At 36.2% G+C, this 72,089-nt stretch overlaps 1 protein-coding gene across 2 annotated transcripts; it reads right to left on the bottom strand.

Moving 5' to 3' along the window:
• Positions 1-24,000: 24,000 nt before the first annotated feature.
• On the bottom strand, positions 24,001-34,206 carry LOC111878614 (bZIP transcription factor TGA10). 2 transcript variants are annotated; one of them, XM_023875125.3, is made up of 11 exons: positions 33,540-34,206; positions 33,216-33,349; positions 32,507-32,598; positions 32,264-32,392; positions 32,018-32,086; positions 31,857-31,916; positions 31,655-31,732; positions 31,460-31,538; positions 31,086-31,348; positions 28,387-28,626; positions 24,001-24,341 (listed from the first exon to the last, which is right to left on the bottom strand). In XM_023875125.3, the coding sequence occupies exons 1-11, from the start codon at positions 33,863-33,865 to the stop codon at positions 24,192-24,194; spliced, it is 1,620 nt and encodes a 539-aa protein (XP_023730893.1). In that variant the 5' UTR covers positions 33,866-34,206; the 3' UTR covers positions 24,001-24,191. The 2 variants fall into 2 exon arrangements, with proteins under 2 accessions (XP_023730893.1, XP_023730892.1); XM_023875124.3 differs by having other exon boundaries at positions 31,086-31,357; positions 33,540-34,205.
• Between the last annotated feature and the right edge of the window lie 37,883 nt (positions 34,207-72,089).

The raw sequence follows: 72,089 nt of genomic DNA, 5'->3' as shown, positions 1-72,089 counted from the left end.
CCAAGAGACTCGTGCGGTCTTATACTGTAGACCCAAGGGGAGCGTCCCGACTTAGATGATGTAGGCTCCAAATGACGGTCCAATCTTGTGATGTTTGCCTTGTATGCATGCATTGTATGTGTATATTTGCGTGGGGTATTTTGGGAAATTCACTAACTTCTAGCTTATAATTGTGGATTTAAATGTTTTAGGTAATTCCGAGGATTGAATCAAGACGAAGGCATGACTATATACATTATCCATCAGTTTTATGATTTGAGAGAGACTATGTTTGGATACTTTGATTTTTGTGATATATTGTGAAACAATGTTCTCTAAAGTTGAAAAACATTTACTATGATTTTTGGAATGTTACATTATCTTTTAATTAATCATTTAATTAATTATATTAAATCTTTTAAGAATTAAACAATTAATAAAGTAATATTAATTCTATCCCTTCAATTTCGAATTTAGGGTTTGACTACCTAGGCAAAAAGTTCCGATTTTAAGTAGTTAAAAAAATCATTAAGATCTAGTAATTATCCTACCAAATCGAAAAAGGGAAAAAAATCTGACAGTTGTTGGAGGGCAGGGCGCGATGTCTGTGATTCATCATGGATTCTCTGGTTTTTTGTTTATTTAGGTTTTCACTAATGTGCATATAATAGAAAATCCAAAACTCTGATACCACTGATGGGTTTTCTAGGTTACATTAAAACAATAAACAAAGCAGTGGAATACACAACTATTTGTGGGCACATGTTGGCATTTTCTCATTATAGCAACATACTTATAAGAAACTATGAATCACCTTAGTAACATACCTTTAAATATAATCACATATACTTATTCCTTTGATCTTTAATGGCTCATGAAAAGCGAGCGCCAATAGTGTGAACGCCTTTAATGACTCACACTCAATACCATAAAACACTAAAAAATAAAAGAAGGGAGGAAAAGAAGATGAAATTCATATTTCACCATTCTTGGAAGGCAATTAGAAAAATATGATGCCAAGGGATGATATTTATAGGTAGTGGATCTACTAGATAAACCTAGATTTGAATAATTAAATATTGAGATTTAATTCATTCAAGGCAGTTATCCTTATCAACTATCATGAGACTTCTAGAAACCCTAAAATCCTTCCCAAAACCCTCCATTTATATAGATGATTCTAGAATTGTTTTCCTTCCTTAATTCTAAACAATTACAATTCAACCCTTTCACCTTTAATTAATTTTAATTAATCCTGAATTAATCCGGATTAATTTTGATTAATAGTTAATGAATTTGAATTATTTCTAATTAATTTATTAATCATATAAAAAATTAATAAATCATTTTATCTCTCTCCTAAAGTTATTTCTAGCTATTTCTTGTTATTGAGGGCCCAAAAATGATTTTACTTTTATTTCATAAAGTTATACCAATTTAGTTTTAAATTTGACCAATATAGTTATGACCTTGAACACCTATTCCAACAACTCCATCTATAACTGGAAGAGTTTGAATTTTACCATGATAGACCCATGTAATATAACATAAATAGAAACTAAGTCCATATATATGAAGTTCATTATTGATATTTTTGTGAATACATTGTTAAAACATTTTTTACATGAACATCAGATCTTTGAAAACATATCCCTTAGCTCACAAGTACATATATAAATATGTACCCAATAAACAAAAAGAAAATGACAACCTACTATTTCTTAAACACATAATATTATGATACGCATTGACATCCTAAATGAGATAACACATGCTCTTTTTCATGTGCATTTGTGGTGATACCAATATAGATGACAAGAGTATTACTAAGGGTGGCATTCAACTATATATGTTGCGACTATTGTTATTGTCGTCTCTATTAGTGTCACTACTAATGCTTTGATGAAAGTTAAGCAAAGTTGTTGGATTGTCTTTTTGATTAAATGTTTGGAAAATAAAGAAACAAAGCATACATATCATGAACATATCAAGAGGAAAGACGTGTAGCAATGACAAGGTCAATGACGGTGACACCAAGTGTGTCCAACAAGGTGTCGCCGTTGTTTCCCATGTCACCGAAACTTATGTGTCTAAAAGGATTTGATTTTTGTAGTCAAAACTAGAACTTATGTTCTTTGCAAAGATCCCATTCTTAACATAATACTTTGTGACTTTTTGTTACATAGGAGCCTATTACAAATCCAGAATATTCTTAAACGATGATAACATGACTCTACCTCCTGCAATAAGATCATAGTGGTTGATGTGTGAAATTATATACATGATGTCTATAGTTCAAACATTTGCACACCCAAAATACTGCTATTGTTTCATGTTTGACCCTCCACATAGGCATTGGGGCAAGTTGACGTGAGTCGTTCAAATGATACAAGTTACCATTTTTTTTTATAAGGCATGGTGTAGTAGTTATTGAAGATATGGGTTCAAGCGTTGTCTTTTTTTTTCTGGATTAATTTGAAGATTATAGAGTGATATTATGAAAAGGCTTGATTTTAGTCACAGAAGCAGGTTCCTTATATTGGGATTTACACAATTGGAATATACACAATTACATGAGTACTATCATTACTATCATTACTCATGTAATTCTACAGGTGGGTATGCCAAGTTCTCTTAACAGGTTTTTCAGTTATATGATTTTAGCCGAGGCATTTTCCAAATCCTTGTATTTTGCTTTAGTTGATGAACGAGATACTACATTTTTCTGAGTAGACCTCCATGAAATAAAATTTGTGCCAAGGTATAAGAGGTAAGTTATAGTTGATCGGCCCGCACTGTATACACCAACCCAAACAAAGTTTGAGAAGATCTAGAGTGTAAGAGGAAAATTGTGATTGAGAAAGAGACCATGATGAATTGTTCCTTTAAGATAACGAAGGAAATGTTTCAGAGCTTTATAGTGAGTTTAGAAGGGGGCATACATGAATTGAGAAATTTTGTCGATAGCAAAGGAGATGTCGAGACGTGTAAAGGCTAGATATCGGAGTGAATGATGTTTTTATTAATACACTAGTTTTAAATTTATAAAGTCCTATCTAATCTCAACTAGTCTTAAACACAAATAGGCAGTTTACCAAGTTGTAAAGTAATATAGTTGTGGTAAGAAAGGGTGTCAGACACAAGGAATGTTATGGTTTAGGTCAAATAATTCAAATGTTAATTAAATTGAGAATAGTAATGTAAAAGGCGGTTTTTGTGGAAGCTAAATTACACTAATTTTAACACTTAATTATTCAACGAAACTAAAGAACTAAATGGAAACAATAAATAAGAAGTACTTCCACAAGAATACGAATCCCCCAAGTTTTTATGTTTGATTTATTAGAACTGCAATGGATTAATGAAATGATTACCGAATTGTAATATGACTAGTTATCTAGATTTGATTTCCTAGTACTAATACCATCTAACATAATGATCACGCAATTAGTAAGCACATAAGTAATTAAATATATTCGAACTACAAACGATATGGTCTAGTTATTTCTTTTCAGTGATCATGACAATCAATCTAAGCATAACATGGATATTTAATGCTCTCTAACACAATCAAAGTCACCGATTAATATTATCTAACCCTAGGCATATGATCAAAGTCCCAATCATACAAAACTAATGATCATAGATTCGTATGATTAAAGTAGATCAAGATAGAATGATCATCTAATCCTAATAATACTCAACAATAAAACATAAAAATCATAACATTAATATGAAATGTAAAGCAATCAATCGAACATAAGTAAAAACCAAATTCAATTAATCCTACTAAGGAAATCAAAGCATATCAACAAGGGTTCATCAATATCTGGGGAAAGTAAAGGTTTTTACGTGATATTTAGTAAACTAAAGTAGAAAAAAATCACCAAAAGAATGCAAGATGCGATCATCAAGCAAAACCAAAATGAAATATCGATTTATTAGCACTTGAATCTTCAAATCCTTTGTCCAATTGAATCTTTAGCTTCAAAATCGACCCTTGGAGGGTTTTTCCTCGTGAATAACCGCGGACCTAAGGCCTACACCTCCTGGAAACGACCTAGTGTCCGAAATATATATACTTTCCAAATTCTGTCTACCACGACGTGGTTAAGAGGCAGCACGTCATGGTCTTCATTGATATCTCATATACTCCAATTCAGCTCAATGATCGCGAAGTTTCCATTTGTCACACCCCGGCCGTCGGCAGAAACACCGGGCAGTGTAACGTCATTTCTCGTATTATAGTTATCAACTTCCTGAAAACACATGCATTTTAAAATACGTCAACATAAAGTTGGTGAGTCCACAGGTTTTGACTCCATATAAAATTAAATAATACATTTTCCAAGTTTAAAAGTAAAATTTTGAAAGTATCATTTTGACTCTCAACATTTAGTATATATATCCTAGGTATAATGGTTTACTTACCAAATAAGTGTTATACCTAAACAATCCTTGAACCTAGAGTATAAGTTTAAATGTTTGTAATTCTATACAAACTAAGTTGCTACGTATAAATCTTATTTCAATTCTATACGAGTAAGTAGGATAGGTATAGTTGTCTACTTAATATACAAGTAATATACCTACCAGATTCTTATACTTAGAGTATAAGTCTTTGGGAAACTTATGCTTAATATTCATACTTGTATATCGACAAAGTATAATGCTTCTAAGGTTACGCTACCATGAGTTCGTGGCTACGACTGTATGAATTAGTTTTATACCTCTGGTTATTATTACAAGGATCACACCTTCTGGTAGTAAAAGGATCACACCTTGCGGTAGTACAAGGATCACACCTTGTGGTAGTACAAGGAACACACCTTGCGGTAGTTTCTGCACGTTTCATCGACGCCGGAACAATGACAACTAAAAGGATAGTTCATCACTCGCTTTTGGTTGACTGTAGCTAACAGTCACAAGTGGGGTGGTCAACCCATATACTAATTATACACGACTTCCTCGCTCACACGGGATTAACGAATACAGGTCAGAGGAATTTCACTAAGATCCCCAATCTTAGATGATGAATACAGTAGCTCAGGTAGACTTTGACGACGTTCTATAGTTCTAACAACAAAAGCATTTTCGTGTCTAAAACCCTAAGTTACTAGACTATGCTTTTAAACATTACTCCTAATTTCATAACATTTAGGCAGTATAACAGCTATAACTTGAAGTAAAACTAGGTTTTATCTTGACATAAAACCAATAATAATAACATATAACACACCAGGTTTTATCTTGACATAAAACCTGCAATAATAACATACTTAGAGATCAATATATATAACTCTCGAGTATAGCATCGAGGCTATATCATACATAGTATATATAGAACTGCCGAGTATAACTGAAGGTCTACATTAGTATAATAACATGCTAACAAGTTTACGAACATACTATCATATAAACATAATATTAACTTTTATTCAATATTTAGCATGCGTTTTCCCTCGAAAATATTAGAAAGTGGGGCCGTGAAAATCACCTTAGTAGCGTGATTATAGAATCTAAACAGTCAGAGGCTCGTCGTAGTCAAGCTCGGGAAGGGAAAACGGCCTTCGGAAACGAGAGAGAATGAAAAGAGAAGGTGTAAGGATTGAATGAGCTTTGATCGCTATTTATAGGGTGTTCTGGGGCCATTCACGTCGTGAACTTCCATGAGTCATCCCATAGCCTTAACGCGTGTTTTCTAGCTCCAATTAGTGTCTGTTGATTCCTCACGTCGTGAATTTTTGATGCTCACGTCGTGAGTTCAGTCAAATTAGGGTTTCTGACAGCTGCATCTTCGGAAGGCCATAACTTTTGCATACGAACTTCATTTTCGGCGTTCTTTATATGCACGCATAGGTAATTCCGAGTACTGCGACTTTATTTTAGACTCCAATAGCTAATTCTAATTCTATTTCAAATTCCTCTTATTATAGAGATTTATAGTGTTAGGGTTTATCATAACTTCTTCACGCGAAGTCAGATTTAGACGTTCTCTATATTTTTGGATTCGTGTGGACGTATACTTTGAATTGTATCATAAATTATGTATGAATGTTCATACTTTATCATGAATTACATAGAAAGTTTGTCACTTTACTAGTTTAACAAAGTCAGATTACATGATTGCCATAATCACATGTGATTGTTATTGACCTAATTTTGACGGGTGTTACACCATTTACCATGTCGTGGTGGTGATCACCACGTTGTGGGATATGAATTTCACATTTTGGCATAAACACGAATGTCGTCTGAAATTTTGTCTAGTTTTGAGATCATTTTGAATCACATCAATCGACCTTACGAGTCCTGAGATATGTTTAAAGCACTCACGAGCGGTCAAGCTGTGAGCAACATCCTTTTTGTGTCTTTTTCAGCTCTGTTCTCCTCTTTTCGCATCCCAACTCCCATTTTAAATGGGATTGAACATTTTCATGCATATTAAGTATCATATATCTAAAATATAACATTTTAATCAAATATATTAAGATAATTACCTAAAATAATAGTTTAATAAGGTCATATCAAAATACCCCACACTTATCTTTTGTTTGTCCTCAAGCAAATTAGATTGTTATTATGCTATATCAAAACTTGGCTCACCAACATCACATAGAATAACCCAATTTGAATTCACAAATCATGTCTCGCCTCAATGGATATATTTTTGTCTAGACCCTAATTACTTCCAATGCCTTAAATACTCACAATGCTCATAAACGTTCCCTATTTATTTTGAACAACCTTCATTTCTGCATCCCTCAGAATACATCCTCAGAAAGTGTTTTTAACCTCAAGCTAAATTTTGTTAAGTTCCTAAACACACATATGATAAAATAACCTAGAAAGATAAATTCCAAATCAAATAATACCATAACAAATTTTGTTAAGTTCACTCAACAAATTTTGACAACTTTTTTATTCTTTTTTTTTATTATTATTATCTTTTTCACAACTTTTTTTTTTCATTTTTTAATTTTTTTTCCATATCTCACTTTTTCACTCAACTAAAAACCTAAAAGAAAAACATATGCTTAAGAAAGAGAACTTAACCTCAACCCTTATTGGTTAAAGGAATTAGTCTAAATTGCAATGACTACTTAAGATTTCCTTGATACATTTCAAGTGCACGATGCAAAACATATTATGTCCCTCAAACTACACAAGTTTGCGTTTTTGTATCATGATTTCACTAGAACTGGGAAGCCACAAATATACTATAACATATTGGCTTAACAAAACCTTTAAAATCACATCAAATTATCCCACACAATACTAGCAAACATAGTTCTAACACAAGCAAAATTTTAAATATTCTAGATTTTTCTAATCTAGACCATTTTTTCAAGTCTGTGTTTTGTTAATTTTTTTTAATCTAGCATATATATTTTTATTTCAATCTAGCATGATATTTTCCTTTTTCAATTCCCTACCCCACACTTAAATTATAATGCCCTCATTGTATAAAAACAATTAAAAGCTTACAAAATAAAAGAGGGAGACAAGGAACAAACTCGTCTTGGTTATGTAGTCATGATATCAGATTGACTATTGTAGGTTACTCGTTGATACTAGTTTGAATTTGTCTGCTGGAACACTACTGGAACTGAACATCCTTGCTGAAATCGGTGGAATCTTGGCATAAAGGTAGGCGGAAAACAAATCTTCATAGCTCAAAAATTTGACCGGGGTGTTGCCACGTCGTGGCAAGTTGTTGGCCACGATGTGGCCCTTGTAAAACCTGGAACTCATGACAAATTCTTCGTCACGACGCGAAGTGATAATCGGCGCATCATTGTCTTCAAATGGCAGAAAAGTAGTCGCGATGTAATAAAAAGTAGCTTCTCGAGGTAGCTAGGCTCGCGTCGCATCTTCAGGAAAACTATAAATTCTTCCTCGCAAGATGAATCGACTGGTCAGGAAGTAGCTAATTTCTTGATTGATCCCTTGTATAAATTTATTCCCATAAGTGGCATTGATAGCACAAAAGACTCCTCAGTTTTAGCTCCACCTCGATTGTATACCCCACAATTATTTGTGTGTTACGCTTCTTGCCTTCTTCTCGTAATACTCCACCCCACGCTTGCATTTTTGCCAACCATCAATTTCTTAGCTAAAATTTCTCTTGCAAAAAAAAAAATAAGAATCATCAAAAGCACTTTTATTCAAAAATTAAATTAGAACTAAAAATTAAAAATAAAAACTAAAACGAAAAGAAATTTAAACTAACTTTAAATTCGGGTTGCCTCCAGATAATCGCTTCTTTTTGTGCGAGTCTTGAGCTGGACTCCCAACTTAAGAAACTATTAATCTGCTCCCCGCTAATCCATCCGTCGCATTTAATATTCTTTTTAGACCGATTCATAAGATTTGACTTTTTGTTTCAAAAATCGGCCAAATGAGCGTAAATCAATAAAATCCAAGAATTTTGAAAAGGGGTGAAACCAGTTGGACACTCATCAGAAATGGATCACACATCACAACATTCTCCACAGTTGGAATTGTCACCCTATGCTTCAAAACATAAATAGGAAAAACAGGGGTCCACGTCTTGGTAATGGTCACACCACGACGTGGTTCCTGCAATTCAACTATACGAGTCATCTGCTAGCAATATTTCCAGTTCCTCCAAATCTTTTCCTGTATCAAATAGATCATCAAGTGCCTGCAACTCACCCTCAAGAATAGCATCAATCGAATCCATTTAACTAAAAACTAAAAACAAATTTTAATTAACAAATAAAAAATCTGAACTAAACGCCACCGCTCCTCGGCAACAGTGCCAAAAACTTGATGTTTTTTTTATTAATACACTAGTTCTAAATGTATAAAGTGCTATCTAATCTCAACTAGTCTTAAACACAAATTGGCAGTGTACCTAGTCGTGAAGTAATATAGTTGTGGTAAGAAAGAGTGTCGAACACAAAGAACGTGATGGTTTAGAACAAATGATTCAAATGTTAATTAAATTAATAATAGCAAAGTAAAAGGTGGTTTTTGTGTAAACCAAATTAAACAATTTTAACACTTAATTATTCAACAGAGCTAAAGAACTAAATGGAAACAATAAATAAGAAGTACTTCCACTAGAATGCGAATCCTCAAAGTTTTTATGTTTCATTTATTAGAAGTGCACTGGATTAATGAATTTATTACCAAATTGTAATATGACTAGTTATCTTGATCGGTGTTCCTAGTACTAATAATTAATGAAAAACTAAAGAGATGATCATGCAATTAGTGAAAACATAATTAATTAAATATATTCAAACCATGAACGATATGATCTAGTTATTTCTTGTCAATGATTATGACAATCAATCTAAGAATAGCATGTATATCTAATGCTCTCTAACACAATCAAAATCATCAATTTGTATTATCTAACCCTAGGCTTATGATCAAAGTGTTAGTCATACAAACCTAATGATCATAGATTCATATGATTCAACTACATCAAGATAGCATGATCAACTAATCCTAATAATACTAAGCAATAAACCATATAAATCATAACATTAACATGAAAGGTAAAGCAATCAATCTAACACAAGTAACAACCAAATTTAATTAATCCTACTAACGAAAGCAAAGCATATCAACAATGGTTCATCAATATCTAGTGAAAGTAAAGGTTTTTACACCGAATTTTGTAAACTAAAGTAGAAAAACATCACCAAACGAATGCAAGACGTGATCATCAAGAAAACCTGAAGTTAAATCTTGATGTATTAGCGCTTGAATCTTCAAATCCTTGCTCTAATTGAATCTCTAGCATCAAAATCGACCATTAGAGGTTTTTTCCTCATGAATAATCGCAACCCTAAGGCCTCCACCTCCTGGAAACGATCTAATGTCCGAAATATATATACATGCCAAATTCTGGCCACCACAACGTGGTTAAGAGGCACCACGTCATGGTGTTCATAGATATCTCGTACTCTCCAAGTCATCTCAATGATCGTGAAGTTTACACTTACCATGACGTGTGGTGATCACCACGTCGTGGGAGTTGGATTTTACATTTTGTAACAAACACGAACGTCGTCCAAAATTTTGTATAGTCTTCAGATAATTCGGAATCACATCAATCATAATTATGAGTCAAGAGATATGGTCAAAACACTAATGATGGGTCAAGCTATCTCCCACATCCTTTTTGTGTCTTTTTCAGCTCCGTTCTCCTACTTTTGCATCCCAACTTCCATTTTAACCATAATTGAACATTTTCAAGCATATTAAATGTCATATATCTAAAAATATAACATCTTAATTAAATATATTAAGACAATGACCTACAATATTCAGTTAAATAAGGACATATCAAGGAACCCACAAGCTTGCGATAGGGGGTATCATCAATTGTTGGAGAACTATCTTTGGCACCATCCATGTGAAATTTGTTTAGACCATCATGAATATGTTTTTGTTGAGAGAGAAATATATTGGTTGGTGTGTGAATTACATCAAAACTCCTAGAAAGTGATAGAGTACGCTAAGATCTTTTAGCGATAATTTTGTGCTTAAGGCTAATATGAAGTGCTTGAAGAAGTTGGAATCATTACATATGAGAACAATGTTATCTACATAAACCATAAAGTAATATGTAACTTTATCACAGTTGTAAATAAATATTGATGCATCATCTAAGGATTTTTTAAAATCAAATTAAAGAAGGAACATAGTGAGATCAATGTACTAAGCTCGGGGAGCTTGTTTTAATCCATAGATTGATTTGTTTAGGTTGCATATGTGGTTAGGGTATTGCGATGAATCTAACCTAATGGTTGAGTCATAAAAACTTCTTCACGAAGTGTACCTTGAATAAAGGCATTATTGATGTCAAGATGATGTAATGGCCAATTGTTTGATAAGGAAATGGAGAGAATTGTGAGAATTATGACAAGTTTAGTGATAGAGATGAAAGTGTCAAAATAATATTTCTCATATTGTTAAAGAAAGCCTTTGGCTACTTGGCGGGCCTTGTATTTTTCAATAGAGTCGTTAGGGTTACGTTTAATTTGATAAACCCATTTACAATCAATGGGTTTATGAGAGGATGGAGGCACAAGATCCCAAGTTTGAATTTTTTAGAAGAGTGTTAAACACAGAATCCATGGCACTATGCCATTTTGGATATTTGGAAGCTTGAGTGTGGGTTAATGGTTTTTAGGGTTTAGTATTTTTGATTATGTTTGTGTGTCCGTGGAATAAGGGGTGGTAGGAATTAATTTTTTGAGGATGTAGGAAGCATAATGGTGTCAAAGGAGTGTGGTGATGAGTTCGGTGAAGATGATGGAGATGGAGGATGAGAGGATGGGGGTGTAGTAGTCGTAGGAATATATGGATTAGTAGGAGCAACTGAGGTAGGATTTAGTAATGGTAGATGAGTATAAGTGATGTGTGGAGTACAACAAGGAGAAAAACAATGATGTGAGGTAGTTTGAGATTGAGTTGAAAGAGTGTGAGTGAGGTGATCGGTTGTTGGAAGATCAAGAGAATTTTGGTTATGTTATTTGTATGGAAAAAAATTTTCAACAAACTCCATATGGCGTGAGTAGAAAAGGCGATGGGAGGAGGGATTATAACATTTTTATGTTGATTTAGAGGATAAGTAACCAAGAAAGATACATTTAGTAGAACGGGGCTAAAGTTTAGATGAAGTATAGAGTTGCAACCACGGGAATCATAGGCAGCCAAATAGTTTGCGTTTCATATAGTTAGGTGAGGTGTGGTGAAGTTGATCATATGGAGTTTTAAGGTCAATGATAGGAGTGGGAAGATGATTCATGAGACGAACCTCCATTTGGAATGCATGATACCAAAAAGTGAGGGTAATTGAGCATGATGGACGAGAGACATATCCGTTTCTACAATGTGTCAATGATGTCTCTCCGTAAATCCATTTTTTCAACAGTATGTGGTGGAGTGGTAAAATGTGAGTGCATTTTTTTGGCGGTATGAGGTAAGGCCAATGAATTCACCACCATTATCAGTGAATAGGGAGACAAGCAAGGTGTTGTAATACTTTTCAATCAGAGTACGATATTAAAGAAACAATATTACAACATTCAATTTTTGTTTCTTGGGGTACAACCAAATGTATTTCGAATAAAAAAGAAATATATAGCATAATAAGTGTATCCATCATTAGTGGTTATAAGAAGACCCCAAACATCATAGTGCACAAGTGATAGATTTTATAAGTTACAAAATTATGTGGCAGAAAATAACTTAACTCTTAAGTTCACATGTAACCTAATTGGATCTACGTTTTTACTATTAAATTCTATAATCTATGAACATCAAAGAACCTATAGAAACCATAGGATTATCGAAAATCATAATAGAATTATGGTTTACATACCTTTTGATTATTCTTGTAAATAACCGATAAAACCCTTCTTCAAAAGCTCTTGGAAGCCACCAGAAAATCTTGCCTCTAAGGGTTAACACCCAAACCCTAACAACTAAGGAAACTTGAAGAGAGAGGAGAGGGGAGGCGATTTTCAGTTATTCTCTTGAGAGGAGGAGTGGCTAAAAAATGAAGGGTCAGGCCCCCGTTTATAGGTGCATTAGCAAACTCTAGAAACCCTAATTTGAATATTCTATTATTATTTTAAATTAGGTAATTATCCAATCTCCTAATTGTGTTTAAGGGATATTCTAGAAACCTAGAATATGCCTCCAAAAACCATCCACCACCTTAGGGAGCGTTCTGGAACCATCTTGTTCAACTATTGAACAATTACAGCTTAGGTCCTTGCACTTTTAACTAATCTAATTAATCCTAAAATTAATTCCTGGTTAATTCTTAATTAAATAATAATATTTCTAATTAATAAATTATTCTGATAATATATTAATAACTAGTTTACGACCGTGGAAACCCAAATATCTCAAAAAAAATCGCGTGGAAACCCGAATATCTCAAAAAATCAACATTTTTTGGTCTAAATGAGATTACGACCGTAGACGTGTTTACGGCCGTAAACTAGTTTACGACCGTAAACTTGTTTACGGTCAAGGACGAATGCACCCCACTTTCACCCTATAAATACGATGCCTCCGATTTCATTGGGACGTTTTTTGGCCGCATACTCTCTTCCTCTCTCTAAGAACCTTAACCGTAAACACTCAAAACGCTTTCAAACTTCAGAAATCATCGAGAAACCATGTTTGGAGTCACTTTGGAACGTCTGGAATCACTCCTCGCATCGAAGTCAGCATCCAAACCTCGATTTCCGAGTTTACGGTCTGGGCTTCAAAGACTGTAAACTTAGTTCTTGAGTTCACGGCCGTAAACTCGGCCATCTGCAAAAATCGTAAACTCGTGTTTTGAAACCGTAAACTCGTGTTCTAAGGCAGTAAACTCATTCCTTCGATTCAAGCAAATCTCGGTAACATTCCTCAACCAAATGCAAGTGTTTTCCGACACTTTATTTATCGAAATCACTAATTTAGATACATATACATATTTATTTGATAATAGGATTTCGTTAAGTGTCGCGTGCAAAAACTCGAGAACCTTGTTTTCAGTCAACCACTCCACGCAACAACAGTGAGTTCATACCCCTATATTTTTTCGTATTTTTAAGGTTTTCAGGGGGGGAATACAAACTAAATATAAATGTTTTCTTATAAGATAAACATAAATGTTTTCTTACAAGATAAACATAAACGTTTTCGGGAATGTACATAAAAATTATGCAAACTTCATGCTTTATTTCCCTTTTGTACTATGTTGTGCATTAGGGGCGTTTCCACTAAAAATTTGCATAGTTTTTACGGATACGTTATTCATTACGTTATACATGCAAACTATAATTGGTATAGTTTAAGATTTCTCTAAAAACTTATCAAGCATAGAAACTTACCTACTAAACATATGCACTGGAATAGAAAAGCGGTTACAGTTTATATCACTGCTTTATCATGATTTTCATAACTGTAATTTATTATTATTCACGGTATACATTTGGATTTTTTACTACAACGCTACTGCGTTACATGTAAACTAGATTATACGATACTGTGAGGCGCTACTTCATTACTGTACCCTAAGCTGTACAGGGATAAATCCTATAACTGTATAACCAGAGTCTCCTGGAGGGAGAGCGTGAAATTTGTGAATAGATCTATCGGGACTGACAATCCCAGATCTGGACTGCTAGCTACAGTTAGGCGGGCACGCTTGAGATGTACAAATGTCATTTAACATCAACGCCTAAAGAACTTTGGAAAGGTCTCTAGTCATATCAAGCATGGTTATACGCCTCACATTATTTATAAATCACCGATAGTTTACCAACCTGGTTTTCTTCAGTAGTTTTATTTATACCAAATAGAACTAAACACACTATGCATACTGGCCGAGCCAGGGTTTTCAAAACCGAATCATTTATGCTACGGTTTTATATTTAAATACGTATACTTCATGATTAGTTTTAGCTAGTCACATGAAGTAGTATTTTGCATATGTATACGATTTTCAGAATTGAACATTCATGGTTGTATACGAAATCGACCACACTACGTTTTTCACTAAAGAAAATATCGGATTTTCTTGAAACTACATAATCATTTCGGCTCGCTCATCAATAAGTTTTCATTACAAATTACTGCTTATGAACTCACCAGCTTTATGCTGCTATTTTTCAAACTGTTTGTATTCTCAGAAAATCAGTAGACATGTACTTGCTGGATTTTCGAGGAACCGAAGCATTTAGAGTTTTTAAGTTTTATTTTGCAAAACTATTGGATGTATTTCAAACTTAGTTTCAAACAGATGTAAACGTTTTTATTCAAATATTCACTGTAATGGTTGTGTTGCTATGATTGCTGTTATTCGTTGGTTGTGATGCTATACATGACGTCCTCCGCTCCGGAATGTTTCCGCCAACGGTTTCGGGGTGTGACAGATTGGTATCAAAGCCCATGTTTATAGCGAACTAGTATACCAAACCTTACGTGATATACAACTATAATCACTAAGCGGCCTAAGTGCTCTACACTAAAAGTATACTTTCATAATATAAAGTATTTTTATAAAAGTATACGAGCATGCATACATAACAGGATTCGTGTCACTAGTAGAACTGAACAAAAGTATTATGGATACTGGAACGCTGCGGTTAAACCTGGGCAGCTATGTAATCATGTCTAGGGTGAATATGGCCTGATCAACTATATTCAGTCGAGACATGACCAACATGTGTTTGGGAGTGACTGTGGTGCTACAACAGGCCTAAAACTTACCAGAATCATCTCACATAAAATACTATAGGAGTATTTTCGCTAGAGCCAAACTTAGTACGCAGATTCACTCTAAGTATTGCTACCTCTCCTTCCTTAAGCGATAACTTACTTGTGTTAGTAACCTTTCTATGATTATCGCTCGGTAGAATACTTTCATTATCAGGACGAGATATATTTTGTTTCCGTATATCTTAGGGAATTACCATCCTCCTTTTCCTGATTGTTTCTAGAACAAGATGCCTCCCCGACCAAGACCCATCAGAAGGAACAACGACACTTCGCCACCACCACCACCTCCCCAGTTCGACCTTGTCATGTTCCAGGCAGCAATTACCGCCACCGTGACTGCAGCAATGGCACAAGTGAACGCTGGTGGAGCTGGAGGTGGAACCGACCCCCAAAGAGAAGATGCAAGTCAGGGACATCAGAAAGAGTGTTCCTACAAAGACTTCATGACTACAAAACCCAAGTCCTTCGATGGAAGTGGAGGTGTGATCGCCCTGACTCGATTGTTCGAGAAAATCGAATCCATCTTTGAAATTTCGAGTTAAAACCCTAACCCTGCCAGTGGCTAATGCCATGGGTTGGGAAAGACTGAAGGAGATCATGCTAGCGGAGTACTGCCCGAGGGGCGAAGTGCAAAAGTTGGAGCACAAACTCTGGAAATTGAAGATGAAGGGTTCTGACATTGCTGCCTACACCGCGAGATTCTGTGATCGGGCTCTTCTCTGTCCGGGAATGGTCACCCCAGAAAGCAAGAAAATCGAGAGGTACATCTGGGGACTGACGCAACCCACCAAAGGAAATGTCTTCGCTGTTAGGCCGACTACATTTAAAAGCGCCAAGGATCTGGCACAGACTCTGATCGATCATGGAATCGATCTGGATGAAGTGAAAACTGTCTCTAAACCCCAAAAGGATGGCGGTGGGAAGAAGAAGAAGTCTGGCAACAAGCTTAAGGGCCAGTCTTCGCAGGAGTCCTCCAAGAAGCAACAAATAGTAGCAGTTCATGCTATTACTACTCCTGCTGTTGCTCCCACTGCTGTTCCAACTACCCAATCTCATACCGGTGGTTATGCTGGAAAACTACCCCTATGCAACAAGTGTGACTTCCATCATCACGGACCTTGCCGTGAGTTGAATTGCAACAGCTGTGGGAAGAAGGGGCACACAACTCAATACTGCAAGACACCGGCTCAACCAACCAACCAGGCTCCGAGAGCGGGCGCTAGTCAAACTTGTTATGAATGTGGAGAGGCTGGGCACTATAAGAGAAACTGCCCCAAGGCAACAATTGGTGGCAATACAGGGAGAGTTTTGGCTATGGGCCAGAATGAAGCAGTTGCTGATCCTACCGTTGTTACGGGTACGTTCCTCCTTGACAACTCTTATGCATGCATTCTTTTCAACTCTGGTGCGGAGATGAGTTTTGTTAGTCATTCATTCAAACATCTAATCATGTGTAAATCCCAACCTCTAACCGAAACATTTACCGTTGAGATGGCTAACGGAAAGAAGGAGAGCACTAACGACATATTCATAAACTGTACTCTTACTCTAGACAATTATTCGTTTCCCATCGATCTTATGCCTGTGTCCATCAAGAGTTTTGATGTCATTATCGGCATGGACTGGTTGAGCTCCAATCATGCTGATATTCTTTGTTTCGAGAAAGCTATCCATCTCAATCTTCCTTCTGGCGAAACCCTTATAATTTATGGTGATAAGCTCAGTTCGAACCTCCGTATCATTTCGTGTGTCAAGGCCCAAAAATATCTGTGGAAGGAGTGCCATACATTCCTAGCTCATGTTGTCGACGAAACGCGAAAAGTTAGAGACCTCGAGAGCATCCCCGAAGTCTGTAACTTTCCTGATGTCTTCCCTGAAGATCTCCCAGGAATCCCTCCCGATTGCCAAGTCGAGTTCCGTATCGACTTGATCCCCGGAGCTACTCCTATAGCAAAATCTCCATACCGTCTAGCGCCAGCGGAGATGCAAGAATTATCCAGTCAGCACAATGGGCTGATCAGCAAAGGATTCATAGGGCTGAGTTCCTCACCCTGGGGAGCTCCAATCTTATTTGTGAAAAAGAAAGATGGATCCTTTCGGATGTGCATTGACTACTGGGAGCTAAATAAGCTGACCATCAAGAACTGTTATCCCTTACCCAGGATCGACGATCTCTTCGACCAACTACAGGGAGCCAGTTATTTCTCAAAGATCGATCTAAGATCAGGGTACCATCAGTTGCGAGTTCATGAGAATGATGTGCCCAAAACAGCATTCCGAACTCGCTATGGACACTACGAGTTCGTGGTAATGCCCTTTGGTCTAACTAATGCACCGGCAGCATTCATGGACCTGATGAATCGGGTGTTCCTCCCTTTCTTAGACAAGTTCGTGATTGTGTTCATCGACGACATACATGTCTATTCACGGAGTCAGGACGACCATAAACACCACTTAAGGCAAGTGTTGGAAACTTTAAGGGCAGAAAAGCTATACGCGAAATTTTCGAAGTGCGAATTTTGGATCAGGAAGTTGAATTTCCATGGAAGGGATACACGTTGACCCATCCAAGATCAAAGCGATTGAGAATTGGTCCGCACCGAAGACACCCACAGAAATTCGGCAATTCTTGGGTCTCGCGGGCTATTATCATAGGTTCATACAGAACTTCTCCATAATCGCTAAGACTTTATCTACCCTGACGCAAAAAGGGGTAACCTTTAGTTGGGAAGCCAGGCAAGACACTGTGTTTCAAACATTGAAGCAGGCCTTATGCAGCGCACCTATCTTGTCCCTGCCCGAAGGGACAGAAGACTTCGTTGTCTACTGTGATGCATCCAATCAGGGCCTAGGATGTGTTCTCATGCAGAGAGGAAAGGTTATCGCCTATGCCTCAAGGCAGTTCAAGACACATGAAGTCAATTACACCACTTACGATTTGGAGTTGGGAGCAGTGGTCTTTGCGTTAAAGATCTAGAGAGATATCTTTACGGAACTAAGTGCGCTATCTTCACTAACCATAAGAGCTTGCAGCACATCTTTAATCAGAAGGAGTTAAACATGAGACACCGACGATGGGTCGAGTTACTCAGTGACTACGAGTGCGAAATTCGCTACCACACCGGCAAAGCCACCGTGGTAGCAGACGCCCTTAGTCGAAAGGAGTATTCAGGGCATAAGGTGAAGGCACTAACAATGACCATCCATTCCTATATATCTGCGCAAATCAAGGAGGCTCAACGGAAGCCTTAAAACCCGAGAAAGTGATGGATGAAGCTTTGCGAGGAATGGACAAGAACTTGGAGATCAAAGGAGACGGAGTGTAGTATTTCATGAACCAAATCTGGACCCCAAAGTTCGGTGGCTACAAAGAGGTTGTCATGAATGAGGCCCACAAGACTAAATACTCTGTTCACCCGGGTTCGGATAAGATGTATCTGGATCTCAAACAACTCTATTGGTGGCCAAACATGAAAAAAAAAAGATTGCTACCTTCGTGGGTAAGTGTCTGACCAGCGCCAAGGTGAAGGTAGAATATCAAAAACCCTCAGGTTTACTTCAACAGCCAGAAATATCCGAGTGGAAGTGGGAAAGGATAACCATGGATTTTATCACCAAGTTACCCAGGTCTCCGAGTGGGCACGATGCCATCTGGGTAATTGTTGATCGGTTGACGAAGTCCGCCCACTTCCTGCCAATCAAAGAAAGCTTCAATATGGAGAGACTCACACGGATCTACCTTCAAGAAATAGTTCGCCTTCATGGTGTACCTACATCCATTATATCCGATCGAGACAGCAGGTTTACATCAAGGTTCTGGCAGCCCTTGCAAAAGGCTCTGGGAACTAAATTGGATATGAGCACGGCTTATCATCCGCAAACTGATGGACAAAGTGAGAGAACTGTTCAGACCTTGGAAGGTATGTTGAGAGCCTGCGTCATTGACTTTGGCGTGTCATGGGACACTCATCTTCCTTTGGTTGAATTTTCCTACAAAAACAGCTACCATACCAACATCAAGGTTGCGCCGTTTGAAGCCCTCTATGGCCGCAAGTGCAGATCCCCTATGTGCTGGGCTGAGGTAGGCGACACGCAGCTAGCCAGGGGTCAAGTCCTCGACAGTACTCTCACTGGCCCTGAAATCATCCGAGAGACAACTGAGAAGATTGTACAAATCCGAGAACGACTTAAAGCCTCACGAGATAGACAAAACAGCTACGCCGATAAGATACGTAAACCCTTGGAGTTCCAGGTTGGCGACCGCGTCCTTCTGAAGGTCTCACCCTGGAAAGGCATAATACGCTTCAGAAAGTGTGGAAAGCTAAACCTAAGGTACATTGGACCATTCGAGATCCTTGCTAGGATCAGTCCCGTAGCATACACGCTCCTGCTACCGCGAGAACTCAGCAACATTCATCCTGTTTTCCATGTATCGAACCTAAAGAAGTGTATGTCCGATGAGACACTTGTGATTCCTCTCGACGAGATTGAAATCAACGAGAACCTCAACTTCATGGAAGAACCTGTCGAGATCATGGATCGGGAAGTCAAACGAAAGAAACAGAGTCGCATCCCTATAATGAAGGTTCGCTGAAATGCCAAGCAGGAACCTGAATTCACTTGGGAGCGCGAAGACCAGATGAAACAGAAGTATCCGCATCTCTTTCCTAATCCATGATTTGTATTCTAGGTTCGAATTTCAGGACGAAATTCCCTCTAACGGGGGATGATGTAACACCCCGAAACTTTTTCCGTTTCCGTCACGCTTTTTGCATTAGTAAAATTTCGAATTCGTTAACTTTTCTGTCAAACATTTTGGTTTAATAAAAATAATCTAGTTATATTTAATTAAATTATTTGCAAGTCGGAACCAAAAATCGTGTGGAAACCCGAATATCTCAAAAAATCAACATTTTTTGGTCTAAATGAGATTACGACCGTAGACGTGTTTACGGCCGTAAACTAGTTTGCGACCGTAAAATTATTTACGGTCAAGGACGAATGCACCCCACTTTCACCCTATAAATACGATGCCTCCGATTTCATTAGGACGTTTTTTGGCTGCATACTCTCCTCCTCTCTCTAAAAACCTTAACCGTAAACACTCAAAACGCTTTCAAACTACGGAAATCATCGAGAAACCATGTTTGGAGTCACTTTGGAACGTCTGGAATCACTCCTCGCATCGAAGTCAGCATCCAAACCTCGATTTCCGAGTTTACGGTCCGGGCTTCAAAGACTGTAAACTTAGTTCTTGAGTTCACGGCCGTAAACTCGGCCATCTGCAAAAACCGTAAACTCATGTTTTGAAACCGTAAACTCGTGTTCTAAGGCAGTAAACTCATTCCTTCGATTCAAGCAAGTCTCGGTAACATTCCTCAACCAAATGCAAGTGTTTTCCGACACTTTATTTATCGAAATCACTAATTTAGATACATATACGTATTTATTTGATAATAGGATTTCGTTAAGTGCCGCGTGCAAAAACTCGAGAACCTTGTTTTCAGTCAACCACTCCACGCAACAACAGTGAGTTCATACCCCTATATTTTTTTCGTATTTTTAAGGTTTTCAGGGGGGGGGGGGGGGGGGAATACAAACTAAATATAAATGTTTTCTTATAAGCTAAACCTAAATGTTTTCTTACAAGCTAAATATAAACGTTTTCGGGAATATACATAAAACTTATGCAAACTTCATGCTTTATTTCCCTTTTGTACTATGTTGTGCATAAGGGGCGTTTCTACTAAAAATTTGCATAGTTTTTACGGATACGTTATTCATTACGTTATATATGCAAACTATAATCGGTATAGTTTGAGATTTCTCTAAAAACTTATCAAGCATAGAAACTTATCTACTAAACATATGCACTGGAACAGAAACCGGTTACAGTTTATATCACTGCTTTATCATGATTTTCATAACTGTAATTTATCATTATTCGCGGTATACATTCGGATTTTTTACTACGACGCTACTGCATTACATGTAAACTAGATTATACTAAGCCAGACAATTGTGTCGTGTTCGGGTTGGCGTGTCGCGGGTTCGCGGGTTGGCGGGTTAAAATATACCAACCCAAACACGACCCATTTAAATATACAGGTCACGGGTTGGCGGGTCACGGGTTGGTGGGTTTGGAACATAAACTCATATATGACCCGCCAACCCATTTATTTATACGGGTTCACAGGTTGATGGGTTCGTGGGTCAGATTTGGGTTCATGGGTCCAAATTTTAGACATTTAAGTATTAAACATCCAAATGAAAATTAAAAGCATTTATAGAAACATGCTACAGACTTAGCATTATAGGTTACGACTTACGACCTTAAACCATCCACTACGAGTCAAAATGTCAAAACAGTCAAATGATCTATGAATCAATGGTATATATTATATAATACTTATTAAATATTAATAGTTGATACATAAATACATTTAAAAATAAAATAATTTTTTTATTAAGAATATAAACAGGTTAGCGGGTCAACCCATTTATTTTTTGAGAAACCCATATATGACCCGTTTAATAAACGGGTTGGCGGCTTGGCAGGTTAGCGGTTTGGCGGGTTGAAAAACTCAACCCAAACCCATTCGCGGGTCGTGTCACGTGTGGTGTCGAGAATTGCCAGTCCTAGATTATATGATACTGTGAGGCGCTACTTCATTACTGTACCCTTAGGTGTACAGGGATAAATCCTATCAATGTATAACCAGAGTCTCCTGGAGGGAGAGCATGAAATTTGTGAATAGATTTATTCGGGACTGACAATCCCACATCTGGACTGCAAGCTACAGTTAGGCGGGCACGCCTGAGATGTACAAATGTCATTTAACGTCAACGCCTGAAGAACGTTGGAAATGTCTCTAGTCATATCAAGCATGGTTATACGACTCACATTATGTATAAATCACCGATAGTATACCAACCTGGTTTTCTTCAGTAGTTTTATTTATACCAAATAGAACTAAACACACTATGCATACTGGCCGAGCCGGGGTTTTCAAAACCGAATCATTTATGCTACGGTTTTATATTTAAATACGTATACTTCATGATTAGTTTTAGCTAGTCACATGAAGTAGTATTTTGCATATGTATACGATTTTCAGAATTGAACATTCATGGTTGTATACGAAATCGACCACACTACGTTTTTCACTAAAGAAAATATCGGATTTTCTTGAAACTACATAATCATTTCGGCTCGCTCATCAATAAGTTTTCATTACAAATTATTGCTTATGAACTCACCAGCTTTATGCTGATATTTTTCAAACTGCTTGTATTTTCAGGAAATCAGTAGACAGGTATTTGCTGGATTTTCGAGGAACCGAAGCATTTAGAGTTTTTAAGTTTTATTTTGCAAAACTATTGGATGTATTTCAAACTGAGTTTCAAATAGATGTAAATGTTTTTATTCAAATATTCACTGTAATGGTTATGTTGCTATGATTTCTGTTATTCATTGGTTGTGATGCTATATATGACGTCCTTTGCCTCGGAATATTTCCGTCAACGGTTTCGGGGTGTGACAGGTTTCTGGGTGCATTCATGGATAGTGTGATGTTTTTTTCTTTAAGAAACCGGGCTAGTTTCCTACGATCTTTATTTTCATGACCAGGAATATTGCAGTACTGATAATAGCTTGATTTTCTTTTACCTATATGAATATTGTTATTGCTGTCACTGGAAAGTCCATGACAACAAGGTGGTCGAGTTATTGTGTTATTGAACCTGGTTAGAGGTCGAGTATCATTGCCAGACCTGGGTGATTGGCATTTGGAATAGTTTTAGGTGTGGTTCACTGTGGCAATGAGAGGTACTGGTTGAGTTTCTTTCAAGGATTTTTCATGATCAACTAGTTTGTCATATAAATCAGGAAAAGTGATGGTTGTTTCTAATTTTTAAGGCAAAGGAGATTTGCGTATAGTCATCACCAAGTTGACTTAATATGTGGACAACTAATTCTATTTCATCAACAGGGCTCTATGCTAGGGTAAGTTCATCAGCAATGTATTTCATGTCATGGAGAAATTCAGTGACAAATCTCGCACCCTTACGGTTATTAGCAGGTCGAGATTTTAAGGAGATGATGCATGACCTGGAGACGTCATAGCTATCTGTCAATCGTTTGAATGCTTGGTCAGATGTCTCTACGGAGGAGACAATCGGTTGAATAGTATCGGGTGCCTTATATATTGGCGATTACATGGTTGGAATGTACACAATTACAGGAGTAATGCTAGGAACTATTATCGGTAACTATTCTTTGTAGACTTTACATATGAAGACATTTGACTATACAATTGAAGTGGACAATCTCTAAATGGGTTTTGATAACCCATTGGGCTCGATACCCTTAATGTAATTTCTCTTTGTTGTTCAAAAAACAAAGATGGATGGCTAGTATAGCAACAAGCCAACAACCTCTAAAACACGGGTGCAATTTTCGTTTCAAGAGCACCCACTTCCTCAAAAATGACAAGATGTCCTTTTTACTTGGATAAATTTCGAGAATATTATTGATGAAGGATTACCATGCATGCAACTCACTTCCTAGAAACGCAATGGGACTATCGTGCACATTGCTATTGTTATTTCTTGTTCCAAAACAACTTTGACCTTTAAAAACTTGGTTTGACTTGCTACAGGGGTTGATTAAATATAAACTGTGCAAGTTATAAAAGCAAATAGCACGTCCCCATTGCAGCAGAAGAGGTTAAAATCGCAGCAGAGAGAGCAGTCTACAACATATACTTCCATATTTTTAAAATCTAGTTACGGGACTTCTGTCTATCTATACATCTCTCTAGATAAAGGATGCAAAGTGAACAAAAAAAACATCATAAAGTACTTAAAAAAAAAAGGGGGAAAAAGAAAGAAAAAAACTAGAACCAACTGAAAGACAAGATCGATGGGTTGCTTTTTTTCTCCTAATCTTGTCGGGGGCGTGCCACCCAAAGAGAGCTGAGAGAGCGAAGGCGATGGAAGTGCTCAGCCACTGCTAGCAAACTCCTGGCTGCCTGGCGGGTTGTCAGGAGTTGGAGTACATGATGAATTGTCTGGCGTCGCAAATTATCAGCCTGTAATTAAGGTATTAGTTGTAGTTAGTCTTTAATCACATTTAGTTTGAAGAAGCTGATGAATTAAATAAATTAGAACTTTCATTCTTGAATGTCATTTTCATGTAGCATAAGTAAGCCTGATATTATTATCTTACAAAGTAATGCGTTGACATTTTACAAGAGAGACATTGTCAATTTGTCATAGTGAGTGCATGGTCACATTATCAAATGAGCTCAAATATTTATATAATCATTTTCAATATATATATTTCTTTTAGATGATTATGAATTTTCTTGATCATATCTGTTTGTGTGTGAAGTTGCTAATGGAACATGGAAAATATTGTGAGTTTTTCTTCGCTTAGCTGGATATGGGTGGCAAGTTTTTGGACATAACTTCAATCTTTGGTAGTTATTCTAGATATTGAAAGTAGGTAATTGTATATTGAGTTGATGTAAAATAAGGAAATTGCAAAACATAATTTATACAACTAGAATAACATGTCATTAGCATAAGGCCTACAACAGTAGTCAAATAAAATATTGTTATTAAACTATTACCTCCCTTCATCTAATCTGCATAAAATATTTAAATAAATAAATGGTATAATATGTAGTGGAAAAAGAGAAGATATGCTGTAAATTGATAGATCAACTTATCATTTCTCATTGAATTGACAGGGTAAGTTGTTTAATATGTAGCAAATAAAGTCAGACAAACCTTAAGTTTATGGATATTAGTTTATGAATTTCATTTTATTAATACGTGACCCATTGCTGGCTACGTGCCATCAAATATGTTAGAGGAACCAACTTTGCTATAAAAAAATTCTAAGAAACTAATTAAGGGCAGAAAGAGTTTGCAGAAACACAAATGGATAGAAACACCAAATTTTATATTTTTTGAACAGCACAAACATCAATTTATTTAACAAACATTTGATTCTATCTCCTGTGTTTAAGGGGTATATTTACTACAGAAATAATAGAAATGATTTTCCGTTAATAAAAAAACTACAAAAAGATTTATAAAAAGCTGCCAAAAACCGATACTATATATATAAGACGAGTTTCACAAAATTAACTAGGAGCTGATAGCTAGAAATTAAAGTTTTTATTTGTTATATGAACGCTTTGTAAAAATAGTTGGTGCTTTAAAAATGTATAAAATTACCTAAAATGACAACTTGTTTAATAGATAAATATATAAATATATTTTTAAAGGTTATTCTGAAAATGGATTAAGACATGTTTTGCAAAACGTTCAATTTAAAAAAAAAGGTTTCGTTTGGCCGTATGAAATTTTAGATTTTTAATTTAAATAAAACGTTTGAAATATAAAAACTCTTCATGTCGCGTTTAAAAAAAAGTATTGAGCATTTTGAATTAATTTCCAAAATTGACCTTAAAAATATATTTATATGTTTATCTGTTTGAAACAATTGTTCTTTTACATAAATTTACACATTTCAAAAGCTTTCATTTACATTTGTCAAATACTTAGACTGTGTTTGGCGCGCCACAATTAGCTTATTTTTTAAAGTTTTTTAAGTTATCATATTTGGCAAGCCAACAAGTAGCTTATAAACTAGTTTTTTTTAAAAGCTACTTAGACTAGCTTTTATGAGTTTTTTAAAAAAATTAAATATACCTTTTAATTAATTATAGAAATAAATCTTTTTAAATTTGATTTTATGTTATTTTATATTTTTCAGCTAGTTTTAGAAAATATTATTTTTTATCAGCTATTAAATAACTTTTATTTCACAACTACGTTTTTAGCTATTAGTTATTTTTTCAGCTAACAACTAGTTTTTCAACTAGTATGTCTAACATAGTCTTATATAATAAATAAAAGCTACGGCGTCAAACTACTAGCTATCAGCTACCAACTAGTTTTGCCAAACACGACTTAAAAAACTCAATAGACTTTTCTTCAATGACACATGAAGTAGCTTTTGATTTGAAGTTTATTTTTTTTAAACTAAAAGTTAAACATTGGTAATCTCAAACGAAACTTTTTTTTTTGTTTAAATCGATCTTTTTGCTAAAAGCTAAAAACTAGAAATCTTCACACGCTTGCAGCACACACGCCCCATAGTATCGTAAACTAAAAATTATATCCAAAAAAGAGAAGGGTTGATAGTAAAAGTAAATGTAGCTTTTGGAACTAGTAGCGTCATGTTGTAATTTTAAGAACATCTACAATATAAAAAATTATGAGTTTTCTCAAAAAAATAATAATAAATAAATAAATAAAACAGAAAAAAAAAAAAAAAAAAAACAAAACCAAACGAAACAATTTTTTTTATTATTATTTTAAAACACTCTATTAAAAAGTTAATACCATGTTCATAATCACAATTGTTTTTGAAGGATGGTAATATCATTAGATAACCACTATTGAGACGATAGTGAGATAAAAATTGAAGCTATTGAACCAATTGATCATATCGATAAAATGATATGTTTCTTCTAGATATGATCTTAAATCTATATTTATTGGAATTATAATCTATCGTTATAATTTTTTTTTTTAAATTAAAAAGGTAAAAAAAAAAAAAAAACAAATTAGTTATAAAGTACAAAAACATATATATGGAAGTTGGTTTTGATGTTATTGAAGTAGTTGTACTTTTTTATTATAGGGTTTAGTGTGGGGATGGTCTAATTTGTTGGTGAAAATCAAATGATACTGAAAATGACATCATGTAAATATGGGCTTTCGGATATCCAATGATGGGGATTGGGGATGTTTGTTTTTTTTGGGTCCACTCCACTCTCTTTAAACACAACGATCACCATGCCCCTTTTCCAAAACTAGGTCAAGCAAATTACCCTTTATCTCATATTCATGCATGCCATGTCTCATGATTCGTATTCTGTTTTCTGTTCTTAAATCTCAATCAACTATTCAACTACAATTATTACAGTTGCTATAAAAAGTAGTAATAATTACAAATCGAATCAGGTAGTTTAATTATATAAGTAGACAGCTCATTATAAATATGTGAAATTATATCTTTTTATAATCTATATTTTATTTTTTATTTAAATGTTATTAATTTAGTGTAATTAAATTTGAAAATTTAAATTTTAGAATTTGAATAGAAAATCAATAGGTTGACAATTGACATGAATATTACACAAATTGTTATGAACGAATTTGTGAGTTTTCTTTTATTTAAAATATTTAATTTGTATTAGTTAATTATGTTAAAAATTATTTATAGATCTTAATTAACTAGCAATTACATATCAGTATATTTAGAGTGGCTTTATAGTGGTTACTGGTTTACATTAACATGTTTTAATATTCTTTTTTTTTAATATACATTAATGCCTATTTAATACAAAACAAAATTATTAAATATAAAAAAAATATTATATTTTTTAGTATCAAGTTACAAGATAACGAAAAAATTCCATACCATCCTCGGACATGATTTGTCTATAATTAATTAAAACCCATCTTTAGAAAAACCTAACTCTTCATTCATCGAGAATTCAGTCGGATTGAAATTAATGATATTAATAATAACGATGATGATGTCAAAAGACATTCTAATACAAACTTTATACAGATTTCATAAAACTGCAGTTTTGACAAAGGAAGAGGAAAAAAACTAGTAAATTTAAGACCATAAGAGAAAGTACGTTCTTAATTAATGAATTGAGCAATATGTAAAAGTTCAAGATTTATATTTTGTCAATGATTAGTGATTGGATATTTTAATCAAGTCAATGTGGGGGATGTGGATATAGGACCAAATGAATCAATACATGTGCCAACTGTAAAATTAGGGTTTCCCATTTCATTTAATTTTATCTAATTTTAAAGTCGCATATAATTGATGGACCGAAGGAGCAGGTTAATAATCTGTTGGAGTAGGTTCCCTAACCAAAGACTGTTAGTAACATATTCTCATCCATGGACCCACATATATTTTGCACTTTGAACTATATAATCATATATATATATAAAGAACAACTTTTTGCCGTGATAATTAATTATATATATAGATACTATATATCTTGGAAAATATATAGATAGATAGTGTACCTGTATAACGAAACTTTCTAGGGTGGAGAGCTTGTTCATGGCTGCAGCCATTTGACCCATGTAGTTAGCCATGTTTGTAGGGGAACTTAGAGCATCAGAAGCAATGGTATCAGATAAAGATTGATTTAGTGCATCGAGCCCTTGTGAAAGCGCTTCTTCGGCTTCTTGTGTAGCTTGTTGCACTTCACATATTGCCATTAGTTGTTGCTCAGTTAATGGCTCGATTTGACCAAGAATTATCTATAGATTAAAATTCCAACAACCAAAATAAGCTAGGATTAATTACTACAGTAAATTTTAGGCACCATGGTAACAAGTAATTATTATGTGACATTCAATATGGTCTTTTAATTTTGTTGATATATATTAAAGAACTTTATAAACAATTTGGTATTCATATATAATTAATAAAAATGTGTATATATATATATATATATATATATATATATATATATATATATATATATATATATATATATATATATATATATTAGTTATTATGTATTCTAAAAAGGAATCAAATGGCCATGTCTTATAGGATGGATTCATATATCCATCCAAAAGGTACAAGTACGAGAAGTAATCTGATACAAATTTGTGAAAATGCAATTTCCTCTTTCCAAATATTTTGTTTGGAAAGATGTAGAGAGTGAGAGGATACAGACACAACACAGAAAACACACAAGAGTGCAGAAGTTGTAGTGACAGACATGGGCTTTTTAGCACAGTTTGGAATAATACCTAACTCATCCTACAATGGAAAAAAACCCCTTCGTCATCATTGTAATTATTCACTCTGTGTCACCTTCACTTTTACACACACACACACACAAACAGAGTGTGTATAAGTACAAGCAAACAACAGCTTGCAGTACTCATGGAAATTAACTGCTTCCTATACTTCATGGAGTATCTCATCATATCAACTCTTCTTACAATTTATTGTCATCCTTTCTACTTATGGTATAGCTATTTCACATAAATTAGAGATTGTTTTTCATAAACTATGTCTATATTTTAATGAAATAAAGCCAGTTTTATCCAATAAAAAAGAATATTTCACTTTGACATGTATTTTAATGCAATTGTTTGATTATTGCTAATATTTCTAAAATTCTAGTTGTAAAAAAATATTGAGGAAGCCAATTGACAAAAAAATAAAAGATATTATTCCAGTTAATTATTAATGAATATAATTCAAAACTTAAAATTTATTGTTTCTAAAAAATTTAGAACTTAAAACACGGTTCCATTTTTTTTAACAACTTAAACTAAAAGATGTTGTATTTTTTTCTTTACGAATTAGATAGTCAGTGATTTGCACATAATATTTTTTTTACATAATAGTTTATGTTGATAAAGTTGTACAATATTCAAAAAGATTAGAATATACAATTTTCATTATAATTTGTTAAAAAGATGTTTGAAAATTGAATGAGAAACAACAAAAATAGATCATTAATATTTGAAATGGGATAAAATACTATATAGATAATCTTATTTATTTTAAAATTTTCTAAAAAATTCTTGCAATGGTTATTCCGAGAAATATAAACAACAAATCTATTAATACATTGTTATATAGACTTCTCTAATAAGAAATTTATCAACTACAAAGTCGATTTGACAGTGGTGTCATCTATGTATTTATCTTATTGTATCTATCTTATATAGTGTTTTTTTTTTTTTTATTAAACAAATGCATTAGAAACATATTCTAGCTTCTAAACAAGAATGCCAACAGTTATGTCTAATATATATCTTTAAATATTCAAAATGCTTTATGCAATATGAAGTATAAGTATAGTGAAATGTAGCATTACCTTTTTATCCAAATAATAACTTCCTTTTTTTTTTTTTTTTTTACCTTTTCTCAGTTAAATAAGTTTTAAATTTTATACATTATAATCTCTAGAGGATGATTAGTTTAATTTGGTAAAAAATATATTTTATAATTAATATATTAAAATTTTAATTTGTAACCTCATTTATATCAAGTTAAATAAAAGGGAAAATGACTTAAAAGCCCAACGAAGTTTCCAAACCATTCAAAAAACCCCAATCAAGTTTTGTCTGTTCAAAAAAACCTAACTAACTTAACATTTTGTCTAAAAAGTCCAACAAAGTTCTAAACCGTTCAGAAAATCCCAATTTTGTTTTGCTTAAATTCGTTGGGCTTTTTTTCAACAGTCAAAACATGATTGGAGTTTTTTAAACGTTTTGGAAACTTCGTTGGTCTAACAAGTCATTTTTCCGATACGGTAATAAGCCACATCATATGATTATCTTATTTGACTTTCAGGAAAGTGTAACTTAGTTGGGCTTTTTAGACAAAATGTTAAGTTTGTTGGGTTTTTTTGAACAGACAAAACATAATTTGAGTTTTTTAAACGGTTTGGAAACTTCGTTGGGCTTTTAAGTCATTTTCCCTAAATAAAAATAAATTAAAATATCTCAAACACAAACACGATAAAACGTGTGGTTGCACATACTGGGGACCAGAGTGTCCTCTTTTAGAAGGATTCACTGCAACACTTTCACACTTTTGACTATTCTTGTGGCATTTTGAGGATCATGTACCATGCTTTCTCTCTCATTTTAGTGTTTTATATTTAGGGTTCTTATTTGCTTTCGTGTGTGTTTGTATGTATAGATAGATATGTGTATGTATGTATTTATATATGGAGATAAGTTTAAACCTTGATGAGCTCAGATGGTCGAAACCCTCCAATCCACATGAAGCATCGCTCAGCAGGAGTTTTCCAGGTTCCGGAGATGATGTGGAAAACATCAGATTTAGCAACGATGCTCTTCAGATTCATCACATCATCAATACGTGCTATGCAGTTATCAACATAGATTCGGAGCTCGTTTTCTGGCAAGTGTTCTTGAACTGCAGCTTGAAGCTCACACATTTGACGATGATAGTCCTCCAGCCACCTTGCATACTCCATGTCAAAAACTGCAGCATCTATTATAAGTTTTTTTTGGCATAAGTCATGAACAAGCCTTCAAAGATCGAATTAGTAAATCAGTAATTGATGATCATTTTTAATTAACTTTGTTGTCGTACCTGAGCTTATGTTGCTCATGCCAAGAGGAACACCTTGATCAGCTCCAAGAACACCACCGCCATTACCAAGATAAACCCCCTGAAATTACAATACAGAAACAAAAAAACACAAATTAAAGAAATACATAAAGGTATAATCCATGCGTTTAAGTAGAATTTATTTTCGAGAAAACAATTAAAGAAATATATAATCACCTGAGCTCTAGCTCTTTGCAATTCTTGTTCCAATTGGGTAAGTTTAATTCTGCTTGATTCTAGCTGCTGAACATAAGCCTGTAAAAGGAACACAAAACGATGCACGGAAATTCATGGAAGATTAATTTATATTACCGAGGTGTAACAAACATTTGTGAAACGTATACAGACAAAATGATTCTCTTTTTTATAAATTTCATACCTTTTTTCTCAGCCTGCTTTTTCTTGCTGCCTCTCTATTCTGAGCAAGTCTCCTCAATGTCTGCTTAATAAGATCAAACATGTTAAACGGTTCATTTCTTACATTTTTAGTATTGAAATTATTTTATTCTTTATCACAAATTAAAATCAATAATAGAGAACCTTAGGATCGGGTGTTTTCGGGCGATTCTGATCTGAACTAGTTGTAGGCCCTTTCTTGTTTCCCTCGTTCTACATCAACAGTAAAAATAAAATAAACGAATCAAGTATAATTAATAATTATACAAAATATGATGAAGAAGTATACTGAAACCCATATCTTTTGTGTATACAAGATAAGAAATTTAAGATGTATAAGTTGATAAATAAACACTAAAAAGAATACGACAAATTAAGAAGGATGGTTACCTTGATAGCTTTAGAGGATTGAGGGGCAGGTGGAGGAGCATCCTTTTTGTGGTTGGCAATGTTATCCATAGACTGCTCCGATGGTCTTCTTGAACCACTGCTTGATGGAGAAACTAATCCAGTAGTAGCCTACCAAATACACAATTACAAATTCATTTTCAATAAATTATTTTGATCAATCAACAATTAATCTACTATATTTTAAAAAAGAAACAATCTTTATTGTGTTTAGCAAAATGATACCTTAGTAGTAGAGGTCGAAGGGTCTACCACATGCATCGGTTGGGAAGGGAAGATGTTCAAAGTTGGAGGTCTCATACCCGATGCCGAACCCTCTGCAAACATTATCAATACTAATGAATCTTCAATTAATAATTAAATATATTTTGTTTTTAAATAAGTTTAATTGATAGGGGTGAAATGATACAACATGAATTAATCAACAAAAGTTATAGACGGTTTCGGAAAAAAGGTATTTGATTATTTCGCTCGTATTTTATTGATAATTACTATAAAAATTAGTAGAGGAAGCGAGAAAAACATAAAATCTTTGTTAAATTTTAATTAATTTTCATCTACGACAGTGAAAAAAAATTCTTGGTGGAACATATATAATTAATAAGAGTTACGATGACAAAGATTGTCTTGGTGCATGTTTATGGTCCGAATCTTGAAACGAGAAACCTTCTATACGAAACAGATGGACCAAAAAAGGTTTGAAACAAGAATATTGTTTGGAAATTAAGTAAACATAAGTTGTTTTTATATAAGTGAAGGGTTAAGAAGATCTTTTGGTTTCTTCAAAGAAAGGATCTGGTCAAAGCAAGTACCATCAGATCATATTCCCTGAAGAACATGCTTTTCTTATGATAAAAAAAGAAACTTTTTTGAGAGAGAAAGAAGAGAGAGATAGATGAATATGTTTTATTTTAGAGGATATGATCGATCTCACGTCTTTGATGATCTTGGATAGAAGACAGTGCTGCAGAAGGATCACCACCAGTAGCAGGTTGTCCTTGGTCGCCGTAGAGAAAAAGTGCTTGATCTAAATCAGCCAAATCATAAGGCCCACCGCCATCGTTTCTCCTGCATAATACAAAATCAAATGGAAAATTAGAACATGTAAAAACAAACACAAAAGTTTACTCTTTTCTTGCTTTTCTAGGCTCCTAGGGTGTATAACACTCTCATTAATTAAAGCCACTAGTGATATATACACGTATGTGTAAAATTCGATGATCGAAAAGAAGAAAAGTAAAGGGTTTCAAATGATCACATGATATTTTCGTTGGTGGTGGTGGGATTGGTCGAGGGCATGGAATGATTGACCATAGCGAATGATATCTGATTGCTATCATGGTGATGATGTTCTTGATGCTGGACAAACTGTAGTTGGTGATGAGGCTGCTGATGATGGTGATGATGATGTTGTTGTGGGTCTAAGAAAGTGTTGGTTGATGTATTTGAATAGCCTTTGTTGGTGGTAGCCATGATATTCGTCAAAAAGGGAGGGTTTTTGGTCTTTTCTTGGTGGTCTTGAGGTGGCGGTGAAGGGTGGTTTTGATGATGACGACGATGGTCTTCACCTCTCTCAAAACTCATATGTGTATAATTACCAATCTCCCCCACATCTATACATGTACGGATAAGTCTCTAGAGGGGGTGGGGTGTTGAAAGAAATTCAAGCATGAATTGAATGCTAAAGATGAAAAAGACAAACTTCTAAGCTATTTTTATCGCTTCCCATCTCTCTCTTTATCTATCTATATCTCTCTCTCTCTCTCTCTCTCTCTCTCCCTCTCTTTCTCTCTCCTAGTGTTATTAGAACATTAAGTTGCTATCTGGAACCCAAAACCCTTTTCTTGCTTCTCTCTCTAAAATATTTCAATCGGCAAAAACCAGCAACGACCTGGAGATAGAGAGGAGAGAGAATGATAGGGAGAGAGAGACACTTTATGGCTTGCTTGTCCGACCATCTTAAAGTTGTAGGAGTTAAATGACCGAAATGCCCACTCGGTCTTCGAATTTGATGATTCAGCTAGTGTTTTCTAACATAAAACATGTTTTATTTGGTCAACATCAGGGGTACTACGAGAAGGATAAATTAGTTAACAACCCTTTTAACAACATTTGTTTATTAACAACCCTTGAAAGTAAACGTAGTATTTAGGCGGAAGTTGACAAGTAATCTAATTAAGTTATAGTACCAATCTTTTAGTTAATTTACTATTTTGTGATGTTGTAAAATATTTCGTATACAACATAAGAGAAAAAACTATGCAAATATATTTATTACATAAAAATATAAAATATATATTAAGATTCTCATAAAAATACCAACATATCAATTTAATCTAAAATTATTTATATTAATCGTCATCGATTAATATAAATCATTTCTAATAAATAATTTTTTTTTGTCATGTGTCACACGTTCATTCAATTTGTTAAATATCATTTTGTGGTCATTTTGAATTAATTTTTTTTCCACATGTCATTTTATAAGTTTTTTATTTTATTAAAATTCTATATAATATTTTAATGTAATAATTGCAATAAATGTAATAATAAATGAATATTAATTTCACTAATAAACTTACTTTTTAATTTCAAAATTCCCAAAATAAAAATTAAGACTCATTAGTTTTTTTTTTCTTTATTTAAATTATTTTTTAAAATTTAAAAGATAAAAAACATTTTCATTATAATAAATCATTATTTTTCGTATTTTCTTATAAATTCAAAATTCTCAAATATTTTGACTTTTATATTTAATATTTTTTTAAATTAACCTATATAATATATGAGTCTCACACCTAGTAACAAATAGATTAATTACAAAAATAGACGAAGAGAACCAACAAAGCTGTTACTTTTAGGAGTTTTTATTTTTTAAATTATTAATTGTTTTTATAATAATTGTTATTAATGATTTTACTTATTTTATATATTCCAAAAAATATTAAGATGTTCAATGTGATTTGCAACTCAATAAAAATTCTTATGTTAATAATATAACACATACATAAACACAAACACACACACACACACTCACATATATATATATATATATATATATATATATATATATATATATATATATATATATATATAGAGAGAGAGAGAGGATAATACACTTGCGATTCTAAAAGAAATAGAGATCCTGAGATTCAACATCAGTCATATATTTCTCATTTGTCATTCTAACGTCTCAGCGTACAAGTAGCAACGGGATGTCTAATCATAAATGATTATATGCCAGAGAGGTATACTCATATATGATTATACAAGTTTATACATATATGCCCAATCATTATACATATATGTTTGTTAGCAGATTAAGTAATCATATATGATTATGGTGGTTAGTAGCTGAGGAGGTACTGGCGGCAGAGGTAGCAGTGGTATAGGTGACGGATGTAGGGGTGGTAGGTTCGGTTGGTGTCAGAGGTAGCACTAGTGGTAGTAGTGGTGGTGGTAGCGAAGGTGGCAGGTGAAAAACAAACGGGCGATGCTAGATAATCATTTATGATTATAACTTTCATGTTGTGCCAGTACATTGGTGCGCTAGAGTGACAAATGACAAATATGTGATTGTGATTGCATCTTAAGATCTCTATTTCTTTTAGTATTACAACGAAACCTATATATATATATATATATATATATATATATATATATATATATATATATATAGTCTAGGTTATAATGTGGTTAGACATCTATTGTGCGGACGTGTAGACAATGTTATTCTATGAGAATGACTAAGAGACTATATTGTTTACTAATGTTAATACGTTCAACCTTACACAACTATCATCATTATGATGCATCTTTACTAATTTTTATTCATTTTTGTTTTCACGTATCATTTTTCACTTATTTCATTCTTACATAATACTAATACGATTCAATAAACATTCTGACATAATGAGAATAATAATAAAAAAATATAATAACCTTATACACGATTTAATTAGTGAGAATGCATGCTTATGACAATACTTATATAAGGTTGAATGTATCTACATTAGCAAATCACATATTTTCTTTGTCATTCTCACATAGTAACACAGTCCATACGTCCGCACAATAAATATTTATCCACATTTAAACCTAGCCCTATATATATATATATATATATATATATATATATATATATATATATATATATATATATTCAAAAATTAATTATATCTTCCAGTTTAAATTGTTTTCTATAATATAATATTGTAGATTTCATTCTTTTGTCTTGTGAAACTTAATAATTTTGAAAACTTCAATTTATTATAATATTATACTATCTATTTGGTTGTATAACTTTAATGTTTTTAAAAATATTCAATGTATAACAATAAAATTTATTGTAACTAGATGCGTTCTTCCCGCGTTGCGGGGGTTGGAAGGTGTTGTTTTTGTGTACATGTATAGTAGATTGTCTTAATTGGTAGCCACAGTTAAGTATGTTGTTGTTTTCTGCAATCCGCCCTTTTATAATTTTGATGTTTGAAATAATAAAAATGAAGGACATTGCCCTTTGCGGAAAAAAGTATCCAAATTACATAAAGCTAAACATTAAAATGAGAAGACATTGGCCTATTTTACTATTTTTGTTCTTAGATATGCAAAAAAACCCAGTAAACATCAGTCCAATGAAGCGCATTTTGATGAAGCTGGTTATGAATATGGTCTCCTCCTTAGCAGGATTGCATCCAAATATCCCTATGGCTCCTATAAAGGTGATGCAAATCATATTTAAATAGTCCCATAATTAAGATATAAAAATTATTAAACTAAAGAAATTACATCGTATGGTTGTTGCATAAATAATTAATCTGAAACAACAACATGCTCACATAAATGTAATGTTATGCACATATAGTTACATTTAACTTTCATTCGTGACGGGATAAAAAACATTACAAAATGGCCCCACTATATTTTTGAAAGTAGATGCTGAAATGTTTATTGGGACATAGTAACATACAACTTTCATTCACTTATACAAAGAAATGTGATGCTACTATTTTGAATACATCCTTTCAAGTACATGTTGAGACTAAAATGTGATGCTACTATTTTGAATTAAATGGAATAATAAGATGCTATTGAAAGACTTATTTCTGGATAAGTATTCATTAAACTGAATTTTACCTTTTGTGTTGTTTCATGAGAATCCTAAACCTGCAACAAAATAAGAAATTAATTGAGTGAGAAGGGAACCATTCCAACACTAGAAACGCACTATAGTTGAGTATATTTATACAAAATATGTGTTACATTTCAATTATGTAATTAAAAAATTTATAATTGCTTTAAGTGATGGAAATTATTGAGTTGCTAACCAATGTTTGTTGTGAAGTTTATTGTCACTTAGCTAAGTTCATTGCAAAATATCAACAAAATATAGTCAAATAAATCAAAATAAAGCAATAGGTTTCCTAAACATGGAAGAGATGACTATGTTTTTCTTACTTGGTGATGAGATGCATGCTATAGATGATGGGTTTTGGTCCTAAGAACATCCTATGTGCTCATACAAACCCTAATGCTTGGATCTAGGTTTCTCTATTGTACATGCAAGTTATCCAAGACTATAAACCCTAATTCTAGCATACAAGTAATCATATTAACATAAGAATGGGTTTAGATAATACCTTGATTGTTATATAACAATAACAATCCCAAATCCTTCTTCTATTGACTTTAGAAAGCTTAGAGTTACAATTGTCACTCCTCTAATGGTTCACAAACACCATAAGCAAGAGGATGAAGAGGAGAGAGGATGGAGGCTGCCCAAAACGTGTTCTAACCCTAGAAGAAAGCTTCACCACGTTTTTGGGTCATAAGGGTCTTATATATAGTAAGGCTATTAGGGTTATCTAACAAGGAAATCTTAATTTGGATGCTTAAGCCCTAAGCAACCCATGGATTCCTTTCCTTAAGGGCTTGGACGATTTCTTATAGGCTTCCCCATAGAATTCGTCCACTCCTTAATATAAGGCGATCCATAGCCCAAATTATAATTATCTTATAATTACAATTCCAGTCCCTTAAGTTTAATTAATCTCTTTTAGTCACAAATCTAATTACCAATTAATTATTGACTAATATTAATTAAACAATATGATTTCTCCCTTAATATATTATTCTCATAATAAATCATATTTAATCCTTTCTCTCCATAATTCATCCTATCAAGTTGCTTTGGTGAAGGCAACCCAAAAGGACCATGCACCATCGGGTCAAGTACATACCAAAATAGTTATGGACTTAGACACTAATCCAACAATCTCCCACTTGGATAAGTCTAATAACTTTTATGCGTATGACTTCAGATCCTGATCTGCAATCGTAGCTTTCCAAAGCCGCTGTCAACTCTGATCATATCAGATACGCGTGTCCTTAGATAAGGGATCATATATTCCTCCATTCTAGATATCATATGAGATATGATTTCAAATCATTCTCTTTGTACTATATCTCGATTTCCGATTTATGACGACTGACTAATTGAACAAATCAAATTAGCCCTAGCCCGGGCGAGCATTTACGTTTGTCATCACTAAATCATTGAGGGGCCCAAAGATATCGCTTTTATCCTACTTTGGATAAAAGGAACGGATAAACTTTGATACAATGCTTGCTTGCACTCACTCACCGAATTACACACAACAATATGTTTTATAACACCAAGTTACTAGTCCGTTTACATATTATCAATGTGCAACCGATTTGCAAGATACAACTCACACATCTCGGTTTCAAAAATATAAGATGTTATCGTCTCACCAATCACTCGTGATACAATTCATGGAGTGACCCAAGTGAGCGTGGGTTTAATCCAATGCTCAAATCATGTTCATAAGCACTCATGAACATTGCAGCAAACACTTGCTTATGTCTAATACTCTTTTAGACATTCCACACACCAATTCACGACAGTCTTCATTCATATCTACTTCCAACATATGAACGACTGTGGCCCGTTCGAATAATTCGATTATTCTTAATAAACTCAATTATTCTGGAAGTCAAGACATGCAAATGTGAAACACAAGAATAATACTAATCCCATATGGCCTCAAACCTTTGAGTATAAATAAAACGCTTTTATTTATCACCATATTGATTACTCATTATTTGTCGTTTTGGGTAATCAACTTCTTACTTGAATTATTACACTTGTCCATGCTCTCAGCATGCAAACAATGTTTACCTATTGTTCTTACTTTTGTGAAATAGATCAAATTGAACACATTTCCAATCATTCTCATTTCACAACTCCAAATCCTTTTTCATAAGTGTAAGAATATCAAATTCTTGCCACTTATAGAATATGCTAGATTCTAACATTTTATGCAATGATCCTTTCGTAATGTCACTGCACCAAAGTCACAAAGACTATTGCCAATGATATTACAAAGTTCTCTATTGTAGATTGTTACAAGACAATTCCTTAGATATGATGTCTCTCACTCAAAGTACATTCCTTTGAACATCCTTTGCATAAAAGTTTCCAATCTAGTCATAGATTTTCAATATCCAATTCTCAATATGGACACGTTTCCATATTTTCCATATGACAACTCATTCTTAATAGAATCTTATCTATTCGTAATGATGTCGATATGGTCCATCCAATATGGAAACATTTCCATAATTTCCATATGACAACTCATTCTTAATAGAATCTTTTCTATGTCGATATGGTCCATCCAATACCATGCTTCCAACTACTCACAAGCGACCAATCCTCATCAAACTTTGGATTGTCCTTTGATAGTTGTTTAATTATTTTAGTCAAAACCAATTCTAGTCCCGTTTCCCTCTAAATGCGCTCGACATTTGGAAATTTTTAGAATGGTCAAATATTAAAGCATTTGCAATCGATCCTATACCCGAAGCGCATAATGTTTTATTTGCTATGTTCTCAAAATTCGAATTGTGAAGAGGAATGTCGTAATCATAATCGAAATTTTATGAACACACTATGTACCTTTGACTAAATTTATTAACATTTCTCAACCTAAGCCTTTAGATTTGAAATGAAGCATAATATTCTCTCCCTTAATTATAGCAAAACAACTTTACAACCCTTACGACTTTGCAAGGTATAACTCTTGTTTTCTATAATTAATATTGCCAACTTGCAATACATGACTTAATAATCATACAATCATAACATTTATGCTCCCACTATCATGATGATTATTATAAAACATAACACTTATGCTCCCACTAGCTTTGACATGTATTCAGAAACAGCTTAACTTTCAGAAAAACAATGCTTATTGAATTTCTTAAGTTGATGTTTCTAATACTTAGTGCTTTGATAATCTTTTATCAAGGCTTCTTGAACTTATACACCTTTGCCTTAGATAGTTCATATGTGTGTGTAAACAATTGTCAAACCTCACAATTCAAATTATGGAAAGGGATACCGTAACCATAATCGAATTCGAGAATGCAATTTTACAATCACTATCTTCTTAAAATCTTTCTTAGTGAAAGCATTTCCTCACAATCATTTTCATGGAGGAAATCTTATGACACTTAGATTTAAACGGTGTATTTGTTCCTATCCATGTGAATTTGTCAAAAGCAAAGTTTACGACAAATTCAAACTCATATGGATCGAACTTTCTTAATCTCGATTTCTTGTCTTATGGTAGCACAGTTGCCCACCATGTCTTCCAAGTAGTTAAGCATCTCACCTTTTCTTATCAATGTGCTTTCCATTGATCAAGGTCCTTGCCTTTTATGCATTCAAATGAGAACTCATAGGACTCACATGCATAATTAACTCGATTGGATTGACACAAAAACAAAATAATGTCAACACGATATGTTGTAAACCTCAACTCGTGTGCTAGTGATGATCGATAAGGTTTATTTGATTTGTTCTTGAAACCTTTCAAGATCATTAAGACTCCCACTGACTCCTTGACATATAAGATTCTCTTGTCAATAAACATTTCTTGACAAAAAAATATTCAAGAGTTAGTGTAGCTTTTATCAAAACACTTCATAAATTGGTCCTAGTTGGTCTTTGTCTTATCCCAGACATCACAACTCTCCACATTTGATGAATGTTATAAACCTTTTTAATACTTGTCACTCATTATCACAATCTTAACTTTAAGACTTGTTATTGGAATGATGTACGATAGACTTCTTGATTTAACCATTTCTACAATCCTTGATTCCTCTTCTTAAACATACAATTGTACTAAGACTCACTTAGAGGATCAATTGAGATATGGTTCTTAATCATTAAGACCTATCATAAAGCATAAAAGCTACTCTCCCTTCTTCTTAGAATGGAGAAACTTTTATCTTTCTGCCTACTTGATTCTTCTTATTCGTTCTGCTATTGATTTAAACTTTTTCAATCAATTCATAATTACACTTAATCTTGTAAGTATAATCATATTTACTAAACCTTTAGTAAATCATGATGAATATCATTGTTACTCTTATGGTGGACTTGATTAACACGCAACTTTGTGTGCTCGATCTCCTAGTCCTTCACTTGACACTTTGTCAATGAATTAGTCTAATTTTCAAATATGAAATTTCTCATTCGTCGTGCAACCAAGTTTCATGATTCCAAGTTTCTGTCCAATTGAAACTTGGGCGATGAGAAACTCTCCCTATTTGGTAAACTCTCGACTTTCCATAAATAACATAATAAGAACCAAATCCATTATTGCTAATAATAGAAACATTCAAACATCAATTTTTCATACGCCATTGCAATGATTAATAAATAATATAAAATCAAAATTTATTTTATTGCGGAAAAATTTTGTCCTTACAATGCAATTCATTGAAAAACTATGCTAATACATCTTTCTTAGCTATCTAATTCTAACTCTAAGTAGTAGCTCAAGAATCTAATCTTCGAGAAATGCGATCAAAATCCATTCCTTCACGGTTAGATTCTGCTCACTTCTTCCCTTAAGCTTCCTTTCTTTTCTTCGATCCTACAAAACATCAATTGCAATCTTATCACATTATGTATTAAGAATCTAAAATAGAAGCTTAAAAGAGTTAGTTAATGGATTTTACCTATATTAGAGCCATACGTTTCGACTCTCCCATCTCTTAGATCTCTTAGGTAAATGGGGCAGCTTCGTCTCCAATGCCCTTTTCTCTTAGCAATAAAAGCAAATTGACTCTTTTGGAACATGACATGGAACTACTTCAGACATTGCCTTATGATCAAACCTTTCGATCATAGCATGTCTTTCGTTGCCATTGTCTATATCCATAGAGGTCTTGAAGGCAGATTCACCAATCAATTTTGATTTTCTATTGCGCCAAACCATTGCTGATTCAGCAGCAACAAGCATATAGGTGAGATCTATAAGGGTCATGTTGCGGTTCATCATATAGTACTCTCTTACGAACTCACTATATGAGTTAGGAAGTGACTGAAGAACCCAATCAATAGTCATTTCCTCACAAACAACGGATCCCAACATTCTTAACCTACCAATGTGTGACTTCATCCCTAGGACGTGTGCACACACCGACTTTCCTTCTTTATGTTTACTTGCCAAAAGGGATTGAGTGATCTTGAACTTTTCAATTTTACAATCTTGTGGGTTAGGGAGAATAATTGGAGGAGGAGGAGGAAGTGAAGCATGATTTCTTGTTCCTCGATCGAATCGTGGAATATCATCTTCATGTGGAATGCTTGTTCCACGGGATTTGGGAAGACCATAGTTGTCGAACTTTGACATCTACAAAACGGGAGAAACAAATTCAAGTTAGTTGATTGATTGAGTCCTTAGTAAATCACCCAAATGAGATACTAAGGCTAGGACCCAACACAATATTCTACAACTCGGGAGAGGGATGCCGTAACCCAAATTGCAGAACATTCGAAGGTAAGTGAATGACGATTCACTAATTTCCACCATGAAAAACGAAAAAGAAATTTAAGTTTTAAATCTATGAAAACTCCTAGATCCTATGAGATTCATTGAACATTTCAATGGCATGTTTAAATCTCGATATGCCCCTCTTGTTTGTGACTGGGATGCCGAGGATCACAAAGCGGGTGTGAATAACCATGCAAACTTACATGGTGCCCTCACATGTTACAGTCACCTATTCGATGTGCCGGTAAACCACACACGCTCCACCGAACTATGACCAACATTGAGTCACCCTTTGCTACCTTTGCTTAGAACCATTTAGTGTGCCGGTAAACCACACACGCTCCACTAACGTCTTCGCAAGGGCACAAAGTGTAATTTCATGGAATTGCATCAATTCACTTTGCCTAAGTAACTAAGATTGGGAATTTGTAAAACATTTAGTTACTTTTGTACTTCATTATACTTATAATAGAAGGTTTTGTCCTATCCTACCCGTTTGGCTAACGACCCTCCACTAGTCAAGAGTGCGGTGGGTAAGAGTGGATACCTATTCAATCGCCATTTTATAGGCAATTTCCTTAAACACCCCTTATAGACCAGCTTCGTGAATGAGGCCTACTAACGGTAAGACTGACTTTTACTCATACATATATATAATGTTAGACCTTTAATGTTATATATAGTATAGGGTATATTTTACACTTTTAAAATACTAGGTGGTCAAATTTAATAATTATACCTTTAATTCAATTAAATTGTAAACCAAAACTTTTATGGATTTATTAAACCTCTTTTAATTATACACCTTAATTAATTAATAAAACCATAAGGGTGTGATTTGAACTTTTTCAAGACAATACTAGGGTTTTAGAATTTAACATTCCTAATTAAACTTTTAATCAACTTTTAAATTCCAAAACTTGAGGGCAAGTTTTGAAACATTCCAAAACATTAGGGTTTAGAATTTAAATATACATCAAAATTAAACAATTAATCAAAATTTAAATTCCAAAACTTGAGGGCAAGTTTTGAAATCTATTTCAAAACATTAGGGTTTTAACTATTTAAATTTCAAAACAACAAAACTTTAGGGTTCAAATTGAAACTATAAAACCTACAGGGGAAAATATGAAACTTTTCAAAGCACAAGGATCAAATAACAAATAATCTAAATTAACATTTAATCACATAATTATCCATATTTGATTTATTTAATGATTTCTTGCAAAACAATTTACCAATTTAATCAAAATAATTAATCAATTATCACATAAGGAAACAAATATTTTATTAATTGATAAATATCTTCAATTAGATCAAGAATATAGTCATATATATCAAAAAAATGGGTTTATATTGATATAATATGATAAGGCAAGTATCTTCAAGCAAAAACAGCAAGAAATCCCGGTTTTCCCTCTCACTGACCAGCCGACTCGTCGAGTCAGGCATGGACTCGTCGAGTTCATCATGAACTCGGCGAGTTCATCATGAACTCGGCGAGTTCATCTAAAAAACTCGACGAGTTCTGACCCCAGAAGCACAAAAATCGAATTTTTTCAACATATAAAGCATCAATACAATAGAAATCAATCTAGGCTCTGATACCACTGATGGGTTTTGGTCCTAACAACATCCTATGTGCTCATACAAACCCTAATGCTTGGATCTAGGTTTCTCTATTGTACATGCAAGTTATCCAAGACTATAAACCCTAATTCTAGCATACAAGTAATCATATTAACATAAGAATGGGTTTAGATAATATGTTGATTGTTATATAACAATAACAATCCCAAATCCTTCTTCTATTGACTTTAGAAAGCTTAGAGTCACAATTGTCACTCCTCTAATGGTTCACAAACACCATAAGCAAGAGGATGAAGAGGAGAGAGAGGATGGAGGCTGCCCAAAACGTGTTCTAACCCTAGAAGAAAGCTTCACCACGTTTTTGGGTCATAAGGGTCTTATATATAGTAAGGCTATTAGGGTTATCTAACAAGGAAATCCTAATTTGGATGCTTAAGCCCTAAGCAACCCATGGATTTCTTTCCTTAAGGGCTTGGACGATTTCTTATGGGCTTCCCCATAGAATTTGTCCACTCCTTAATATAAGGCAATCCATGGCCCAAATTATAATTATCTTATAATTACAATTCCAGTCCGTTAAGTTTAATTAATCTCTTTTAGTCACAAAACTAATTACCAATTAATTATTGACTAATATTAATTAAACAATATGATTTCTCCCTTAACATATTATTCTCATAATAAATCGTATTTAATCATTTCTCTCCATAATTCATCCTATCAAGTTGCTTTGGTGAAGGCAACCCAAAAGGACCATGCACCATCGGGTCAAGTACATACCAAAATAGTTATGGACTTAGACACTAATCCAACAATAGAGAACCATGCCTCTTGAATCCCTAAGTGACTATTATTTAATCATATTGAAAAATCAAAAGGAAATATGTAATAAGTCGAGAAGCATGTAAACCTGTAAATAAACAAATAATTTACCTGTAAAAGACCTTTTACATGGTCCGTATTGGTGATGAGATGAGCGCTATAGAGAACTATGCCTCTTGAATCCCCAAGTGACTGCTTTTTGATCCTATTGAAAAATCAAAAGGAAATATGTAAAAAGTTATTTACATGTAAATGACCTATGGTCTGTTTTGGGGTTCTTTTTTCCTATGATGATCGAGTGTTACTTGAAACTCCAAACCAAATAGTTAAAAGTTGAAATTGAATGAAATTAAAAGAAAATGAATTTCTTTATAAATCGCCTCCTGTCCCTGTGAAAATGGAAAGATGAATCTTTGCTACAGATTAAGTTTTTTTAATAACCTCATAACTGAGATATGGCATCAGGATGAGAGATCTTACATATAACGTCTAGAATTGCTCCTAGCCAATAGTTGTCAACCATTCATTGCCTTCTGAATGAAAAATGACAAAAAAATATATATATTAGAAACTTGCAAGTCAAGCTGATAATAAGAAGATTACAAAATACAGTTTATTTATTATATTTTTTCATACCCTTAGGCACTGTTGGCTTTTGTCATAGAAAAAAGTGTATTATGAAGGGCATACTTAATAATTGTATGAAACTAAAATGATCCAAGATACCTGTAAACACTTGCTCACTTAATTCTTGCAAATAAATGTATAATAATGAATTTTTCTAGAATTATAAGGGTAGAATAGTAATTGAATCTAAGTCAGATGATTTAATAAATATAGATAAGGAACACACAATATGGTTTATATCAGCAGCAGTTCCAGGAGAAGGTGATAGACCGAAACAATACCTGTAACAACTTCTGTTTCATATTTAGTTTCTGCGCTCTTCTCCATCACATATCCAGGTGGTACAACTATTTTCCTGCTAGTTAATTGTGTATCAAAAAGAGTCATCAGCACAAACAAATTAACAATAACAAAAAAAAAACTAAAGGCCAAATTTTTCGAAAGACAAAGAGATGATTTACCTGTAAATTCAGTCGCTTGTTTTTGGCTGCCATTAGGTAGAATCAAATGAGTGTCATTAGATAGAAGATCCTAAAGCAAAGAAGTGAAAGCAACTATGATTAAAGCTGTCAATAGTGAAGGGATATGTTAGATTCTATATAGATGTTTCTCTTTGTTTAAAAAAATATCTATTCGAGCAGGGTAAATGTGGAATAGAAGGGAAAACATGTCGGTAAGAAAATAACACCAAAAATGACGGCGTCTTTGCTCTAAAAATATATAAAACAGCGGTGGCGGTCGAAGCGTATTTGGAGATGGTGGTGGTATGGATTTAGGGTTCGTAGAGACTGAAGAGAGTGAGGTGAGAAAAGGATTTGCGATCGCTGGACCATGGGCGGTGGAGCAGTCGACTTTGATGGAAGGATTCGAAAGGATGAGGGCTTTTGTTGGCAGAGCCGACCGATCGACACCAACCAAATCTTTATTGGTTTAGATTGGCGGTGGAAACAAAGGGAAAGGGAGGAAGCCACGTAGGGTATCATGTCAGATTAAAAAAAGAGAAAGAACAAAAAATAGCATAAACCAGCTAGAACACAAAAACGGGAAAAAAACCAAAAGAAGAACAATAAAAGAAGTAGAGCTGGCAAAAACTGACCCTACCCACCAACCCAACCCGAACCCAACCCAAAATTAGCAGTTTGGGTTGAGATTTTCAACCCATTTATGTTAAATGGGTCAACCCGTCTAACCCATTTAATTAAATAGGTTGGGTCGGGTAAAAACTATCAACCCGTTTTCAACCCACCAACCCATTTAACTTTAATTTATATTAAATTTAATAATTATTAAAATATTATCGTGTATTAATCTAAGTCTTAGTTTATAAATTACAATGTTTGTATTATTATTTATGTTTTAAAAAAATGGAATCCTAATTTCTACCTTTTTTCTTGGCATCGACAACACTAGCCACTCTAAAAAATCTCTTAGAAATTACATATCTTTAATGTTATTTGAATAATTTATTTGTATATGTGAATTGTGATTGTGATTTTGTCATACTTTGAAATTTTATTTAAGTCTATAACTAATTTAAGTGGTGTAATCCTTAGTTAATTTTTTTTTATTTTAAATGGGTCAACCCAAATTTAACCAATTTATTTAATAGGTTGGTTTGGGAATTACATAAACGAGTCAACCCGATTACAACCCATGTATCTGAAAGGTTGGGTTGGGTTGGAAATGTCAACCCATTTAAATAAACAGGTTGGGTTGGGTTGAAATTTCCAACCCAATTAATAAATGGGTTGAACCCGAACCCAAACCAAGTCGACCCATTGACACCTCTAAAAAAAAGGATTATTTTTGCCAAAAGATCAGATAGTTCATTATTCCTTAATATTGTCCAACATAAACTGCCCACAAAAGCAAGAAAGGCAAACAATGAGATATTTGGAAAAGTTGTGGACCAAAACCCTTGCTACTTTACTGTAGCTAAGGGTAGAAAATTTTAATATATAGTATAATTTGATATTGCTATACAACATAAAGTATGTTTTAGTTTTTAGTTGTTAGGTATTAGTTGCAAACAAAAAAACATTAACTTTTATTTGTTGTAAGTTTTTTTTGGGAAATCTATAAAAATAAATAAATAAATAAATAAGGAATTTTTTTTAAAGTCTGGCTCTATTAAAGCAAAAGTCGTTATTGTTTTTCTTTTTTCTTTTTTGCAATTAATCACAGAATCCGGTAAATACTTGCAAAATAACACTTTTTACCCAATTAATATCGGTTTTCAGGATCAAATTGTAAATAAACAATTAGAGATGTCTTTTTCGTTAATAGAGTAATAGTCATTTACCCGCGTCAAGCGACAGGTGTGAATAATTTTTCAAAAATTTGTTTGTAGAGAGTTTTTCTGCAAAAGTAGTTTACTACACCAAATAAAAAGTATGTTAAAAACTCGATTCAATGCAATCTTAAAAACTCTCAATACCCAACTCACCTGGATATAACTTCAATGTTCACTAACAATAATTAAATATACAACTCGATCAATTTAATTCAGACGCATCCACTATAGTACAATGCTATAATTGTTTACTTTAAATTGCAATCAAATTATAATAAACAAAAAATAATATTTGGAGATGATACATAGACACCAAATTATAGATCTTCTTGTCCTCTAGGAAAACCTGCCAACAAAGTTGTCCAACACTCGATTGTGTATGCCTTCCTGCAAAAAATAGAGTTAAGATCAATACATTTAGAAATCAAAACTAAAAAGAAATATATTAAAAAAATAATGAAAATACTATTTACAATAATGTAATTTTAAGAGCATCCAAAGATATCAAAGTAGGTTGCTACTTTCTAGAACCCTGCAATATAATAAATCTATAAAATAATGTGTCTATCCGAAGTCACCACATTACAATAAAATTACAGTATCGTATTTTTTATTTATATGTAAATCTATTTATTATATTAAAATAAATAATTTATCCTCGTTAAAAACATATATAGCAGTTATTGTCATGTATAACCATATTTAACATTTCTTTATATTAAACCTATCAATAATTAAAATTGAATAAATTACATATTTGAGCCATCAATATATTTATATTTGTAATTTTTGTCTAACTTTTGTTTCTTTAGATTTTTCATCTTTTGAAGTTATAACGGTAAGGGTATACAATTCTTATTAATTTATCGATTTCTAAACGCATTGATTTATTTTTGACCTATTACATAATTATAAAGTAAAAGATGATAAGTTATTGTACAATTGTTTTATTTTCTTCAAAAGTTATATGTTCTATCATTTTAACTGTCTTGACAAAAGCTTTTTTAATAAAAAAAATTCTAAATAAATATTCTTTTTTGTGTATTTAATAGAATATATTAGTTACTCAGAAAATAATAAACGATTAGATCAACATAAAACTAAGAAGGATAAAATAGAAAAGATGAGATAAAACATATAAACCAAATGGGCAAAAAATAAAATATCCAGTGGATGATAAATCCTTAAAAGTTTGAAACACTTGAAAGTTTATAAGTTTGTCAAATGCTTAATTAAAACGGTGAAAGGCTATAACTAAACTTTGATCGGAGATGTTGTAACAAACAATTTTTCCTATGTCTTTTATTGATACAGTTAATAAAATCGTCTATTGGATCAATACCCCTTGTTTGTATTTTAGGGTTCTTAGTTGGATATAAAACAATATACAAAAGACCGAAGTTGACATTTTATACTTACTACATTTTGAGTAGTAGACCAGCCCCAAAGCATGCATTCACTGATGAAATAAGAACTCTGGCATCACTGATTGGTTTTGATACAAGATCAGTTAGAGATCTCAAAATAAAAAAATAAAACAATTATCCCTTGCTTTAATCTTTGAAATCAAGATTAGGAATCATGTTAACATAGGATGTGTAACAGCCTGGATTTCCAGGTACCTTTTTATGTTTATGTTTTTGGTGTTTTGAGAGGGGACTCGGCGAGTTGGAGCTCAGACTCGCCGAGTAGGATCGCGGTTCTGGACGCGGGTTCGCGCCTGGACTCGGCGAGTCCAAGGTATGGACTCGGCGAGTCTGCGCTGTTTAATGAAACCCTAATTTCTCAGGTTTGGGACCTATTTAAAGGGCCTTATGGCCGTCATTTGTGCTCACCAGTCCCTTGAGTGAAACCCTAATCGAGTGTGAGCGTTTGGAGCAAAGTAGGAGGCCATTATTGATCTTGGAGGTGTCATCTTGCAAGGAAAAGGGAGGATTAGCTAAGGGAAAGCAAGGGGAGCCGCTTCCTGAAGGCTTGAGGTCCAGAACATCGCATTTGAGGTATATTCTTCGAGCTATTTCTGCTATGTTGAGATTTATGTTGATTTAAGGCTTATTGAGCCCTTTTATGATAAGATCTAGTGCTTCCTTGGTCCCTTGAGTGAGTCAAGTTGTAGATCTGGACCTTTGGAGGTCCAGAGTGTCCCTTTGCCCAAGCTTTTTGTGAATCAATGGAGGTTTTGGATTGGAATCCTTATGCCTTGGGTCAAAATGCTATTTATGAGCCATGGGGTGTGTTGTGAACACCAAGATAAGGGCTTTACGTGATGAATCAGTCTAGGAAGGCCAGATCTATGAATTGTTGGAGTAGATCTGACCTTAGAAGCGAGTTTGTGTGATTGCATGGCATGGACTCGCCGAGTCCGATGAGCAGACTCGGCGAGTAGCTTGAAGATTGCCCTTAGATCGGCCAGTGAGTGGTCCAGTCGAGTCATAGGTTGACTCAGTGAGTCAGGGCGAGTTAGAGAGGGTGGTCAGGTGGACTGAGTCGAGCTGGGACTCGCCGAGTTGTTCTTGAGACTCAGCGAGTTGAGTCGGGGTGGCCCCGCGATTCTGTCAGGTGGAACTCATCGAGTCAAGAAGAGGGTACTCGACGTGTAAAAAGGGAATCCTAAAGAGTTGGTGAAAATGTCTAGACTCGCCGAGTCGCCTTAGTGCACTCGCCGAGTCCAGTCAAAGTTGACCGTTGACCGTTGACCAGAGTTGACCAGTGCTGACTTTTGAGGGATAGTCAACCTTAGTGTTAAAAGTGTTAACTAGAGACATATGATGTTATAGGGAGATTGTAGCTCGGAGGATCGAGCACGGGTGATTTCGGGATTTGCTAGCTATCAATATTCGCAAGGTGAGTCTTCTCACTATACTTTACCTTGAGTAGGTAATCAGAGTTATGTGTCAGAGTATGTGTTATGCTATGTGTTGTACTGCATGATGTCTATGTGATTTATGTTGTGCATGTTTATAGAGTTGGAACCGGAACGTTCCCAGAGTTAGAACCTGAGGGTTCACAGAGCTTGGGTGCACGGACCCACAGAGTTATAGCCTCGAGTGGCTAATGTATATATGTGTGTTTATGTGGTATTTTGGGGAACTCACTAAGCTTTGTGCTTACAGTGTTAGTGTTGTTGTTTCAGGTACTAGCGATGACCGTGGGAAGGCGCCGGCTTGATCTGTACACACGCATGGGATTTTTGATATACATTGATCTTGGGATTTTGTATAATTTGAATTGAGATTTAAACTTGATGTTTTTATGAAAAGTTAATGAGAAATGTTTTTATAAATTGTGAAAAATTATTTTGAAATTTTCGGTGTTACAAGTTTGTATCAGAGCCTTGGTTTGAGGGATTCGAGTACACCTTCGGGCGTATTTGAACTCAAACTGAGGATTTGAGAAGTATTTTCAAAAAAAAAAAGTATAAAAGATTTTGAAAATGCAGAGCAGAGTTGTGTGGACGATCAGTCCGCGCCCGAACGGTGATTTCCCAAAATACCCTTATGTTATGTGATATTGATACTGATATGATGTATTCGCATGCTAGAGTAGGCTAGGTATTCCTATTAGGACTAGAGTGGCCTGATTTGTGATGCCTTAGCTTAGGAAGAGGTGAGCTGCTATGAGATGGTTGAGAGTGAGTAGGTAGCAGCAACGGGTTTATGAGAGATCTAATAGAAGGAGGTCTATGCATGATAGAGTACTTGGAAATTGGGATCCGAAGAGGAGGACTTGGGGTGTATTCTGATACGGTGTGGACAGTAGTATTGGGCCCGTACTACTGAAAGCACCGGAGCAGTATACAGCCTAAGTAAGAATCTTTGGAATACCAAGAATCAGGGAGGAAAGAGTCGACGAGTGTGAGTATGCTCGTAAGGGTTCTAATTTATCGTATGTTGTATTTCAGAGGTAGATCATGGTGAGGACAAGCTTGATGCCCGAGAGCAGTGATACCAGTGATGAGGAGATCCGCCAGATCATTCAGGAGGAGGTGGCTGCGGCCATCAGGGCAGAGATACCGGAGATGTTTGGGTCTATAAAGACCACGCTGATTGAGACGTTTGATGAGCATTATGCCGCTCTTTCCGAGGCTGCTGTTGTAGCGGCTACCGCAGCGATTGCTTCTGCGAGGCCGCAAGGTGGTGATGCGTTGCTATTCCGAGAGTTTAGCAACACAAAACCACCAGAGTTTGATGGGACCCAGGATCCGGTGGCAGCGATGAGGTGGATATCTGATATAGAGGGGTGCTTCTTCACTTGCTCATCTCCTGAGCATTTGAAGGTCCGGTTCGCGCTGAACCAGCTTCGCCTGGGAGCGAAGGACTGGTGGAAGTTTGTGACGGCGCATTATACGCCTGCTGAGCTTGCGGCAGTGACCTGGGAGAGGTTCACTGTCATGTTCCGAGATGAGTACGTTCCCCAGGTGGAGAGGGAACGTTTGGCACAGGAGTTTCTGACCCTCAAACAGGGTACTGAGTCGGTTACAGCGATCACGAGGATGTTTCATGAGAGGGCAATATTCTGCCCTGAGCACGTGTCCACTGAGCAGGCACGTATGAGCCGTTATTTGAGCGTTTTGAGGCGGGATATTCGGGAGTTCGCGGCGAACTCCTCGTACCGGACATTTGCTGAGCTTCAGACAAATGCCCGGAAGAGGGAGATTGAGCTAGAGACTCAGGCTAGGGAGGATGCGGAGTCTCAGGGGAGGGATCGGTGACCGACACAGTCTCAGCCGGCAGCCAAGCGGGCCAAGCCCGCTGATCCCAAACCAGGGAGCCAGAAGGGCCGCACTTGTGGGAAGTGTGGTAAGGGTCACGATGGAGTCTGCCGAGCGGGATGTTGCTACAAATGTGGCAAGGAGGGGAATATGGCCAAGGATTGCCCCAAGGGGTTTGCAGTGTGCTTCCACTGCAATCAAACCGGACACCGGAAGGCAGAGTGTCCGCAGCTGCGAGGGTCATCTCAGGGAGCACCTCAGGGATCTGCCCCTGCCGCCATCAGAGCTACAGAGAGTCGGCCAGTGAAGGCCGAGGCGCCGAGGGCCCGAGGGAGAGCCTTTCAGCTGACCGCGGAGGAGGTCCGCGCAGCGCCCGATGTCGTGGCTGGTATGTATTCTTTCATTTATTTATTTTGATGTTGAGATATTATGCTTATGTTATGTTATGCGTAGGTACTTTTCTTGTGAATTCTGTACCTGCCTTGGTGTTATTTGACTCGGGTGCGAGTCGGTCTTTGTATCTTTGGCTTTTAGTAAGCATATCAGTATTAGTCGTGAGGCGTTGAGTCGGCCTCTGAGAGTTTCCATAGCTGATGAGAGGGTGATATATGCCAAGGAGGTTCTCCGAGGTTGCGTAGTTGAGATATTCGGTGTTGAGTTTCCGATTGATCTGATTCCTATTGCTATGGGTGATGTCTGTGTCATTATGGGCATGGATTGGTTGAGCAGATTCAGTGCGGTCATCGACTGTGAGCGATAGCTGGTGACCATACGAGACCCTAGTGGGGGAGTTCTTTCGGTGTACGGCGAGGGTACACGTTCAGGATCAGCGTTTTGTTCGCCCGCTAGGGCGAGGCTGTGTTTACAGCATGGCTGTAAGGGTTTTGTGGCATATGTGATGGATACGCGGGTGAATTCCGAGAAGCCGAGTTCAGTGGAGGAGGTTCCGGTAGTGCGTGAGTTCCCGGATGTATTTCCCGAGGAGTTGCCGGGTGTGCCTCCTGTGAGGCAAGTGGAGTTCAGTATCGATTTGGTTCCGGGGGCTGCGCCTATCGCTAAGGTGCCTTATCGCCTTGCACCTCTAGAGATGCAAGAGTTATCCTCACAGCTTCAGGAGCTGCTGGGGAAGGGGTTTATTCGGCCGAGCAGCTCGCCGTGGGGAGCACCTATCATGTTCGTCAAAAAGAAGGATGGTTCACACCGGATGTACATTGATTACCGGGAGTTGAACAAGCTGACGGTCAAGAACCGTTACCCATTGCCGAGGATCGACGATTTGTTCGATCAGTTGCAGGGAGCATCTTGGTTTTCCAAGATCGATTTGAGATCGGGATATCATCAGGTGAGAGTGCGGGATGAGGACGTCCAGAAGACAGCGTTCAGGACGTGTTATGGGAATTATGAGTTTGTGGTGATGCCTTTTGGGCTCACCAATGCCCCGGCAGTGTTCATGGATCTCATGAACCGAGTGTGTAGGCCGATGCTGGATCGGTCGGTGATTGTGTTTATCGACGACATTCTGGTATATTCGAGATCTAGAGAGCAGCATGAGGAGCATCTTAGAGAGGTTCTTGGAGTTCTGAGATCGGAGAGACTCTATGCCAAATTCTCCAAGTGTGATTTCTGGTTGCGGGAGGTTCAGTTCTTAGGACATATCGTTAACCAGGAAGGGATTTTGGTCGATCCGGCCAAGGTGGAGGCAGTGATGAGTTGGGAGGTGCCGAAGTCACCCTCTGAGATCAGGAGTTTCCTAGGGTTGGCAGGGTATTATCGGAGATTTATCAAGGATTTCTCCAAGATCGCAGTGCCACTCACTAGATTGACCCGGAAGGGTGTTGCTTTTTCATGGGGCTCCGAGCAGCAGGCCTCCTTTGAGACACTTCGCCAGAGGTTGTGCGAAGCCCCGGTGTTAGCTCTCCTGGAAGGGATGGAGGACTTTGTGGTATTTTGTGATGCATCGATTTTGGGATTGGGAGCGGTGCTGATGCAGAGAGGGCATGTGATAGCATATGCATCGAGGCAGATGAAGCCTCATGAGACGAGATATCCCACCCATGATCTAGAGTTGGGGGCAGTGGTGTTCGCCCTCAAGATTTGGCGTCACTACTTGTATGGGGTTCGGTGTACGATATACACGAACCATAAGAGTCTGAAGTATTTGATGGACCAGCCCAACCTAAATATGCGTCAGAGAAGGTGGTTGGATGTGGTTAAGGATTATGATTGTGAGATCCTGTACCACCCAGGCAAGGCTAATGTGGTAGCCGATGCGTTGAGCCGCAGGGCGGAGAGCACTCCACTGCGGGATGTGTGTTTGAGATTGACCGTGATAGCTCCGGTATTGGACGTCATTCGCGGGGCACAGGCCGAGGCTGTGCAATCTGAGATGCAGAAGAGGGAACAGATTGTTGGTTTGGTTTCAGAGTTCGTGACTGATGGTTGGGGTCTTATGACATTTCAGGGGCGTATCTGGGTACCGTTTGTGGGAGGAACGCGTACCACTTTGATGGAGGAGGCTCATCGGTCGAAATTTTCGATCCATCTGGGGGCCACTAAGATGTATTTGGATTTGAGAAAGGAGTATTGGTGGCCCTGTATGAAGAGGGACGTTGCATGGTTTGTTGAGAGGTGCTTGACCTGCCGTAGGGTTAAGGCCGAGCACCAGAGGCCGCATGGCAAGTTGCAGCCATTAGAGGTTCCCGAGTGGAAGTGGGAACAGATCACTATGGATTTCATCACCAAATTGTCGAGGACTGCCAGAGGAGTTGATGCAATTTCTGGTGATTGTGGACAGGTTGACGAAGAGCGCTCACTTCCTTGCCATTAGTGAGAGTTCTTCAGTAGAGAAATTGGCGGAGGTGTATGTGAGGGAAGTGGTATCTCGACATGGGGTGCGATCTCGATTGTTTCGGACCGTGATGTGCGTTTCACTTCCAGGTTCTGGAAGAAATTTCATGAGGAGTTGGGTACTAGACTGCATTTTAGTACCGCATATCATCCCCAGACAGACGGTCAGAGTGAGCGGACGATTCAGACGCTTGAGGACATGCTCCGGGCATATGTGTTGGATTTCGGGGGTAGCTGGGATGCGTACTTACCCTTGGTAGAGTTTTCCTACAACAACAGCCATCATTCGAGCATTGGTATGCCACCCTTTGAGTTGTTGTACGGGAGGAGGTGTCGTACCCCCATTTGTTGGGGAGAAGTTGGGCAGCGAGTGATGGGCAGTACAGAGATCGTGCTTCAGACGACAGAGCAGATTCAGCAGGTCAGACAGAGGTTGTTGACCGCTCAGAGCCGACAGAAGAGTTATGCAGACAGACGCCGGTCCGAGCTTGAGTTTCAGGTCGGCGACTTCGTTCTCCTGAAGGTCTCTCCTTGGAAAGGAGTGATTCGATTCAGGAAGAGGGGCAAGTTAGGGCCCCGGTATATTGGTCCATTTCGTGTGGTTGCGAGGGTTGGCCGGGTAGCTTATCGTTTGGAGTTGCCAGCAGAGTTGGGGCAGATTCACGACACGTTTCACGTGTCGCAGTTGAGGAAGTGTATAGCCGACGAGTCGGCAGTGGTTCCATTAGAGGATATTCAGGTGGATGCGAGCCTGAATTATGCCTAAAGGCCAGTGGCCATCAGGGATTGGAAGATCAAGGTTCTGAGGAACAATGAGGTACCTCTGGTGTTGGTTCAGTGGCAACATCAGAAGGGATCAGAGATGACCTGGGAGCCAGAGCGTGAGATGCGTGAGCAGCATCCGGAGCTATTTTCAGAGCGAGACTTCGAGGGCGAAGTCTAGTTCTAGTGGGGGAGAGTTGTAATAGCCCGGATTTCTAGGTACCTTTTTATGTTTATGTTTTTGGTGTTTTGAGAGGGGACTCGGCGAGTTGGAGCTCAGACTCGCCGAGTAGGATCGTGGTTCTGGACGCGGGTTCGCGCCTGGACTCGGCGAGTCCAAGGTATGGACTCGGCGAGTCTGCGCTGTTTAATGAAACCCTAATTTCTCAGGTTTGGGACCTATTTAAAGGGCCTTATGGCCGTCATTTGTGCTCACTAGTCCCTTGAGTGAAACCCTAATCGAGTGTGAGCATTTGGAGCAAAGTAGTGTTGGAATAGTGTCTAAGGCTGCAACTATATTAGGCAAGTATTTAATCCGGTTGTGCATGGTCCTTTTGGGTTGCCTTCACCATTGCAACTTGATAAGATGATTTATTAAGAGAGAGTAAATATTATTAATATATTATGAGAATAATATAATGAATAATATATTTGTTATTTGATTAATATAAGTCATAGAATTAATTAGAATTAATTTGGTGACTTAAAGAGATTAATTAAATAAAGGGGTATAAACTGTCAATTGTTTGATAGTTAAGCTTTAGACTGTAAATCCATTTGGATATGGTATGGACGAATTCTAAGAGCTTTTGGATAGCTAAAATCGTCCATATGCTTATCTATGGAATGGATTTGGATAGTCTTAAGAGAAGATTATCCAATTAGGGTTTAGATTGTAACCCTTAAGGAGTCTACAAGTATAAATAGACCCCATGGCATAGGGAATTCGACACATCTCCTAAAGTAAGAGAACTCTGGTCGAAATTCCTCCCCTCTCCTCTCTCCTAAATCATCCTCCTTGCTTTGGTGTTTGTAAGCCATTAGAGGAGTGACATTTATGACTCTAGAAGCTCCAAGACCTCAAGATCAACAAGGAACTCAAAGGTATGATTCTAGATCTGTTTCAATGTTGTTATTTAACCTAATTAGTAATTAGAAGTCTTGGATTCAAAGCATGTTTATTAGAAAGCCTAGATCCAAGCTTTAGGGTTTTGCATGCACACATAGGAAAGTTCTTATGGCTAAAACCCATCAGTGGTATCAGAGCCTAGCTTGGTTTTCTTTAAATTGTTGCTTGATTAACTGAAACAAACCTGCAAAATTTGATTTTTTGGTTTCTGAGTCACTGACTCGGCAAGTCCCAAGGAGGACTCGGCGAGTCCCCTTGTGCACTCGGCGAGTCCAGGCGTCAGGAATGGCCAGATTCGGGATTTCTTTGTGTTTATCTTATGGAAACTTACCTTAATCATAATAGATCAACCTAAATCCGATTTTATGATATGTATGACTATTATCTTGATCTAATAAAAGGTATTTATCAACTAATTAAATATTTAATTTCCTTATATGATAATTAATTAATTATTTTAATTATTTTGGTAATTATCTTTCAAAGAAATCTTGAATAAATCAAATATAGATAATTAGGATATTAATTGTTAATTGGAATTATTTGTTATTTGATCCTCCATGTTTTAAATGTTTAAAACTTGCCCTCTAGTTTTGAAATTTATATTTGTGATTAAAAAGCTTTAATTTAGACAACTTAAATTTCAAACCCTAGATTTTAAAAGTTTTAAAATACAACCCTATACTAATATGATATTACTAGAATAATATATATATATATATATATATATATATATATATATATATATATATATATATATATATATATATATATATATATATATATATATATATATATATATATGTATAACTAAATGCTAGTCTTACCGTTAGTAGGCCTCATTCACGAAGTCGATCTATAAGGTGGGTATAAGGTTGCGGCCTATAAAATGGCGCTTAATGGGTGTACACTCACACCCACCGCTTGCTTGATCGGTGGAGGGTCGTTAGCCGAACGGGTAGGATAGGGCAACCTCATCCTCTCATTAAAAGTATAATAAGAAATACAAAGTAACTACACATATTTTAAAATTTTCCAATCCTAGTTACTTTAGGAAAAGTGAATTGATGCAATCCCATGAAATTACACTTTGCACCTTGCTAAAATGTTAGTGGAGGGTGTGTGGTTTACCGGCACACTAATTGGTTCTAAGCGAAGGTGGCAAAGGGTGATTCATTGTTTATCATAGTTCGATGGAGCGTGTGTGGTTTACCGGCACATCGAGTAGGTGATCGTTACAATGAAGGCACCATGTGAATTTGCATGGTAATTTACACCCGCTTTGTGATCCTCGGCATCCCAGTCACAAACGAGAGGGGCATATCGAGATTTAAACATGCCATTGAATAGTTTCAATGAATCTCATCCGAACCTAGGAATTCTCAAAAACACTTAGGACTAATAGTTTAAGTTTTTGTGATGGAGAATTAGTGAATCGTCATTCACTTACCTTCAATTTATTTGCATGTTAGATTACGGCATCCCTTTTCTAATATGTAAATGTTATTGTTGGATCCTAGCCCTAATTTTCTTATTGGGTGATAATTAGGGATTCTTATTCTAATCTATCTTTGTCCTTTTTCTAATTGTAGATGTCGAACGCAAACAACGCTGCTGCTAGTTCTTTCACGTTGATGAGCCTTTGCTAAAAGGTCACCTTCGATGGAACGAACTTTAGCGAATGGATAAGATACATTCGCACCATTGCTCGCTATGAGGACAAAGAGTATGTCCTTGATGAGAAGCTCGAGAAAATCAACACCGAAATCGCTACTCCCGCCGAAATCACCGCCTTTGAAACTCATGAGCGAGATGCAACGAAGGTACATTGCATCATGATCGCCACCATGAACTCCGAATTCCAAAAGTCCTACGAGGACATGTACCCGTACGAGATGCACCAAGACTTATTGGAGAGGTACCACCAAAACGCGAGACAAGAGAGGTATGAGATTTTCACTAACATGATTTCCGCGAAGATGGGTCATGGAGAATCTCTTACCGTGCACTTGCAAAAGATGCAAAGGTATGTCGACCGCCTTCGCTAGTTAAATGTTGACTTCGGTGAGGACTTGGCGATCGACATGGTGCTTCACTCTTTGCCTCCGATGTACAATCAATTTAGGATGACCTACCACATGAACAAAGAAGAGGTCACCCTAAGCAAGCTCCAAGGTCTCTTGAGGGTTGCTGAGAGCAACTTCAAAGACAAGTCTGTTGCACCTACTCCCAAGCCGTCCGCTGCTCCTGTCTTGGCTATTGGTCAAGGAAAGGGAAAGAAGAGGAAAGCTTCATCGAAGAACTATCGCAAGGTGAAAGCCCGAGATGGTGCCTCTTCTAGTGGGACCAAAGTTGATCCCGCTAAGCCCTGTTCTAACCCGAAGGAGGCAGAGTGCCACCACTGCCACAAGATAGGACATTGGAAGAGAAGCTGCCCAGAGTACCTGCAAGCAATCAAAGAAGGAAAGATCAAGCCATCTTTCGCAGGTATATACACAATCAAATCTAACGATTCTAATCATGCTATTTCTTGGGTTCTTGATACCGGTTGTGGTTATCACATTTGTTCTAATGTGCAGGGACTAAGAAGAAGTAGGGATGTGGAGCAAGGAAGGATAAATCTAATCATGGGGAACAGAAGATCGTCGCCTGTGACCAAGATTGGAGTGTATTCTTTAGTGCTTAGGAATAGTTTGGTTTTAGATTTGAACAATTGTTGCTATTCGCCAGAAATGGCTAGAAACATCATTTCATTTCATGGTTTATATAGACAAGGATTTAGATTTTCTTTTAATAATGAGAACGGTTCTATTTTAGCTTATCTAAATTGTGTCTTTTACTTTGAAGCTATACCATGTAATGGAATATATGAAACCGTTATGATTGTTGATAACTTAGGAAATGATGTTTTGAATATTGATTCTTCCACTAGTATGGATAAAGCATCCTTGTGGCATTGTCGACTTGGACATGTCAACAAGAAACGCATAGCCCAACTTCAAAAGGATGGAGTGTTGGAGTCATTCGACCTTAGGGAAGATGACACATGCGAGTCTTGTTTACTTGGAAAGATGACTAAGTCACCCTTCACGAGTACATGTGAAAGGGGCGAGGGTCTATTGGACCTAATACATACCGATGTATGTGGACCGTTTAGATCAACCACGAAGGATGGGAACCGCTTCTATGTGACTTTTACCGATGACTATAGTAGATATGGGTATATCTACTTAATCAAGCAAAAGTCAGACACCTTTGAAAAGTTCAAAGAGTTCAAGAATGAAGTGGAGAATCAATTGGGCAGGAAAATCAAGATGCTTCGATCCGATCGAGGAGGAGAGTACCTAAGTCTTGAATTCCACGATTATCTCAAGGAGTGTGGAATAGTTTCACAATTGACGCCTCCTCGGACACCGCAGTTAAATGGTGTGGCAGAAAGGCGTAATCGAACCTTATTGGATATGGTTCGCTCTATGATGAGTCGTGCTTCGCTACCAATCTCTTTTTGGGGGTATGCCTTAGAGACTGCCGCCCATATCCTTAACCGAGTCCCTACTAAGAAGGTTGCCAAAACACCTCACGAGATGTGGACAGGGAAAGCTCCCTCGTTGGCACATATCAAGATTTGGGGTTGCAAGGCTTTCGTAAGACGAGATACTCACGACAAGCTTGAACCTCGAAGTGAGCGATGTATTTTCATCGGCTACCCGCAGACATCCTTTGGATATCTCTTCTATAGACCGAAGGACAATGTTGTCTTCGTTGCGAGGAAAGGAGTTTTCCGAGAGCGAGAACTCATAAGCCAGGGAGACAGTGGGAGGCAAATCGAACTTGAAGAGATTCAAGAGCCGAAGGATGAAGGAACCTCTACCGCTGGCATTCAACCCGAGGAGGAAACTCCGGTTGAACCGATTGACGAATCCTTACCTCTTAGACGCTCCGATAGAGTTAGAGTTCATCCCCAGTTTTATGTCTTTCATATTACTACCGAAGGGGACACGTATATTAGTGATGGTACACTAGTAAATCTTGATGAACCTAATAGCTATAAGGAAGCCATGGAAGGCCTGGAGTCTGTAAAATGGAAAGAGGCAATGGATAGCGAGATCCAATCCATGTATGATAACCAAGTTTGGAATTTGGTTGATTACGTGCCCGGACGTAAGACCGTTGGGTGCAAATGGATCTTCAAGAAGAAGACCGACGTGGATGGAAACGTACACACATATAAAGTGCGATTGGTTGCGAAGGGATTTACTCAAACTCCCGGAGTTGACTATGACGAGACCTTCTCACCAGTTGCAAAGATTAAATCTATTAGGGTGATGCTAGCAATTGCCGCATTTCATGATTATGAGATTTGGCAAATGGATGTCAAGACCGCTTTCCTTAACGGAAAGTTGGCTGAGGATGTTTACATGGCTCAGCCAGAGGGGTTTGTGGATCCGAAGCATCCGAATAGAGTGTGTAAGCTTGAGATGTCCATTTATGGACTTAAGCAAGCGTCTCGCAGATGGAATCTTTGCTTCGATGAGAAAGTCAAAGAGTTTGGATTTGTACGAAGCGAAGACGAATCTTGTGTATATGTCAAAGCCAGTGGGAGTATAGTAAGCTTCCTCGTTCTATATGTCGATGACATATTACTCATAGGAAACGACATCCCGACTCTGCAGGAAGTTAAGTCCTCGCTCGGGAAGTGCTTCGCTATGAAGGACCTCGGAGAGGCTTCTTACATTTTGGGAATAAGGATAGTAAGAGAAAGAAGTAAGAGACTAATTGGACTTAGTCAGAATACTTACTTACAGAATGTACTAAAACGTTTTAGTATGGAAAACTCAAAGAAGGGAGAACTACCGATACAAAGTAATGCCAAATTGAGTAAGACTCAAAGTCCGAGTACCGAAGCTGAGATAGCAGAAATGAGCCGAGTACCATACGCTTCCGCAGTTGGCTCAATCATGTATGCTATGACTTGTACTCGCCCTGATGTTGCCTTCGCTTTGAGCATGGTTAGCAGATATCAAGGGAATCCTGGCAAAGCACATTGGATTGCGGTGAAAAACATCCTTAAGTACCTTCGGAGGACGAAGGAATGGTTCTTAGTCCTCGGAGGGAGTGATGACTTGAAGGTGCGAGGGTATAGTGACGCCAGCTTTCAGACCGACAGGGACAACTACCGTTCGCAGTCGAGCTGGGTCTTTACCCTAAACGGAGGAGCAGTGACATGGAAGAGTTCCAAACAAGAAACCGTAGCTGATTCAACGTGCGAATCAGAGTACATTGCAGCGAGCGAAGCATCGAAGGAGGCAATATGGCTAAAGAACTTCATCGGTGATCTTGGAGTTGTACCTGCCATAAAGGAGCCAATGGAGATTTGCTGTGATAACGAAGGTGCGGTTGCCTTGACCAAGGAACCGAGGGATCATGGTAGATCAAGACATATCGACAGAAAATATCACTTCATCAGACATCGTGTAGAAGAAGGACAACTCGTAGTGAAGAGGATATCATCAGAAGATAACCCAGCAGATCCGCTTACGAAGGGACTGAGTAGGGTTAAGCACTTGCAGCATGCTAGGAGCATTGGGCTGAAGGATGATATTAGCATAGATTAGATAGTATTAGAAACGTGTAATAGATAAATGTAATTGACATTTGATGATTAAATAAAGGAGTTTTATTTATGAGTAATGTTACTATCTTATGTTAATTGTTTACCTATTGTTTCACTTTGCATGTTTTGACTTCCAGAATAATTGAGTTTATTAGGAATAATCGAATTGTTCAAATGGTCCACAATCGTTCATATGTTGGGAGTAGATATGAATGAAGATTGTCATGAATTGGTGTGTAGAATGTCTAAATGATATTAGACATAGCAAAGGATTGCTACAACGTTCATGAGTGCTTATGAACTAGTTTTGAGCATTGGAATAAACCCGCGCTTGCTGGAATCACCTTATGGAATACGATATAAAAGGTGATCGCAAGACGATAGTATCATATAAGTCTTAAAACCTAGATATATGGTTTGTTATTTGTTAATTGGTTGTACATTGATAATACGAAAACGCATCAGTAACTTGATGTTATAAAACGTATTGTTGTGTATAGTTGGTTAATTAGTAAGTAAATGCATATAAGTCGAAGTTTATCTATAACTTTTCTCTAAGAGGGAAAAAGCGATATCTCGGCCGCTCGATGATTTGATTTGACTTATGTGCCGGGCCCGGTCAGAACTGAATTGATGTGTTCGATTAAGTTCTATGTCAAATAAATCAGAGATCGAGAAACCTAAATGCTTGACTAACCATTCCATAGGATTGTCAGCATGATATCTAACAGAGGACTGTACGTTCCCTTATCTAAAGGACAAGATTGATTAGATCAGAGTTGACAGCGTCTTTGAGAGCTACGATTGAAAACCGAATTGTACCTGTAAATATAGTTACTAGACTTATCCAAGTGGGAGACTGTTGGAATAGTGTCTAAGGCTGCAACTATATTAGGCAAGTATTTGATCCGGTTGTGCATGGTCCTTTTGGGTTGCCTTCACCATTGCAACTTGATAAGATGATTTATTAAGAGAGAGTAAATATTATTAATATATTATGAGAATAATATAATGAATAATATATTTGTTATTTGATTAATATAAGTCATAGAATTAATTAGAATTAATTTGGTGACTTAAAGAGATTAATTAAATAAAGGGGTATAAACTGTCAATTGTTTGATAGTTAAGCTTTAGACTGTAAATCCATTTGGATATGGTATGGACGAATTCTAAGAGCTTTTGGATAGCTAAAATCGTCCATATGCTTATCTATGGAATGGATTTGGATAGTCTTAAGAGAAGATTATCCAATTAGGGTTTAGATTGTAACCCTTAAGGAGTCTACAAGTATAAATAGACCCCATGGCATAGGGAATTCGACACATCTCCTAAAGTAAGAGAACTCTGGTCGAAATTTCTCCCCTCTCCTCTCTCCTAAATCATCCTCCTTGCTTTGGTGTTTGTAAGCCATTAGAGGAGTGACATTTGTGACTCTAGAAGCTCCAAGACCTCAAGATCAACAAGGAACTCAAAGGTATGATTCTAGATCTGTTTCAATGTTGTTATTTAACCTAATTAGTAATTAGAAGTCTTGGATTCAAAGCATGTTTATTAGAAAGCCTAGATACAAGCTTTAGGGTTTTGCATGCACACATAGGAAAGTTCTTATGGCTAAAACCCATCAAGTAGGAGGCCATTATTGATCTTGGAGGTGTCATCTTGCAAGGAAAAGGGAGGATTAGCTAAGGGAAAGCAAGGGGAGCCGCTTCCTGAAGGCTTGAGGTCCAGAACATCACATTTGAGGTATATTCTTCGAGCTATTTCTGCTATGTTGAGATTTATGTTGATTTAAGGCTTATTGAGCCCTTTTATGATAAGATCTAGTGCTTCCTTGGTCCCTTGAGTGAGTCAAGTTGTAGATCTGGACCTTTGGAGGTCCAGAGTGTCCCTTTGCCCAAGCTTTTTGTGAATCAATGGAGGTTTTGGATTGGAATCCTTATGCCTTGGGTCAAAATGCTATTTATGAGCCATGAGGTGTGTTGTGAACACCAAGATAAGGGCTTTACGTGATGAATCAGTCTAGGAAGGCCAGATCTATGAATTGTTGGAGCAGATCTGACCTTAGAAGCGAGTTTGTGTGATTGCATGGCATGGACTCGCCGAGTCCGATGAGCAGACTCGGCGAGTAGCTTGAAGATTGCCCTTAGATCGGCCAGTGAGTGGTCCAGTCGAGTCATAGGTTGACTCAGTGAGTCAGGGCGAGTTAGAGAGGGTGGTCAGGTGGACTGAGTCGAGCTGGGACTCGCCGAGTTGTTCTTGAGACTCAGCGAGTTGAGTCGGGGTGGCCCCGCGATTCTGTCAGGTGGAACTCATCGAGTCAAGAGGAGGGTACTCGACGTGTAAAAAGGGAATCCTAAAGAGTTGGTGAAAATGTCTAGACTCGCCGAGTCGCCTTAGTGCACTCGCCGAGTCCAGTCAAAGTTGACCGTTGACCGTTGACCAGAGTTGACCAGTGTTGACTTTTGAGGGATAGTCAACCTTAGTGTTAAAAGTGTTAACTAGAGACATATGATGTTATAGGGAGATTGTAGCTCGGAGGATCGAGCACGGGTGATTTCGGGATTTGCTAGCTATCAATATTCGCGAGGTGAGTCTTCTCACTATACTTTACCTTGAGTAGGTAATCAGAGTTATGTGTCAGAGTATGTGTTATGCTATGTGTTGTACTGCATGATGTCTATGTGATTTATGTTGTGCATGTTTATAGAGTTGGAACTGGAACGTTCCCAGAGTTAGAACCTGAGGGTTCACAGAGCTTGGGTGCACGGACCCACAGAGTTATAGCCTCGAGTGGCTAATGTATATATGTGTGTTTATGTGGTATTTTGGGGAACTCACTAAGCTTTGTGCTTACAATGTTAGTGTTGTTGTTTCAGGTACTAGCGATGACAGTGGGAAGGCGCCGGCTTGATCTGTACACACGCATGGGATTTTTGATATACATTGATCTTGGGATTTTGTATAATTTGAATTGAGATTTAAACTTGGTGTTTTTATGAAAATTTAATGAGAAATTTTTTTATAAATTGTGAAAAATTATTTTGAAATTTTCGGTGTTACATGATGAAATAATAAACCAAGTAAGCGTACACCCATTAAAAATCTATCACGCCTCTGGTCAACAAAAGTGGCATTAAGATGCAAAAAGCCAAAAAAAATCATTAAGATGCAAAACACAGGTTTAGACAATACAAACAACACACATACCTGTCTATAATGTCTTATTTGTGTAATAGTCGTTCTTGAGATGAAAAAAACCATAATAGTTTTCATGTCTTCTTCTAGTGGAGTCCTTACATCCTAAAAATACATACACATCCAAAGATTAATAAACAACAAATAAATAGGAACTATTAGACTATCTTCCATGTCATAGTAATACTGGAGTGAAATTGAGTCAAAAAGAAAGGAATGGTTGTTATTATCCAATTTGTAAAACTAAAAAGGAAAACAACTAAATTATTTCCTTAATTAGGATATATTTCTTACCATACATGCATCAATGACAACTCCATATTGATTAGATACATCTCACCGACTTTTTTCCTATCAAATCAAATAGAATCATCATAAAGATGAAAGCATTGACCTTGTAGATAAGGAGGGCATTTAAGTCTTTTTGACATATGAATATGGTTCATGGAAGTAGAAAAAAACTAATCATCAGTAAGCAATTTATGAAATATAAGTCATACCATCCTAAAAACATATGTTAATGAACCCATCCCTGCAAGAACCATTACCTACAACCTGGTCAACATAACCAAAGGTAGAGTTAGTAATATCATTGAATATTTTCACATAAAACCTTTCTGGTTGTGATGACAACACCATTTTTCCCAATCTTAATTCCCAAATTTATTTCTACATTAATCCTTAAAAAACATATCTATCATTGAACATGTGAAACCAGAAAACATAATTGATAATTGTAAAACAAACACATCCTAGAGTGGGAACCTTAGGGTGATAGATTTTACATCCATTTCTCAGCTTCAATGTTACTTCGATCAATTTACCCTTGTCTCCCTATCATGAGTTTTGTTATCTTCTTCTATGTGACAACCCGGAATTTCCATTATGTACAAACTACATCACTTCAATAGAAGTTATAACAGTCATAGTTAATTTTCAGACTTTTCGTGTAAGTTTGAGTAATTCAGGATTTACACTTCAGGAAATATCAGGAGAGTGGGTGCACTAGGGTTTTGTGCAACACTGTTATTCCAACACTCTATTATATTAGAGATCATTTCAGGAATAAAAATATTTTCTGCCAAAAATATCTCAGGACTATAAATAGAATTCTGAACCAAATTCATTCATTATCCGCATCTCCAACTAGAGAAAATCCATTTTCTCTCTCACGGATCTTCGGGTTTTTATCCCAAATCGTGAGTACCACTTTCTAGTAGTGTTAGAAAGCTTAATATGTGTTTATAACATGATTTAGAAGGCTAAATTACTAGATTTAGGAGTTTACTCCCCAAGGTGTTCTTGGGCAGTAAACTCCCGAAACAAAGCCTAGACCTTCCCTTGTGATATGCTACTACCTTGGACACATATAGAAATGTATTAGGGACAAGAAAACAACCAAGAAACTCAAACACATGGGAGTTCACGGCCCAAGATGATCTTGGACCGTGAACTCCAATAAATTGGATCAAAGGGTGCTTTTAAGGCACCTAAATCCCTAGACATTTACATAGAATTGTTCCCACTTAATTGAAGGACTAAAACACATCAAAATCACCCCTTTAATTGAGTTCACGGCCCTAATAAGGTTCTTGGGCCGTGAACATCAAACAAAGGCACCAAAGTGTGCCTAAGGCTTTCATATGCTTGGAATAAAAGTCTAGAACCTATACCACTTGTGCAAGAGACTTGAAAGCATCAAAAACACCCATCCTTAAGAGTTTACGGCCGCAAACTCTAAGGGAAATGGCCTTAGGGCCGTAAACTCCTCAAAGGAGTGTTTCTAGGCCTTAAACCCTTCCAAGGACTTAACCACCAAGTTGGAAAAATTCTAGGGATTATTTAACACCTTAAAACAACCAAAGACATTGAGTCTTGGAGTTTACGGCCGTAAACTTAAGAGTTTACAACCGTAAACTCCATGTGTGATGGTATATGGAGAGTAAACTCATATATGGGGTCCATTGGAACCCTAAACCCAAGTACCCTGTCCCACAATAGCTTAGATGCAATCCTTAGGGCTTAAAACACTTATATAAAGTGTTTATTATGTTCTAGGATGTCTTAACTTTATCAATTAGTAATTTAAGACTAATTGAGTGCATATATGTGTGATTATATGTTCATTAGGATCGTAGTGTGTGTACAAGTCCTCACTTGACACCTAGCAATCCTACACCGTCCAGTTCATCCGAACCACCATCTACAGGTGAGTTCATACCCTTAATCAATGTTTAAATGAATTTAAATGCTTTAATGAGGGGGGGGGGGAATACAAGTAGAAAACAACATGTTATTAAATCATCTATATGTATTTTATAACTGTGTTTTCATTCAACAGATTTCACATACTACAAAATGTGATGCATGAAATGGTTTTCTAGCTTTAAAATACTTTGTTATCAAATGTATTACTTTTGAAATGTTTATCAAAATGACATCAAGTCACTTTTATATTTGTTCAAAACCCTTAGATGTCTTACAAAACCATTTTACATTCTTGAACTAAACTATGCATATACACTTATATTCTTATATATGTATTGATGTTATAGTTTACAGCTGTCATTTAGTTTCTCACACCCTTGAGTAGTAAGAGTGTATAAACCTACTTGAACAACCAATTACCTTTCAGTAAATTATCATAGGGATAATTTGGAGATATCAAACATTATTCCTATTACAAGGAATCACACAAGAGTCAGTTCATTCATGAGTCTACACCAGTACATTACCTGATAGATGAGTACATATACATATGCTTACCTGATACATGAATATGTTTACATATATTTACCTGATACATGAACACACTTACATGAATACCATACATGAACACTGTTACATAGGTGCATTATCATGTATTCACTTACCTGGATACTTGTACTTAGAACTATGAGGAAGATTTATTCGTACCTTCTGTGTAAATTTTCCTGCCTATCCCTGTTCGATGGGATGTCTAGACGGGACTAACCATTCCGGAACCCAGCTGTTAGCAACACTGGGTGATGAACATCTACGGATGTCTAAGGTTATCTCTTATAATAGAGAGATTGATATCGGAACTAACCATTCCTCCATCCTGCTGTTGCAACAGAGGATGAGATGAAAATCTTCGGATGATCATTAGGTTACCACTTGTATTAGGAGTCGGCTACGGGACTAACCCTTCCTCCAACCTGCTGCTGCTACAGAGGACAATTGGACCTTCTTCGGAGGTTCATTAGGTTATTCATATCGCTTATTGTGATGGCGTGTTAGTCCTGGTATCCAGGGATAACACTTACATGGTTATATTTTTCCTATTTACTTTATTTTGTGATATATTCACATAAACGATGAGTTAGACTAATTACTGTTTGTAGTAGTCAAAACAAAGGAAAAACTATCATTTTACTAACAAAACATTCGGGTCTTGGTAGAAGACTACATTGTCATAACAAAACATTCGGGTCTTGGTAGAAGACTACATCTCAAACTAATAGAAAATAAGGGATTTTCTAGGGCTTTTCATACTTACATCAACATTTTCATTTAAAGGTTTACATGACTTTTAAAACAGCTTTTAGTAAGCAAGGCAATGACACCTAAATACTTATGAATTCACCAGCTTTAAAACTGATACTCTCTTTCAAAATAACTTGTATTCTCAGGTCATCAGTAGACAGGTACGGTGGCCAGGTTTTGAGAAGACGGAGCAGACAAGTCTCGTCTTTTATTTTGATTGTATATTTTTGGTGTCTTATTACAATGAAAGAACACACATGTATTAAAACTTTACTTATAATGCAATGGATGATGTTGTTTCTTGTTTACTATTATACACTGTTGTGATATTGTACATGACGTCCTCCACCCCTGAACATTTCCGCCATTCGTGGTTTTGGGGTGTGACAGATTGGTATCAGAGCATTGTTTATGGTGAATATAGTATATCAGCCCATAAAAGATATACTAACTATAAATACATGGGGATTAAAACCCTCTGTCTAAGAGTTATACTTTTAAATAATAAAATATTTAAGTAAGTATACGTGCCTACATTCATACTAAAATCAGTGTCACAATGACAAGAACAAAAGTATTACAATTGTTGAATATCACAAGTAAGCCTGGGGATATATGGTCAGTCTTAGGAATGGCATAGCCTGATCAACTATGCTGGTCCGAGGAGTGATTAGCATATGCCCAAGAATGGTTGTGATATGGCAACAAGTCTAAAAACCTACCAACACAACCATAAAGAAATACCATAGGGGTATTTGGTCTTACTGAAATTATCTTAGTTAGTTCACCTATTTTAGCTATTTCTTATATCCCTTTTCTCGCGTAGATTAAAATGGTTGGATTTCACCATGGCGATCCGTACTTCCCGAACCAAGGCAATGCTAGTTGGCTAGAGGCAGAACTAGAAGACGATCACCTAATCCCTTTGGATGATCACCATGCTGAGGGTTTTTCCGATAGTTCTGACTTAGAGCCTGAAGTCAACAACCTACCCCCAGCTGCTCAAAACCCAAACCTGAACCCCCATCCCGCGTTTCAAGGACCCACAACTCTGTGGGCCACTAACTTGACTAGATGGAGTCAGGAACAAGGTCAGCCCATTCCCTACAATGGAGAACGAAGTTTCTACAACCTCACTGAAGGAGGTTCTGCTGACAGGGTCCTACCCATCATGGTTCGTAGAATTTCCAGAAACACGATACTAGGTCAAGAAACTATTGACCGATTGGTGGAGATTGAAGCCAACTCTGGCATTAACACCATCCACATTCGCCAACTAGAGTCTGCTAATGAAAGGACTCTGGTACGCAATGTAAATCTGCAGAGGGAACTTGCTGAAACTCAAGCTGAAGTTAGGGAACTTCGAGCTCAGCAAGTGAGAGCTGACAGGAGTATGAGGGACATGGAACGTCTACTATCGGGATCAAGAACTCATGCTAGCAGTTCTCGTCACCGATAGAATCTCGTTGACTCATCTTTTGGATATAACCTAGTTTATAAAAAAAATTGGTCTAATTTCCTATCTTTATAAATGTTAGACATGTTAGGTCTTGATCTAGTCTTAGTTCTGTCAAAATTTTCCTATCTTGGTCGATGTAAGGCCTACTTCTAGGCCATTTTTCCCGAACTTGTTACATTTGTAATTCCAGTATTATTGACAAATATCTAATCATATGGAAATTATTATCCAAATGCTGTCATCTTCATTTAGTCATTCTATTCATTCTGTTGTTGGACTATGGGGAGTTAGTCCATGAGACACATTCATTAATCATTTATTCTTATCCATGTCGTCATCTTTTAAACGTATAGTTAAAGATGCCGCCATGCAGAA

Source organism: Lactuca sativa, chromosome 9 (assembly GCF_002870075.4).
Source record: "Lactuca sativa cultivar Salinas chromosome 9, Lsat_Salinas_v11, whole genome shotgun sequence".
NCBI classification, from domain to species: domain Eukaryota; kingdom Viridiplantae; phylum Streptophyta; class Magnoliopsida; order Asterales; family Asteraceae; genus Lactuca; species Lactuca sativa.
Note: the sequence above shows the minus strand (reverse complement) of the source record. Positions and strands in the feature narration are given on the sequence as shown.

Excerpts from the sequence above, each read along its gene's own strand:
- LOC111878614 (XM_023875124.3), bottom strand. The coding sequence starts at position 33,865 with ATGAGTTTTGAGAGAGGTGAAGACCATCGTCGTCATCATCAAAACCAC. Across the intron at positions 32,393-32,506 it reads CTTCGACCTCTACTACTAAG|GCTACTACTGGATTAGTTTC; the intron begins GTATCATTTTGC and ends TGTATTTGGTAG. Across the intron at positions 31,358-31,459 it reads CATGAGCAACATAAGCTCAG|ATGCTGCAGTTTTTGACATG; the intron begins GTACGACAACAA and ends AACTTATAATAG.